The 72,089-nt window shown below is 38.0% G+C and overlaps 1 protein-coding gene across 2 annotated transcripts; it reads right to left on the reverse strand.

Annotated features, from left to right (window-relative positions):
• Positions 1-29,225: 29,225 nt before the first annotated feature.
• Positions 29,226-43,202, reverse strand: pcdh10b (protocadherin 10b). Of its 2 annotated transcripts, none has more exons than XM_055178488.2 (5): positions 40,197-43,202; positions 39,573-39,631; positions 39,226-39,332; positions 33,163-33,510; positions 29,226-30,425 (listed from the first exon to the last, which is right to left on the reverse strand). In XM_055178488.2, exons 1-5 carry the CDS (start codon positions 42,732-42,734, stop codon positions 30,406-30,408), a joined length of 3,072 nt encoding a protein of 1,023 aa, XP_055034463.1. In that variant the 5' UTR covers positions 42,735-43,202; the 3' UTR covers positions 29,226-30,405. The 2 variants fall into 2 exon arrangements, with proteins under 2 accessions (XP_055034463.1, XP_055034464.1); XM_055178489.2 differs by having other exon boundaries at positions 33,353-33,510; positions 40,197-43,201.
• Positions 43,203-72,089: the final 28,887 nt, after the last annotated feature.

Consider the following 72,089-nt stretch of genomic DNA (forward strand, 5'->3'; position numbering starts at 1 on the left):
TAAGAGCTCAGGTAATGGTGTGGTATTGCTGATGTAATTTGCTGTAACAGATGCCAAACAGAGTTGCTGGTGTGAGGTGCCGTGCCGACGCTGTTATTGTTGTGACTGCGGCCATTTTGTCTCTCAGGTGTGTTTTAAAGCTGCCAGCAGTTGATGAGAGGAGGCACGATGATTCAAAGCACCGCCGAACACACAAACACAAATATTTATGTGTGAGCGCTTGTGTGAACTCGACACAAACCTGTCCAAACAGACAGAAGCTTTTAGCGGCACAACTACGCACCGTGGCAGTCGATGGGGAAATGTGTTTTTTTGGGTACAGGTGGTGTAGTTATGGCCTTTACCTAGCTAATGGGGCCACATTGACAGGCAATCTTTGATCTGACTGTACAGTACATAATAGACAACCAAACATAAAACACATCAAACTTTCTTAAATTAAATTTATGAATGTCTAAATTAAAGTTTCTCCACCCAACAAAAGCCCAGCCTTTTTAAGTTTTATGGAGCCAAATTGTAGACATTGCAGCTTGCAGGTCGTTCAAACCTGAAGTTTACATAAACCATTCATGGATATCATTTATGGGTGATCCAGACTCACGAAATCCAGACCAGCATCAGATTTTTTTTAAAAAGCCCTTGAAGCCATTTTTTTTTTGCACATATAAGATTAAGGTCTGAACTTACTATAACCATTATTTTTAGAGAATTAAAAAAACATTTCCTATATAATTATTTACGGTTTTTTAGATTATCATTATCAAAAATTATCATTACCGCAACATGATATTACATTAAATATATCCATTTACAAACTCATGTTTCGGTAATGAGAACTAAAAAGTTGTCTATGTACTATGACAAACACAATTTCAATTTTTATCTGGAGAGAAAAATAAGAACTGCTTACCTGGTAGCCATCTTGTTTGTCACAGTCAATCATGTCCCTTCCAACAATTTGTTTAAAAATGTTAGTTCAATGAGGGCTTAAACAATGATTGAAAATTGTTGCGGACTCGGAGGATGAGAACATTTTTCTTTGACATTTATATTCCTTATTATTGTCTCTACATTTACCAATGATCACCAAATACCACATGTTTCTTTACTGTACAAGTTTATAGTATTACATGCAAAGAAGCTTTTTATTTTTTAGATTTTTTATTATAAATATTCCCATGTTAAACAACCCAAATCCAGTCATGGACACGTTGCGGTAACGAAAAATTTTCCCTTAAATGTGGAAAAAACAACAAAATTGTTGTTTGTATGATGTCATTTGAAATCATGTGCAAAATAGTACATGAAGAGATGTTTATAACTGTATGCTTCTTAATTTTATACTCTTACTTTGCATTTACTTTTTTATCAAAATGTTTCATGACACCTCATAAGTCTAATTTTGCGAGAATCACCCTAATATGACCCGTTTCGGACATACAGTGTGTAGCATTGTATTGTTGCATTGCAAGTAAATATCATTGCGCAGTTCAAATGAGTCAACCACAACAAGCTGGGATTGTCTGACACAAGGCAGTATGCGACCTAAAGACAGTCTTTTCCACTTTGTCAAAGCTTAGTTTTTCTCAGAACAGCTTGTTTGCTTGAAACTGTGAAGTGTTTTCACCCATTCTGCATTTAACTAGAGTAAGACTTCTGTTCGTCTACTCCACAATCTTGGGACGACGAGGGTTTTTTGTGTATGTGTAATGACAACCATAGCGGGGAAGGTGTGGGCCAATTATCATCCAACCCTGACTCAGATGTTCAAACCTAAAGTCACACTAATGAACTGACTGAGGGCGTTGATTCATGACATCTTTGCACACGCACATAGGCTTCTTCCTCGTGAATAATAATTATTGTGTTGCTAGTTTTGATTATCTTGGATAATACGAACATTTTATTAACAATACAAACAACAATAGGAATGTCAATGTGGGAATCAATGTGTGATGATTCATTTAGTAAATCAGTTTAAATCAGATCATTGTTTTTAAAAGCCTCCAAATTAACTTAATTGAAAGATGTAATGCGGTGGTGAAGTAAATCATTGAATAGACATTTTAAAAAAGTGGCTTTTTAAGTCAAGATAGCTGCTTTATCTCCATATCAGTGCAAAACATTGTCAGTTTAAAAACAACTAAACTTTTAAAATACGTGTCTTGAGACGTCTGCGTTTGTTGCACTCCGTCCAGCTGTTTCTCAACATGGCAATAAGACTTCTTACTCATTTGGCACTGCTGTCTCTAAATGAGGTTTGGCAGGGCTAATGTTCATTTTAATGCATTTTTGGCTAATTTAAATAATTTACCAACATTAACATATTTAATTGACAGCTCTGATGAATAAATATAAAAAATATAAAGCGCTCAAATGCAAAATGTGCGTCTGACCTGCTTTTTTGTAGTATTTTTTATCAGACTCTTGATTCTGTCAACAACTATTTGATGAAGATATAATACTTGCTGAAAGCATTCGGTTAATATCATTACGTTTACATGCACAGAATAAGCGGATAACTATCAAAAATCCGCTTATTATAAAAACTGTTTTCATGCATTTACATGCAAATCAATAAACCGGCTATGCAGACAACTGTGTTTACATGGGATTTGGAGTTTTGTCAGGTTTCTCGCAGGTAGTGACGTCATCGCCTATAGTACATAATAGTCAATCAAAAAGCTGACGGCATATCTGTCTTAAGCTATATTGTTTTATCTCTTTTTGTGTCTCTAGAACCTGTTAATATAACATAAGTTTTTATTTTCGCAGTTTCTCTGCCAGGTGCTTTAGTAGAGCAGAGACTTTTATACGTTACTTTGCGCTTACTTCCGCATCTGACGTTTATCTTTCACACGCGGAGACATGCGCACATGGACAAAACCGTGAACATGCCACGCGAAAATGGGCGTGATGAGCAAAAAATTTCCTGTGCCGATCGTTTTTTTCTTAATCCGTTTATGGGCTTTCCCCGATTTAAGAAAACCGTTTTACGCGTTTACATGACCCCACGTGTTATCAGTTTATTAAGCATAATCGGCGTAAGACTGTGCATGTAAACGCACTCACTATCTCATTTTTGATGGACGTGGCATTTAGCGGCTTTTGCATATGCTATGAGCGCCTCATATCCTTTACTAAACTAGAATTTTTTCTTAAGCCATTGGATTGCAAAATATGAGCAATGTCCAGCAGGTTTTTTCCTAGAGGTACGTGAAAGGTTTCCCAAAGGCACTGTAGAGTTCTTGTGGCCTGATGGCATACCCTTGTAGCTCTGGAGAGGGTTTCCTGGAAGTTACTAAGAGGTTTGCAGGCTTCTGGTTTAGATGTCTGTGTCTTAATGATGTCCGTAGGGAAAGTCTCTACCTGATACCACCCCAACACCATGTGACCTTCTGTTTATAATGCAAGATACTGCCAGCTGATCCCTCTCTATATGCACACATACTGATGCAACAAATTGCAAGTGTTTACTTCAGTCACACTAACATGATTATGCAGCAATCTGGTCACTTAGTAATATAGATTTATTCATAAATATTGCATACATTTCAATATCAGCTATATCTTTATGCATACTCTGTGCAAAGGTGTGCATTAATACTAAACATATTTATACTAAGGAGTAACACTTGTGTTTGCTGATTTTTTTCCATCGTGCTAATCAACTAAATGTGTCATAGTCCTAGAAAAAGTGTCTACAGTTTTAGTAGGCTGTCTTGATATATTGTCTTCTCATAAAGCATTGAGGTAGGTACAAGCTTTCAGATGAAATAACAGGCATTTCTGCCACCCGTCCATTTATGAAATGTTTTTTAATTTGATAGTTGTCATTAATTCAGTCATTTTTATAATATAAAAACTGAGTAAAATCTTTCATGCAATTATTTTTAGGATGCACCTATACAAAATTTCAATACAAAGATTCGTAAATATTCAATACACATATTTGTTTACTTAGAATTAGACATTCACAGATAATGATAGATACAATATTTTTGCCTTTTGCTTTCTTTCTTTCAAATGAAGAGATCAGATACAAAAGCCGCTAAACGTCACATCCATCAAACATAAGATAATGATTGTAACCGAATGTTCTCGACACATATAAGTTCATCAAATACTTTGGCGTCAAATACACTTAATCCTGCCATCAGGCCAATCAGAAGTAATGTTTAGGCAGAGTCCATCAAGGCCACATTTATAGATAGCAGGGTATAGAGAAACGAAAAATTTCCCGCCTCCTTTTTTAATAATAACATCGTGCACACAACATCGTTTTCAAAAAACTTGGCATTTACATCAACTCGCATAAATACCTTGTTGAGCACCATAATAACTATGCCAAACCTATGGGCGGCAGTGTAGGTAGAGGAATAAAGTCATGCAAGCCAATCAAAATCCTCAGAATCGGCACCAACAAACAACACGAGCAACTTCCTGTTCCAAAATAGCAAACATAGGGCGCTCACATGACGTTAAGCATTTTCTGGCGCATAATGTGACGCCTTAGAAGCTAAAACCCTGTTTCTCCCAGTTGACACACAACACATAACTGGGGTTATCAGAAATCTCCACTTTGGCCGGAGGTTTTAGAAATAATAGTTTTTTGAGATAAAATCAGGTTTTCGTGTAAATGGAGGCCAAACCACAGAAAAATATCTGAGTTTTCCTTCATGTAAAGGGGGCATAAGAATCATGACAGACGCAATCAGCAGGTTTGCATCTGAACTCTTTAAATTATGTCATGAAATCCTAGAAGTTTAAAGCGTATAAATTACGGGGTCCATCTCCTTTAAATCCAAAAATAATGTGCATATATCCTTCCCCAAAGAAATCCAAACGGCTCCAGGATGATAAACAAAGGTCTTCTGAGGGTAATATGCGCAGTGTTGTAAAAATATCCATATTTAAAACTTTATAAACGAAAATAACTAGCTTCAGGTAGCGCCGCCAGCTTACTCCAAATGCAATTTTTTGGACTTGAAGGAGATGGACCCCGTAACTTTACTGCTTAGCTGCTGGAAGATATAAGACATTTTCTAAAATAACTGAAAATGTGTTTGTCTAAAAAAATATGGGCATATGCATCTCGGATGGCTTCGGGGTGAGTAAATCATGGGTTTAATATCATTTTTGGCCGAACTATCTCTTTAACTCTTTCCCCGCCATTGATGAGTTATCTCGTCAATCTGCAATACCGCTATTATCCACAATTCCGCAACCGGAAGTATTGCCCTAGGGCAAACAGCTGTACGTCCGTGTATGTTTTAAAGATCGCTCTGCATCTGATCTCTATCAAAAGTCCTTCACAAAAATGGAATTATCTCAGCTTTTTGCTCAAAATTTGGTGTTTTTGATGAAACCTACACATATTTGAGAGGTGATAAAAACAAAACACATGAAGGTAGGATGAAACAGATTTTTTTGTTTGAAAGCAGAGGGTCTGTTCTTTTAATTCATATATTGTATGTTTATATATTTAAAAAGGAGCATTTTCTGGAAGGCATTAAACTTTTGTGAAAATCATGAAAAATGCTGGCGGGGAAAGAGTTAAAAAATAAGTTAAATAATTTCAACTTTAATTTATAAGTTATGTCAACTTTTTTAAGCTTAAACTTAGTAGTAGTAGGTTAAATAGTAGGTTAAATTGACTTGCAAAATAAAGTTGTTTTTCCTTAATGCCTTAACTTGTATTAATTCATACGGCCACATTTGTAAGTTTTTGTCCGATTTGCCTTGACCCCTGTGACGTTGGGGTAAGGTGCGGGGTTACCCCTCGTTCAGAGAGCCAGCGATGTTATCGCTGTGTGACGCTTGTCTCTTTCAATGAGGCGTTTCTAAATCTGCTTGTCATAAACAAATGAGTACCATCCACGCCAGTAACTGACGAGAGAAGGATGACGTGAACTCCACTGCTTTGTTCTCCTTGGTAGTCGCTCCCGAAAGTCGCTCGACATTTGCATAAAGTTAAACTTTTCTTAACTTTCTCGTGTCGCTGGACATGCCCATATGGTCGCCAACGGTCACTTTCAATCGTGTCGCCGGAAGTTGCCAGGTTTCCATTGAAATGAATGAGATCGCGTCGCTCTGCTACTGTTTGTCGTTGGCTGTCTGAATGGGGCGTTAGTGGTTGGGTTTTGTTGTTTTTTTAACGAGAATCGTAATCATTTTTGCACGATTTACTATTCATACGAATTAGCCATCTCGTAAAATATGTACAAATTCTTGTGAGATCAGGCTGGTTATAATACATAAAACTGATGTCACTGGGTGGTGTTAAGCAACAGCACGAGTCAATGGGCTATAGCACAGCCAACATGATCAGCCAATAGATTCACTCGCCAAATGGTGACAGTGAAATATCTTAATTGTGCAGCCAGTTACAACTGCTTAATGGGAATCCACTGAAACGTGAAGTCAGCTAGCAGTTTCATCCATTTTTAGGTTTTAAGGTGTGGTTGTTTTCTTTGTAAAGTCTATATGACTAAACATACAGTCTATTAGGCATGGCTGTTAAGTATTCAAGAAGTAGTTAGCAGTTTTGCACAATGGACTTTTGGCCATTCTGCAAGAGTACAGATGACAATTGTGCAAAAAGCAAACCCACAATTCATTTATATATTCTAATTATCATATAATATACACATTTGCACAGACAAGCGTTTCGTACTGCTGTCTCTTACATCACAGTGTTAAAAGAGTGGGCTGTCACAGACTTTAAGGGTGATTACAGTGAGGCTGAGATCGAACCTGTTGACTAATTAGAGTTAGGAAAGGTTACGGACAGACAGAATGAAATGGCAGGCAATTAAATCTCTTCATCAGGGCATGAAGGGGACAGCAACTCTTTCTGCTCGACTTCGCCACCAACTACTGCTTAATCCTTCACTTGGCACAGCAGCCCATTTGCAGAAATGCATAGATCTTCCTCAAGTGAAATGGACTGTAGGCATAATCTCTAACAAACAAGAATCACAACTTGCTCATAGACTTAAGAGAGGCTGTATGCAGGAAACGTTATCTGACAGCTGACTTTAATATTTACTGAGTAGGCCTAAGGCAATGTCAAAGATTAAAATCAATATGAAATCAATGATTGAAATCATGTGATGCTGCTTAACTCATAGATTATGAGCCAGCATTCACTGATATAGTCACATATGGAGACTTTGCCTGAGTCTAACATTAGTCCCTTTCACACATACAGTCTTTACTGGTAATTTATTGGTAAATTGCAGTTAACAGATCCTTTCCGGTAAATCAGTGCTCCCAATTTACCAGTAAGACAGGTTGTAAGATTACCAGTAATTTACCGGTAAGCGCTATGTGTGAACGAAAAATATAGGTTTACTGGCATTTAGAACGGACGACGTCAGATCGCGCTGACAGCTTCAGACCAATCGTAATGTTTTAAACAGATGACGCGTTTACCCCTGCACTGTTTTAAGGACGTTTCCACACACACGCTGCTTGAAAGTCGAGCACACCTGAAGTTTACATCCACATTTCTTCACCAAAGTTGTTTAAAACAGCTTACCACCTACTTGCCGAATTGTCGACGTCCTTAGCATGCTCTCTGTGAAGCCTAAAGTGCAAACAGTACTGTTGTTTGAAACGCATTTTCGGTTTGACGTCGCCTCATGCAATGTTGTTTGGCCACGAGCAACTTTGCGACTGTCAGAGGTTATCAAAAACATGAAAACAACAAAATACGGACCGTGGATATGAACGACGTGGATTGTTTACAAATACAACACTGAGCTCAACGCGCGCCACAGGTACTTCCACTTTCTCAACAAATTTACTTACATTTATTTTGATTAGTGATGGTCGTTTTCGAAGCACTGCTTCATGAGGCTTCGAAACATTTACGAGTCTTTTGTTTCGAATCAGTGGTTCGGAGCTTGTTTCCAACTGGCCCAAGTCACGTGATTTTAGCAAATGACTCTTTATTACGTCATAACTGTTTCGAAATGTTTCGAAAATCCGATGGTTCACCACTAGGGGGAGTTGATCACATGACCAGTGTCTAATATGTTTAGGTGAACTCGGGTCAGTTTTATTATGAAAGTTCATAAAACATTTATCCTCCTGACTAATAACACGCCATTTTGTCTACAGATTTAATGACAAAAATGTGCATAATTATAGGGTAGTTAGTTTTAATCATTTGTTTGCCCTAAATAAAACTAAAAACACATAATACACTTTTAACTATGTCTTAATTAAGTTAAATAATTTTTTTAACATATTTTAATATAAATATTGCTATTATTTTGTAAAAAAAAAAAGTGTATAATGTTTGGACACATCCGCTTTTACACTATTTTGACCAGCAGGGGTCGCCAGCGTGTGTGGGTTTCGAACTGCTTCGAAAAACTGAATCAATTTTTGAAGCAATTGGTTCAATTAATGGTAATTTACCAGAATTACTGTGTGAAAGAGGCTAATGTTATTCAATAATAACCTAATTATTTAAAGGGATAGTTAAAATAATCTGCCATCATTTACTCACTCCCTTGTTGTTACAAACCTGTATAAATTTCTCTTTTCTGCTAAACACAAATATTGATATTTTGATATGTTTGTAGACAAAGAATTTTTAAAACCAAACCATCATTTAGTATTTTTCTAGTATGGATGTCAGTGGTCCTTTGTGTACAGCAGAACAAAGAAATTTGTAACAAAATTAGAGTAAATAATGGCAATTTTTATTTTTTATTGAACTATCCCTTTATATGCATTTCATTTTAATTGTATAGATTTATACTCTTATTGTCTGTTAACAATAGTCTCACATTTTTGTCTTTAATGGCTTGTATATAAGGAATATTTAAGATTCTTGAATAAAACATACCTGCCACCTCCATTAAATCGCCTGAGCTATGTGTCCTCTGAGAAATGAATTGAACCCATGTGAAATACACACCTATGAAGACCGTAGGTGTTGTTGTTGTGTGTTGTGTTGTTGGCTGTGTAATTAGTAGTGTACCTGTGTGAGAACGCTCTGTGAGATTGCCGTCTTGTGTCTATCTCCTGAATGATTGAGTTACTGCCATTTGAAAGCAAATGCATTTCCTACCTTGAATGATAAATGCACAGGAGCTGGCAGCTGTAAATTACAGCTTGCAGCTGGCTCCAAATCACACATCTGTGATATTACAAACACAGTTTTTTCAATGTTTTTTAAACGTTGCGATCTGAAAGTGGATGCTACATCATATGACAAGAAAATTGTATGTTCAAATGAAAGCAGCAAGTGAGAAAAATAATTGTTAAATGTATTTCCTTATGAAAACACTTTAAAATAAAGCCCAGCAGTTCATGGCACTGTGTTGTAGTATTTTTGATACAGTATTTTCCAAAACTTCAGGTTTAAGGGATAGTTCATCCAAAAATAAAAATTCTGTAATCATAGACCCTCATGTTGTTCTAAACCTGTATGAGTTTCTTTCCTCTGCTGAACACAAAAGAAAAAACAAAGATAAATGATGGTAACCATACAATTGACACGGTACCCATTGTTTGGCAGGATAATCAAATACTATGGAAGTCAATGGGAACCGTCAACTGTCTGCTTACCATGAATTATCAAAATATAATATATAACAGAATAAAGGAACTGATTAGGGATGCACCGAATCCAGATTTTTTAGGTTCGGCCGAATCCCGAATCCACCGTTTAAGATTCGGCCGAACCCGAATACCGAATCCTACTTGCATCCTTATTCCATTAACACAGTAAAGCACATTAATGAAGTAAACAACGTCCACAGCAGTGTATTTTTCATTTCATTTAATTTTAACTGTACATTATGCCAGGATGACAAGTTGGAAAAACTATTTTGACAATTACCATAAGCCTATACATAATGAAAGCGATGCGTTGCGACACGCTCGTTTTTCCAATAAGCAAGCAGCTCCGCGCTGAAAACCATATTCAACTTTGAGTGAGAAGCTCCGCTCGTCAATGTCACAGTCTTCACACGGCCGTCCAATTACAGTGGAGGAGGGGCGGGACATTACCACAGCAACCAACCGGCTCACAGCTGAAGCATCACACCTACCAAGCACTCGGCTGAAAAACAGCTGGCATTTGGCGTCCTCAAAGCGTTTTCAGCCGTGTTTAAAGGTTTTGGTGTGTCCAGCTCCTAAGGCTCACCGAAAGAAAAAGCTCATCTCCACGTCAGCACCCGATGTGTGTAATCAACGGCCCATGACGTCGACCAGCGTAGCGCAAGCCTAGGGTTCGGTACGGTGGAAAAAAAATCTAGGATTCGGCCGAACCCGAACCCCGTCAAAAAGCCCAGTATTCGGCCGAATCCGAATCCTGGATTCGGTGCATCCCTAGAACTGATAGAGGTTTAGTATCGTATTTTCCAGACTAAGTCGCTCCGGAGTTTAATTCACATCAATCAAAATGCATCATGAAGACGAAAAAACATATATAAGTCGCAATGGACTACACGTCGTTTTGTGTTTAGAAAAGCCGAAGAACAGACATTTAATCTGGAAAGGCAAGATATTCAACTAAACAATAGCACACAGAACAGCAGGCTGAATAGATGTCCGTACGTTAACGTAACATTATCAGGTATTTACACGATACACAATAGCATACAGAAAATACCTGAAAGGCTGAATAGGCTAAATGAACAGAACAAGCCAGCGTGCATCAAGTTCGCAGGCTCGTCATTCCACATCGCTGAATCCATTGAATTACATAAATACAGGAGCAGCATATAGCGGACTCTCACGGCTGTAGACGGTAATGATGTCTCTTTGTTCATATATGTCAAAATGAATTCATACTGACTTAGAAGTCGCGCCTGACTAGAAATCGCAAGACCAGCAAAATTATGAATAAAAAGTGTGACTCATAGTCCGGAAAATACGGTACAACATGAGGGTGAGTAAAGGATGACAGAATTTTCATTTTTTGTGAACTATCCTTTTAAAAGTCTCTTGAGAGTATGAGAGTAGCTCATGCAGCAACATTTTCATCTTTTTGCATTCTACCCATCATATTGTTCACAAAATATATGTTTATATATAGGGTGGCCATCCATGCCAGTTCCGCCGGACACATCCCGAACATGTTTTCGGGTTCGTTCTCCGGCAGTCGCGTTGCTCGACCGCATACGTCATCGATGGATGCGTCGACCAACGCAACTTCCGGAGAACGAACCTGAAAACATGTTCGGGACGTGTCCAGCAGAACTTGCACGAATGGCCACCCTATTTATATATGAAAAGCTCAGAGGCAAAACCCTCTAAATGCATCTGACATGGTTTCTTAAAAATCATTTTTATCAGGCTTTTTTATCAGACTCTTAACTCTTTCACCGCCAGCGTTTTTTAAAAAAGTTGCCAGGCAGCGCCAGTGTTTTCATGATTTTCACAAAAGTTTAATGCCTTCCAGAAAATGTTCTTCTTCAAATATATAAACATACAATATACCAAAGGAAAGAACAGATCCTCTGCTGTCAAAAAAAAAAAAAAAAAAAAAAAACGTTTCATCCTACCTTCAGTAGTTCTTTTGTAATCAGCTTTTGAATATGGGTAGGTTTCTGCAAAAACACCACATTTTGAGCAAAAAGCATTTTTTTGACGGACTTTTCATAGAGATCCCATTCAGAGCGATCTTTAAAACAGACACGGACATGCAGCAGCTTGCCATGGGGCAATACTTCCGGTTTTAAAAAGTTGCGGAAGAGCACCACCTAGTGGATAATAGCGGTATTGCGGAAAGACGGAAATACTCGTCATTGACGGGGAAGCGTTTTCTCTTGATTGACAAGATATCTCGTCAATGGCGGGGAAAGAGTTAATGGATTTTGCCAACAAACCGCTATTAGCCAGAGGCTTGGATTGGATTTGAAAGTATTTGATAAATGTATAATACGTGCCGCTAGCATTCGTTCAGTATCATTATCTCATTTTTGATGGAGGTGGAGTTTAGCATTTGAGCTCCTCATATAGAGGAGTTTCCGTCACAATGTTTCCGTCACACTTTTGTAGTAAACTGGAAAAATTACCATCTGTAAACATATAAGTATGGCATTATTTGGGCCTTTTTCTCATTAGACTTAAGAATTAGGTATTTAGATTTTTTTTAATAATGAAATATAAAGAATAATCCACTTGCATTGGCTCATGGAGTTCTGGACGGATATAAACATTTTTTTATGAATTTTTAACTGAGTTAAAAGTCGTTTTCTTGTTTGTATGTCTTTGCTTTAAATTACTCCTCAGCAAAGGTCAGACCATCATTCTTCAACTTGATTTTGAGTCATACATTATTTTGTAGCTTGTAATATAGTTACCTGCCAACTGGCGAATTCAGTTTACTAACCAAAGCCAATTTTTCTTTGCATTTGGCACTTGGCAAGTGTTAATTTTGGATCGTGTTTTAAACTTATAAATCACTGTTTTTCATGGTAATCCATTAAAACCTAAAGGACCATCTTAGGCCAACTTAATATCCGACATAATATCTACAACTTTTTGATGAGCAAGCAAAGCCCATAGAGATAATATGCAATAGCAGTAAGAGTTTTCTCACCACCTTCTAGAAATACCCCGAGGCTGTATGTTTATAAAGTCGTGGGGTAAATACATGCCCAGTTATCTGTGCTATCTGAGATGAAGTGAGCCCTCAAATCGCCTCTGGGCTGGTAGAGAGCTGAGTGGAAGGTTCCAGAAGCATTAGTTATTCTGCAGCGGTTCAAGGCGCCAAGACCTGCCCGCGTTCCTCACACAGGTAATGACGCGTGTTGTTTGCCCGTGACTCCCGCCTGCCTCCCGTGATAAGAAAGAGAAAATGTCACGGAGACCAAAGAAAAGACGCAGAAAAGAATGAGTAGAGATAAGAGATGAGGGAGAGAGAAAGCCAAGGATGGATGGACATGCTCGTTTCAGTTCAGCCCGGGATCTGTCAGCAACCCTCACGTGGAGAAAGAGCAAATGGTGTTTGTGGTGAAGCAAGAAAAAGAGACTGATTAGGTGAGAACGATGGAGAAACAAAATGACGCGTGACTTGATAGAAAAAGGTACCTTGAAAGAATTTAAAAAGACATTTAGAGGAAAGAAAGAAGGAAAGTAATGGACAGGTACATGGAGGGTGGTAAGGTAGATTAATGAATCCAGCCTCTCCCACTGCAATTCCGGCTCCAAACTGCCAGCAGCCCTCCGTCCAGGGGGCCCTGTCTGGCCCGGCATGCCCACGATAGAGGCGTCTGTGTGGGATGCTAAGCTGCCAGGCCCCCCACTCAGCCTCTTCATCTTTCACTTCAACCCCTGCAATGCTCTGGCAGGAAAGCTCTTAAAGAAGAGTAGAGAGGGAGGGAGGAAGGTAAGAAGAGTGGAGAAAAGAGCAAGGAATTACTCAAAATGCTCGTTCGTGAACTTTCTGGTTGACGATCACTTTTTCCTTTCTAGGCAGACACGAGGTTATACATCAAAGGTTTGGATATTTATTCAGCTGATAAATGACAGCAGACTTTATCCACTGAGCACTAATGCCAACATCTTTTTTCTTTGCGACTGTGGTGCAGTTAGTGTTTTGATAGATTGTTATGATCTGTGATCTGTGGCTGGTCCTTCAAATGATTCATCGCCCCATGTAGAAACAAGTTTATTCACATCTGTAATTCAACAAGCTGTCGTAGCAGTGCACTGTTAGTATATCTGCCATAATAAAATGATACAGGTAGGCATAGTTTAAATAAATAAATACATGCTCATTTAACTCACACACATGCGCACCCAAATAGCCGCGCACACAAGTATATTAAAATAATTCACACTAATGAAAAGCCTTAGTACTTGGATATCCCCTTCAGCTTGTGTCAGGATTGATAGAGTGTTCAGCTTATTAAAAATGAACAAGGACCAGCACTAGACCGCCAAGCTTTGTTGATTCACCTTGAATATAATGAGTTCATCTGATATTGCTGCTGTTTTCTAGGCAAAGCTTTAACTTTCATATTCACAACTTTTGTTTTCAACAAACTCGCATTTATGAAGGAAATGACTGTTGATTATGAATCTCTAGCCTGTTTGTGTTGACCTCAGTAGGAGGACACAAACAGACTCGACACCACTGTATGTGACAATGTTATGTTATAAGAATGTCAAGTTTGGTGGGTTTTAAAGAGCGCATGTTTTATACAACAATGCCCATCACCAACAAAATAAGTTTTGCTTTATTATAAATGCTTATGATGTAATCACAGCCACTCAAAGTCTCTGAATGCTACTGAACAACACTGATTGAGTTCACCAATTTGCATACATTTAACTGAGCATATGGCAGCTTGTTAAAGTGATAGTTTACCCAAAAATAAAAATTTTGTCATCATTTACTCTTTACACTCAATGCAGCATGAAGTTAAAACAACTTGGTTTTGCAAATCAATTCAATCTACTATTTTAAGTTTTGACCTAAAAAAAGTTGACATGTTTAACTTAATTTGTAAAGTTAAACATAAAAATGCTGATTTTTTTTACTGTGTGTTGGACCACTAGGCGACCATGCTTGCAATGCTTCTGGGTACTTATTTTAAAAGCCTATCTACTTGAATAGGTAAAGACAGATATCTCCAAAACCGCATGCTAAAATCAAAATTTAAAACCATATGGTCGATATCATATCAACTGTACAAAAACTCGTGTTCTTAAGTATCAAATTCCTCTATAAAATGCTTTTTTCAAGGTCATTTCAAATAGTGATGTGACATTTAAACCGAGGCTTCAGAGCTTGTGTCGAGCAAAAATGGGTGTGCCAGATAAAGCCTCTATTCGAAGCTTGTGTTGTTAAAGGCGGAGTCCATGATGTTTGAAAGCCAATGTTGATATTTGAAATCACCTAAACAAACACACCCCTACCCCAATAGAATCTGGACCTTCTGTTGATAGACCCGCCCCACACATACGCAACCCGGCAATTGATTTTATTTTATTGGCTATAAGTGTGTTTTGGTAGTCGGCCCGTCTCCTTTTCCAACGCGTTTTTCAAACATCGTGGACTCCGCCTTTAACATAGAAATTAAAGTGACACTCAGTGGTTTTTGAAAAAATAATAATTTTCTAGCTTCCTAGAGTTAAACATTTGATTTTTACATTTTGGAATCCATGTAGCTTGATCTCCTGGTCTGGCGCTACCATTTTTAGCATAGCTTAGCACAATCCATTGATTCTGATTAGACCATTAGCATCGCGCTCAAAAATAAACAGTTTCAATATTTTTCCTTTCTATCTTCTGTAGTTACATTATGTACTAAGACCGACAGAAAATTTAAAAGTTGCGATTTTCTAGACAGATATGGCTACTATACTCATATGTTAAATAGATTCCAAAATGGTAAATATCAAATGTTTCACTCTAGGGGGGCTAGAAAATGAGCATATTTTCAAAAAAGTGGAGTGTCCCTTTAAGTAAACAATGACAAAAAACGTAACTTTCTGCTTGTGCTTCACTTTGCATGTTAGAACTATATATAGTATTGTATGTACATATACTTGTGTGTGTGATTATGTGCGTATGAACATTATACTGCCTACAATACAGTATCGAAAAGTATGAATATTAACTCATACTAGAATTTTTTCCCACTTTTGAATAGGTAAATGAACTTATTACATTGACCATTTACACACATTACATTAAAATTCATCTGAATTCATTAGCACGTTGCTTCGTTCGACAGAGCTTCTTCCAGAAGAACTATGTTTTATAACCAACAGATGCCGCTGTTTTTGACACTCTTGAAGCTTTGAATCTTAGTTCGAAACAGTCAGAGGACGTCTCAGTGCTTCATTTGAGGCTTCATTTTCCTATCACCACTACTGAGCATGCTCAGAGGATGAATAGCACCTTACGTGACTTTGTATGGGGTCCCTCCCCCAGAGAATTGATGATTGGTCCATCTTCATGAAAATTGCAGAATGAAAATTTTGAATTAATTCAGCTTAGTATTATTTATTTGCAGTAATCATGGCCGCATTTTAATGTTTACTGTAGCAAAGAGTTCAAGAGTTTACTTATTTGCTTTATTGTGTGAATTTGTGAAGAACTCTGAGTTCTGAGCGCTGTCAGTATTTTGTGTGAAAGATGACTCATTTGTGCAGACGGTCACTTCACATGTAGGCAGCAATGACTGCACCATTATGAAACACTGTTAAATCACCAAAAAAATCACACTGGGGTTATCAACGCTAACAAATAATAATAAAATATAGGGAACACCGAGGGCTAGTTGTCACACTTTACACTACAGCAAAGATTCCTCAAGGTAGATTTCTTTATAAAGGTGCATTTCTGTATAGAGCTATAAAAAGCTATTGAACATTTCCACCGTTATGACCTAGGAAAAGTTAATTTAACAACACATTGACTTTTTGTGACAAAATGTCAACAGACTTTTTTTAAAGGTACAAAAGCTGTCACTGGGGTGGTACCTTTTCAAAAAGTATGTATTTGTACCTAACGAGTGCATATGGTACATACTGGTACTTTATAGGTAATTCTTTTTCAAAGGTACCTACCAGTGACAGCTTTTGTACATTTATTCCTAAGAGTGTAGGCTTTTTAACTAAATTTAAACAGAGGCAGTTTTCTAAAGAGGGTTTAGGCTAAGCCACAACTAGGCCTTAGTTAAATTAGGAAATGTAGTTTTTACAAACACACCTTACAAAAAACATTATTAGTGTGCATATTGACACAAAGCAATGATATATTTTAAGACAGGGGTCTCCAAAGTGGTGCCCACACAGAGTCTGTGCGGTGCCCGCCAAAGTACATTCTGTTAACTCTGTTAGCAGAGGGTCTGTTCTTTCATTTGGTATATTGTATGTTTATATATTTAAAGAAGAACAATTTCTGGAAGGCATTAAACTTTGGTGAAAATCATGAAAAACGCTGGCGCTGGCTGGCAACTTTTTTTAAAAACGCTGGCGGTGAAAGAGTTAATAGTCTCAATTGTAATATTTATTTATTACATATGTTTTATATTAGCATGGCTTGGTTTACGTATGTTAACATTTTAAACAATACTAAAACATATTAACAAGTAAAATAAAATCAACAATTAAAACAAAAAAGTTTTGAGTAGACTATATCAAAAAGTAGTAACCCAAATTGTTTTATCCATTGTGGTAGCCCTTGCTCACAAAAAGGTTGGAGAACCCTGTTTAAAGATATGTGAATGCAAGCAGTTTTCAGTTAAGACATCTCAAACATGCATTTTAGTCATGGACTAGACTTACGGCGCGCTCACATTATCCCAACCGAACTGCGCCCGAGCACGTTTGACCCCCAAAGCCTGGTTTGTTTTACTAGTGTGATCGCTCTGTACCGTGCCTCTGCGCAGAGGTGCAAAGACCGGCTTGAAGGTGAGTGGTCGCGCAATTAACGTCTTTCCTTTTGAACTATGCTCTGCCGTGATTTGCAGTCACACTGCGTGTTCTGCCCAAGTGAACTGCGCCCGAGCACGGTTCACAAGGAGAGACGTCAATTGCGTGACCACTCACCTTTATCTGTCTTCGTAAAAACCTTCTGATGCATGCAGCAGGGTTACGGGAATGTCTGAGCTGCACACTCGACAGATCGACTAAGCAATATGATATATGATGATGTGAGAGGACCATTTGTGTCATTGTGCACCAAACAACTCTTAACAAAAAAAACTTAACATTAAGATGGGTTCCAATTCAGACTTTATTCAAAATAATTGCATCCTAATGACGAAATCCCTGTACCTGGGCTCAGATCGGTTCAAAGAACAATGTGAGTGTGTGCTTCTGGGGGAGTAGAGAGGGGGGACTATCGTGCTGGGACAAGGTTCGGTTAAATTAGGTATGTGCGCCCTTAAGCCCTGCCTGGGAAACCACCCCTAAATGTGATATGCATGATTTTGTTCCTTTATCTTGTTTACCCAACAATTAAAGTGTGATGATAATGGAATTTTAGTTTTTATTAAAACCCTTATGAAAGTACTGAGATACAGACCCATGTGACAACAAGCGGCAGACTCATTTATTGATTATAATATGTCTCTGAAAACAGTATGAATGCAAAAATGCATTTCGAAATCAGAGGGAAACTTGAATTATGAGTGTAAGAGTTTCCATAGTGGCTAAATGTGGACCTCCTAAGGCAAAGGCGAATAATAAGCAGTGGTGACATAGATGGATGGCCACTCCACAAGGATAGACACACCAATTGTTCTTGTGATAATGGTTTCTCCTGAAGTGGATTAATCAGACCATCAGACTCTTTTTGTGTGTGAGTGCATACATGTCTCCATAAAAGATGTGGAATGAATATTAGACTACAATCTAACACTCAAGACTTGGCAGTCTCTTAATAGAATGAGTGGTTAGAGAGGCGTTACAAATGTTGTTACCACAAAACAATCGCACTTGGACACAGATATTTCAAATATTATGTTTGCACTCAGGTCTGCTCTCCTAAATGGACTCGACTAACTTCGCAATAAACGTCTTAACCTGAATATCCACCACAACGTAATGCCATTGCTTTTTAATGTTAGGCTAATGGACTTTTAATTATGGATTTAGTCCCCTTTTCTAAAAGTGAAGTTTGAAAAGATAAATCTTTTTTCAGTACTTCAGCTAATCAAAGCTTCTTTAACAATTCAATGGCCCGTTTTGGCCAGCTCTCATCCTTAATTTTCACTATGGATGGTGACATCTGTCTTGACGTTTTTTGATTAGTCATACCGAAGCAAGCGCCCAAATCAAGCCAGCATGCACAAACTCTCATTGTGTTACATTAATGCTACATACTGTATCTTACCTAAAAAAAAAAATGCAAATACCAAGCTGTCCTAATTTCCCAAGTGATGCATCGTCTCTAAGCAAGATGAGTTTTTGATAGAGATATCAAACAAGATTACTGGATCAGTTCTTATTCCTTGGTGTGTGATCACAAAACATGAGCGCTTTAGTGGGAACATCAACCAGATTAACTGCAAATGCTGTGGGAGTTTTGTCCGATGGGGGTTCGCGCCCCAAACCAGAAACTCGGTTTCATCCGACTTCAGAGCAAGAGTATTACCTCTGTGTCTCAGAGACATGCTTTCAGCTACAACAGACCGACTTCTTCATCTGTTCTCCCTGATATGTGAATTGACGTCCCTCGGGCGACATAAAAATCTGCGCCCAAACCTCCTACCCGAGATTTCACGTTGATACCTCATAAAAATTTAAAGGCCCCAAAATTAAACCCTTGCGCTATGGCACTGAGAATCTTCATCTAGTCGCTCTAATTGTTCAAACTGATATCTATCTGACGGGTGGTCGCTGCCTCGGGGCGGGCGTGGGGACTCGCACATGAGCTCACACACAAACACAAACACACAGAGAGACTCCAAAGCGTGCCAGTTTGACTCCAATCTCCCTCTTATCTCTGTTTGTTTTCATTTAGATCAGTATCTCAGCCACTGTGGCAGCCACTGTTATCTCCTGGGGGCTACGCTGTTCTCTCCTCCTGTTCCACCATTTGGTTCTGTTCAGCTCCATCATATCCCGCTCTGAGAAACAGTCAGTCCATGTATTCGTCATGATAGTGATGCGCCTTCTGTCAAGTTGATAAGTGAAATGTTGGCCTGTTAAATTTCAATGCCACGCTAGACTTTGAGAGTCAATACAAAATGTGCGGATGAAGACGTGCTAAGATTAGAGCTCTAGTGCTAAATCTGGACTCAATGAAATGAAATGTCTTGGGTTGCCTTCCAACCTTTCCTAAAAACCATTCGTCAAAGATGCACCTGTTAAATGTACATTTAAATATATATGGAACTTCATAAGCATCTCTGGGGACGTTTTATTCACAGAAATCGTATGCAATTTTTAAGTTCTGCAATAAATTACAGTATGTATCATTACCAGAAGTCAGGAGCTATTAATATTTGTGTCACACCGTATATATCAAAATAATGAACTACTAAGAAATACTAAAAAATAAATTGTCTATTCGAGTATGCAGTAGCTGCTCTGCGAAACAGAGCCTTGACAGCATGATTATGAATTCCCGAGTATAAACTAAGCTAAAGCTACAGCTTTTATTAGAAAACTGAAATCAGAAAATGACAAATGTGACCTGATGCACAAATAATGCCAATGGTTCATACAGTGCAGTCCACTTTTAAGTTAATATAAGAGTGTCGCAGGGATGATGTATTTTTGTAGGAGTTAGCATTTAGCACTTTCAGTTCCATCGTCCCTAATTCAATGTTTTGTTTTAATTTGGGTGTTGGTTACTTTCTTAAATAAGATCTTGGGTTAAAGGAACAGTATGTAAGAAATGTATATCAATTAATCATAAAATGGCTCTGGTATGTCACTAGACAATAAGAAATAATTTTCATTTCAAATACTTATATCACTGAAAACAGTGGTCCGGCCAGGATATTGTCATTTAAAAAGTGGAGTTGGGCCCTCAAATGATGTTTATGTTGTCATGTTGTGTATTGGCCACCAGTTGTGTGATTGCAGTACCAGTTTTAGCCACAAGTTTTGTGATTGCAGTACCAGTTTTGGCCACAATCCTACATACTGTTCCTTGAACATAAGCCTAATATATGAAGAGTTGGTTCCAAAACGCAATAAACACCATTTAAAATAAACGAGTTACTGCCAAAATCAGTATTGTATCAGGTCAGTTTTAAAAAGTAATTTCTTAATTTTACGCAAAATCCAATATCCGCCATGTTATTCTGTCATTTTTGTCTTTCTTTTTCCCAAAACGCAATAAATGCCAGTCCTAATTTCTGAAGAATGCAATAAATCCGCTCAACAAATCACAGCGCACAATTCCACGCACTGTAAACAACAATGACGGCTTGTTGACAACACACAGAATCCTAGTTTTCCTCATCTACTTTGTACTTCATGATCAACAAACAAACAAAAATAAAATAATACTTTTGATGGAATTAATAAACCTGTGGTGGTTTTCTGTGACGGGAAAGAAATGTAAGCCATTAACATCTAATAATTTACGCGAGAGACACTCGGGAGATGAAAAAATATCGGTTGTTGCTTGTTATCACACGACTGCATCAAGCTTCTGTCATGCTAACACATTGACCCCAGGTGATCTTATGAAAAACTTTCCATTATTTTACTCAAAGTCAACGAAAATCGAGCAGGACCAAAACATTTTACAGCTGATCGCTGTGAAAAAAGTTCAGCGATGACGTCCCAAGCATGACAGCAGCAATGACAGTGTTCTTAATATGACAAAGTAAGTGTTTTGATTAATGCCATTAATGTTTAATCAGTGTATACCACTGGTCAATTAAATGAATATAACATGGCGAAGATGAATGCACAGTTATATATTGATTTAATAGATTTAGCATTTTGGAAAAAAATAGAAAAAAAATCAGTTTTTATAATAAATCTTTGAAAATCGAATTATGGATTTGATTTTTTTATGTTTTTATAACCTAAAGATGTTATGTGAAAGTTTGTAACAGAAAATAGTGGTTTTCATCTTGTCACTTTATTGGTATAGAAACCACGTTTTTACCAAAAATTTTACCGAAGTCAAACTGAACCAAACTCTTCATATGTTCATGTTTTATTCTTTGACACAAAACACACCCGTAGTTAGTTTTGCATTCTGATACTTTGTATAAATGAGACATTAGGACTCTGACTCTGAAGCATTTTGAATACTGTTTATAAAAGACATATTAACAATTAAACAAGAAACCGTAGTACTAATGTAGTGATTTCTGCAGCCTTTTAGTTTAACTTGTTAGACAGGGAAAATTAAAGCATGATGCATTTTTACCCTGCTGGACATTGGCAGAAATATTGCTAACGCTTTCAGCCTGCAGACAGAGACCAGGTTGAAGATGAATGGAACCTCCCTTTGAGATTACGCCATGAAAGGGATGTGCAAAGATGTCAATAGGGACTCTCTTTAACAACTTTTAACGTGCTACACAAATCAGTATAGCTAATGACCGGGGACACAGGCGGCAGAGCTTGGAACCTGCCGTGGCCGATAAAATTGATTTACCTGCTAACACAGAGATCAGTGCTGGCCAAGGAAAAAATGGCCCAGGAGTCTTGAACAAATAATAGCACTTTCGTCTTTGAAAGGAAGCTGTGCCTATCAGTATAATAAGAGTAATGGCCTCAAATCTGTAAGTCAATACTGCTCGAGCCAGGAGCTGGCGGTCCTCAAGTGCCACATGTTGCATCTGTCTATTCTTTCATCTGTGCTGTCAAAGTTAATGTGCTAACACTTGATTCATTAAACATGAATAACAGATTTATTCCGTTTGACACTATAACCGTTTCATTCTGTTTTGTGTGATTCCTAAAACACAAATATTCAAAGATTGGATCTGAGCCCCACACTGTCTTATGAATACACACAATATCCAAATTTTCACTGGTAATTTATTTATAAATAATCTTGCTTTGCTTTTGTAGGATTTGCTTTCGCCCCTGTGGGGTTTCAGTATTGGTTTTTTTTTTAAGATAATTGTACGTTTTTGTGTGATTCACTTCGTAAGAATTCATACGCAATTAGCCAACTCGTGAAATACTTACAAATTCCTGTGTCATCAGGCTGGATGTTTAATTTTTTTTTTTTAGTGCTGGGCAAAGATTAATCGCGATTAACCGCATACGAAATAAAAGTGATTTGTAACATAATACACACACACACACACACACACACACACACACACACACAAAAACACACATATTCATGTATTTATTTAAGAAACATTTACATGTCTGTATATATTTATTTATATTTTTATATATTCTATATTCTATATTTTTAAAGTCGCAATGAAATTGAAATGAAAAACTATATATATTTTTTAAATATTGTGGTATTATTAACAAATGACTTATCTGTGAGCTTCATTATTTTAAAAATATTGTGTGTGTGCTCATAATCTTTAATCAAAAATGCAAAACTCCTCCCTTCCTCAAAAACGATAAGCTTGTTCGACTTCATGCGGCGCTGTAAGAACCTTCAGCCAGATGACGTCAAAGTACCGCGAGAGCAATTTAAAGGAGATTCCTCCGTATGAGTTCGCAAATCGCTCTCGCGGTACTTTGACGTCATCCGGCTGAAGGTTCTTACTTCTTACGGCGCCGCATGAAGTCGAACAAGCCTACTCTCTCTTCACTTACGGTCATATGGTATGGCAAGTAGGCGGGGTCCGGGAGAAGATGGCAGCGATTAGCAATTAGCAACACGACCCAACTTCAAACGATCCAATCAGATCTCGATGGACAAATTCAAATCCAGCCCTGCCTTATTTCATTTCAGAAGCCGTTTCATTCGGATATACGTCACCACGGGGAAAATAAGGCAATCGCTACTTCCGTTTCATGGCAACTTTAAACATATATAAATATATTTTTCTTAAATGTATACATGTATGTGTGTGTATTTAAAAATACATAATATTTACAAACACACACAGACATATATTATGTAAAAATTAACTTTTATTTTGTATGCGATTAATCGCGATTAATCTTTGCCCAGCACAATTTTTTTGTATTCTTTTCTTTATTTAATTAGCATTAGCAATAGCTGCCATTTCACCATCTAGGTTAACTAAAGACTCAATATAGTCTGGCTGTAAGTAAGCCACTTAACCAAACTTTAATTTGGTTGTCGTTTTTGCCAAAATATCTCGCAAGATGTATGATATTGTCGATATATAGTTGATTTATCTTCGAATTATTGCAGAATTATTAGCACTTTACGGTTTCCTGTGTATTTTAACACATGGAAGTTATTTTGGGGTAGTGAGATGAATAAAGAGCACTATTGCATAAATTTTCACTGTCATTCACACAAATTCTCAAACCTCATAATTAATGACACCTTTTAAACCAATTCTATCTGAACTTTTCTTTCAAAAATAACTGAATGTGTTAACACTACTATTTTTTTTTAATAAACAGCCCTGAACAAGTATAAACTAACACTGACATGTTGATTCAGTCATTGTAAATTGTATTTTATTTTATGTCTGTATAAACCCAAATCATTTTAATGTTACCTCATAAAGGGCATCCAACCAAACCCTTTTATGCATTAAAACCAAATGTTTGCAAACGTAACTTCCCTCCCTGTTCTTCCTACAGAGTATGTGTGAGGTAACATAACACCACGACATGCAGTTGGAGCAGATGGCTAAGCACTTTTGAATATGTGTGAGTCTGTGTGCTTTTTGTCCCACAAATGGCCCGAATGTGACCCAGAAATGACTTTCTGTCGCTTGTCAGAGGCACAGAGTATCTGTATGGTTTTTCTGTGTGGGATTTGTTAATGCATTTCACAGTGGGGAGGGACAGCATTTCAGAACCTGACAAACACATCGACCCGCCAACACTTGGCAAGCCACTCTGCTGGCATCTGTTGATTTCACGCACTCATGAAAGCAGTTGAAAATTTTGAATAGAAGATTTTTTGATATTTCTTATGAACGTACGCAGCTCAGATCTTGTCGATGTGTTTGATACGCTTGCGCCATTTGTAAAGATGTATTGGTGAGTTTTTTTCCACTTAAAAACAAATCAAACAACTAACCCTGAATAGAGACCCCAGTCCAACTTTCCCTTTCATTTGAAAACACACCCCTTCTTTTGTTGGAGGTCTGAATGTGGTGGAGATCAGGCTACGCAGGCATGAATAGAGCTGGCACTTAACAAATCACCGGCTTTACTTTCATCATTCTTCTGTGGTATTTACTTTGTTTATCTGTGATTTTTTTCTTTTTAAATGCATCTAGCTGAGTTGAAGGTCATGAAATTTTACGGCAGAGGCAGAATTAAAGATTATCACCAAGAAGACGGATGCATGAGTTAAGGTGTTGGGATTTAGTTTTTCTCACTTACTTTTCTCTTTCTTCTAGACTTCTTGGCAAGTTGAGCCCCCAACTGGTGCGGCATATGGTGGCTGGGGTCCTAGGAAGCAAGGTGTGGCTGTCTGTGCATGTGCCAAAACCTAATTACTCACTCATTAGTACCCAGGTGGCACCTACAGTCCACTCGCATACACACAAACACACACAAAGATGTACTGTAGTCACGATTCATTCTTTTCGGCAGTTACCTACTAATAGTGTTTGGATCTTTGATCTTTCGAAGGATTTCTAGTGTTGTTCATTTAGTTTTGTTCCTAAAGGAAGCTCAGGTTTGTAGGTGTTGGACACAACAGGAAACTTCCGTATTCCTGAGACGTCGTTTGTTTCTTCTACAGAACATTATAAAGGTTAGAAGATGAACAACACCGTAAACACTTCTTTCCTGAACCGTCAGTTCAACTGTAAACAGGGTGTCGTCACCTTGAGTGTAACAAAAGTTAAAAAACAATGTGTTTTTGAATAGAGAAAAGTATCTGAACAGTTAATGAGGGGAGAAGTGAGTCAGAAAAGTCATTCAGCTTATTTTTCTAACCTCAAGAAAACATAAGGAAGGTTACAATGAACTCTCCGTGCCATTGTTTAGATCTGTGTGTGCATGATTTTTAAATGCAATTTTATGAGGAATGAACATGAGAAACAAAAGATCTTGAAACCCATGAAAGTATGTTTAATTAAAAAAAAAAGTTATTTTTGTGCTTTTAAATAAATGGTCAGTGGAAGGAGGTGCTTAACCTTCATAGAATGTTGATTGCCAATCACAAGGTTGCTAAACTTATAATAAAACTAAGCTGTTTTATTTTATATACATTTTTTATGAGGTTTGAGTTTTTGGGATCCCCGTTGATCATTTATGGCAGTGAAATGTAGTTTTTGGTTAACTTAAGAAAATATAATTTGATTATTGATCTCCCTATCAAGCAAGCAAAAAAGTGTACAAGCCAAAACAAAAAGAAGCAATAAAAAGACATTAGTGTGCAATCTCTGAAATAAATGTACAAAAGCTGTCACTGGGACGTTACCCTTTCAAAAGGTTCATATATGTGTACCATATAAAAACAGAATAATATGTACACTGTAAAAAATTAGCTGTAATTATGCAGCTGGTTGCCAATAACTTACTGTAGAAGATAAAGACTGAAAATGTTTCATGTTCATTTAACTTTGAACAAACGGTTGCCAGTAAATAATCTACAGTAAGTTACTGGCAGCTTGTTGCCAGTAATACCCAGTAATACTGTAATTTCTACAGATTTTTTTTACAGTGTATACATTTGGTACAAGTATGTATCTTTGAGGTACTAACATGCACAATTTAGGATACAAATGTGTATTTTTGGAAAGGGTACAACCCTATTGACAGCTTCTGTATACCTTTATTTCTGAGATTGTGGATAAGATTATGAAACATGCCTTATAATATCATAAATAATGTCATGAATGATTTAATGAATGGGATGTTAATCTTGTATTTAAGCCTTATAAGGGCAGTTTCCCAGACCGGGTTTAGGTTAAGCCAAGACTAGGCCTTAGTTATATTAGGACATACAAGTAGTTTTTACAAACATAACTTACAAAAAACAATACTGGTGTGCATCTTAAGACAAAACAATGGCACTGATATATGTTAAGATAGATGTTGTTAAATTAAGCCTGCTCAAAATGCATTTTAGTTTGGGACTTGGATAAGCCGTGTCTGGGAAACCGTCCCTTAATGACCAGAAAAAAATATTAATTAATTTAAAATGAAATAAATTAGTTTATTTAATAAAATATATAAAAAGTAAAATTTAGTGTAAAGGTTAAATAGGTATTTTTGGACCCATTAATGACAGGACATGACTTACAACTTTCACAAACACATTTCGGTAATGAATGCTTAAGATGTATGAATCTAATGTGCTTGTTGTAGGCCAAATAAACTAACGACAAATTATTGTTGAATCAATAAAAACCGTCAACGGTCACCGGGATGGAAAACTCATCACCCAAATTAAGACACTGAATACAATGACAAACACAAAAACATCAGACAGTGAGTAAGACATGGGCCTCATTTATAAAAATGCTGCATAGAAACCACCCTAAATTTGATCTTATGATCATTTATCAAAAATGCATACGTGTGATTCATAAATGGAACGTACGCGCAGAAAACATGCATACCACTTTCTTTCAGATGTGAAATTTATAAATTGCAAATGATCTTGAACTTGTGCGCAGCTGAGCAGTTTCAGTTCTCCACCTTTAAACGATGCCTAATTATTGTCAAAGACATATAAAAGAGCACTTGTCAATGTTTAAACCCAGTTTCGAGCAGCAAGAGTGGTGTATATTTCCAAAAACCTGCAGTAATCGGACAAGCAAAAGTGCATACGTCTGCTCAGACCTTGACGTGGCGCCAAGCACAGTTTTTTATAAATATGGTCTTTGCTGTGGATTTTTGTGTACGCGTGTATGCTTTGATGTAGTTGAATCCCTTAAACTAATATCCTGAATATTATACCCTAAAGTAACTACACACCACTATAGGAGAATAAAGTTAAAGGCAAGCTATTATTCACATCCCATAAGAGTGGAATTGTCACTTCAAAAGTTTTTCTTTTTTAAGCGTTTTTGTGGTGTCTCCGTAGACCAGTGTCTCTACCGGTGTGATAGCGAGACTACAAGTCTGATGAGAGGTCTAAATGTCAGTAAAGCTACGTACACGGGCCCCTGGCTAAGCTTGACTCACGGGGGCTCTCTACCCCCTTTTCATTTTCTCACTTCGTTCCCCCTCCTACCCCTCTTTCGACTCAGCTCTTTGTCATCTTATCTGCTGTCCGACTTTCTTCTTGCTCCTGCATAACAGACAGCACACCTGGGATTTACGGCCTCCTTGCTCTCACATTCCTGCCCTGCTCCGCTTATCGCTTTTCAGCGCCTTAACGCTTCAGACGCTTAAGCAGGGGCCCCCAAGGTGCCTCAGAGAACTGCCAGGGGTCCGATGAGCCTCCGCCATGTCACCTCAAACATCAGACATCTGGCAGTGCCACACACACACACAGGCAGATGCACGCAGCAGCGATCTTCAAAACGTTCCCCACAGAGAAACATTTTGAAGTGAGAACAGACGCGGAACACCTTGACAAACCGGCACAGGATACGCTTTCATTTGTCTTTTTTGCTCTTTGGAGAAGAACAAAAGTTGGTCTCATAGATGCCATCAGTGGGTGAGAACAAATGGATGGCTGACATGTCAGAGGAGAACGAGGTGTGAGCTGGAGGAAAGAGGGGTGAGATGAAAGGGGGGAGGAGTGAGGAGAGACGTGATGGAGGTGAAAGAAAAGAGGCTGGCAGGGGTTGGGGCTGTTAGCATATTTATGAGGACAGATTTTCTGTTCAACTTCAGTCTATCTGTCACCATTGGCCTCTGTTCAAAGCGTCACCCAACACCCACCTTAAAATCAACATTGGAGGCCTCGCTCAATCCCGTTCTCAACGTTTACTTGCTAAACAAATACAAATCTGAGATGATAAAAGGTGACAAACTTAAAAAAAGTTAACTTCTTTGAATGACTTTAAAAGTGGATCTTCAAAATCCCGAATCCATGTCTTTGTGAAACGTATGACTTGTTTGGGGAATTGTAAGTCATTTATTTTATTTCTTTAATTATTCTTATTATAGCCCAGTGATTTCTGTATTTAGGTCCCTGTGTCTGCTCCAACGTTCAGATATTAAACCCTGCGGTTTGTGAAAGAGATTAATGTGAATGGAGGTCAAACATAATGGAGTTCATTTTAGGGAAAATGAGATATGATCACATTGCTTTTGTCCTTTCTTTCGTGCCGCATTAAGTTTAGTTCTGTGCGACTGGCTTTAAATTGAACTTTGCTAGAAAAAAATATATATATATACACACATTTTCTTCTCTGCAGATGAGATGTAATAAAACATTTGTCCGCATTTACTTCCATTTGTGTGGGTTGCGCTGAACAAAATGTGTATTTGATCTCGGCTGTCAGTGTTAACAAAATCTAAATAGCATCTGTTTTGAACAAATGAAATAAACTGAATGCTTATTTGGCTTGTTGCATCCATTACTTGCATATGTGTGTGTGTGCAAACATTGAAGCATTACCAACAGATGTATCTTTTCTCTTTAGCTAGTTTTGTATTTTCAAAACAACATAATAGATTATTTTGTTAAATATCTGATCTAACTGGTGAACAGTCTATATAGTATGTATGTACTCATTCATCTTTATAAATAGTTGAATAAAACACAAGAGTCTAAATTGCAAGTATACATTTTTCAGTTTATTTGCCACCTTCTGATATTAAGGTGTGTGTGTGTGTGTGTATGTACGTGTCTGTTTATGTGTGTATATATATCAGTGTATGTTCGCACTGTGTGCACCTTTCTTATTTGGCCTCAAATTATTAAACAGACCTATTTGGCTACAGTAATACACAACTGCCATGTATTCAAATCTAGATTATTACTCCCCTTTTTATTTATAGACATTATCCAAAAGTGAAAAAATGGATGAAAGGTTTGGGGATAAGGCTTTCTGTCACGTTAAGAACCCCTTTAAAGTAGATTATCGATGCTAATGGCCCCCTCGCGGAGTCTTACACACTACACTGGAAAAAAATGGCGCAAATGAGGACCGCACTTTGAGAAAAAGTATATATAGATAGATTTATAGATATAGATTTATATTTATTTAGAAGTTTAAAAGAGTACAGTTAAGACTTCTCACACGTGATATAACCTAAGTATTGTCTGAGAGCGTAAGATTTAGGCCACTGCAGTCCCGCTTACAACGTGAAAAACACTTAAACCCTGACGGAAGGAGATCCATCCGTGGAATCCGTTGCTTTTTTTTCTTTTGACAGGAATAGATTTAGGGAAAACACCTGATCACACACACACAGCCGCACACATAATATAAAAACAGTCATGTCTAAAAGAACAATATTGCATTTGTAATGCACAAACGACTTTCCTGTACAATTGGCTTTTTAGTGAAGTGTGTGTGTGTGTACATAAACGGCTAAAGGGCTCAGTGAATATATCTCCATTTTAGTAGTTTTCATTAGTTGGGTCTCTTTGACGTTTTTGTTTCTTTTTCTTTTTACGATGTACAGTAGTGCTGTAAACAGGCACACGCAGAACCCGAGAGGAGCCTTCATCCTCTAGTTTCTCTGCTTGGATGTCTCCCCATCCTCCATGGTCCTGTTTTGTCCTCCGTTCCATCTCAGTCCTGCTGAGGGGGGTCCGGCCGACTGGCCTTCTGTCTGGCTCTGTGAGTCTGACGCTTTCATCAAGTTTGTTGATCGGAGGCTCCGGACGCCTTTGGGAACACACGATCCGACGCCTCTGGAAATAGAGTCTGAAAACTTGATGCTTTTCCATCAGTTTTACTGATTGTGCAAAATCACGCCGTCTCTGGTATGTCCACACGGAAAGAGCTAGCAAATCCTTTTCCGCGCTAAAAAAAGAAAGACAGACAGCCTATTAAAGTGTGTTCTTGAGACAGCAAAATGCATAAGGTGTTGTGTTGAGTTAGTCTATACAGAACGAGAGCTTTGATGAGGAGCTACATGCCCACGTTTCCTCAAACTTTAACGCACCGCCTACACACAACCTCCGAGCTCCGAGAGACGGATATGAAGGGTTTTAAGAAAAAAGCAGTCAATAATCTCAATCAATCCCACCTTCATCCACTTTAAAAACATGCAGTAGTAGGCAGTCTAAACTCTGTAAACTTGTCTTTAGAGAGTGTTTCTGAACTGATGTTTGCTATGACTAGCCAAAAGCTAAAGCAATCTTAATATATCTTCTGCCTGATGTGTTTAAAACAGCAGGGAGTTTGTGGCTATTTTTAATCTCTGTGTTTTACAGATTCATTTTATGCATTTTACACTTGCTCATTCAGCAGACGCTTTTATCCAAAGTGACTTGCAAATGGGAAAGCATTTAATGTTTTTCCTTTACACCCAAAGAATAGTCTTGAAGCTAGATGTAAACAGCATAAAATACAAAGTTACACAGTGGAAAGTTAAGGTTTTAAAATGCTGGTGTGTCTTTGCTAATGTGCAGATATCATAGAATATTTCAAGTCACAATGAAATATTGTACATTTTTAATATTGTGGTATTTATTTATTTATTTTTTTTAATTATGTGCCCTCATAATCTTTAATCAAAAATGCAAATCTGTTCCCATCCTCGAAGCGATCTCTCTTTACTTCCGGTCATGGATATGGTGGGAGGATGGGGGCATGGTGGAAGTGGGGGGCAAAAGATTGCAACAATTAAAAAAATAGCAACATGACCCAACTTCCAACCTTCCAATCAAATCTTGGATGAATTCATACTTTCAGTTAATTTTTTTCATTTCAGAAGCTGTTTCACTTGGATATATACGTCACACACTGCAAAAATTACTTTCTTACTTTACTTTAGTATTTTTGTCTTGTTTTCAGAAGAAATATCTAACATTTTATAAATGAAGATGTATTTTCTTGATGAGCAAAATTACTTAAGAAAATAAGTTTTATGTAAGAAAGTACGTTTTTAAAGGTGCAGTGTGTAAATTTTAGCGGCATCTAGTGGTAAGGTTGCGAATTGCAACCAACGGTTCAGTCCACTGCTCACCCCTCGCTTTTGAAACGCAAAGAGAAACTATCGTAGCAGCCACAGGAAAAACATTTCATCAAAACGGAGACGTTTTTCGTAAAAAAAAGTTTGTCCATTAAGGGCTTCTGTAGAAACATGGTGGCACAAAATGGCGACTTCCACGTAAAACGTCTCATTCTAAGCTAATAAAAACATAATGGTTCATTATAAAAAGGTTTTTTATATTTTGCATTTATGTCAAGAGATCCTTTTAAAAATAACACACTGCACCTTTAAGTCTTGTTTCTAGACAAAAAATATATGAAGAGTTTCGTTGATGAGATAACCACAATTTTTTTAATTGTTCAGAAATCGCGTTTTTTGGTTGTGCATTCCAATTAATTTCAATGCAACTGCAGTTTGATTTAAAACCTTCATAACTTAAAAAATACAGCTAAGTAGCACCATAAAACAAAATAATAACATGATAACATAATAATAAACATGTTTTGACAAAAATGTTAAAAAATGGATTTATCTCTTTTTGCAACGAAACTCTTCATATATACAATTTAAAGCAAAATATTTGCCAATGGGGTGAGAAAAAATTTCTTGAGTTAAGTGTTTAAGAAAAAAGTAAACTTATTTCAAGATTTTTTCTCACCACATTGCCAGATTTCTTATCTTGTTTTAAGCACAAATTCATTTAAATGATATATATTTTATCTAAAAACTAGACTAGAGTAATTTTGCTTATCAAGGAAAAGCATCTTAATTTAAGAATCTTTAGAAATTTGTACTAAAAACAAGACAAAAATACTAAGTAAGAAAGTCATTTTCTGCCGTGCGTCAGGAAAATAAGACAATCTCTACTTCTGTTTCATTGTGACTTTAAATAATTCCTGAAACTCCCACCACAAAATGTAATATCACATCCAACAGACTCTTGCACTTCCGATTCCCAGAATCGGAATCTGGCGATATTTGAATTTCATGAAAATTCATAAGGAATAGTAAAAGTGCATGTTCAGAGTTTAATCGTGCCATGTTTGTAATGATGCATTTGGTTGAACATTGGTAAATAAAGAAAATGATAAGAGCACACTCTTATAAATAAAGGTTCTTCAATGGTTGTTAGGAAAAACTTCACTGTATAAAGAATTGGTTTTACTGTATAAAGTTCTAGTACTGACAGCATGGTCCTTGAGAGAATAATCAGCATATTGACTCTTCTGTTAAAAGGAAATGTGAAGCCCTCCGGGGGTCTTTAAAGCACCAGAGCATAGATGCTTTGTAAAGTAGAGAGACTGATCCAGAGAATAGAACGTTTATTTTGCGGAAGCTATAAAGTTTGGATATTGCGTCAGGCAATAAAAACTAATTTAGCTCGAGCCTTTATTTTAAAGAGTGTAAACTAAGGACAGGTAAATGCAGATAAGATGAAAGATGGGAGGATGGTAATGGTAATGGAAGGAGAGCAGAAGCATAAGGTTTTCAGAGGAGAATTCAGCAGCACTTCACGCCAGAAGCCTTGAATTTGGAGTGTTTTTTTTTTTTTTTTTTGGTCAGATCAAGAGAGAGAAAGCACTCTCTTTTCGAGATACTCACACAGACAGGCGGCTTTGTAAGGCATGCGAGAGTTACACAGAAGTGCATCGAACTCTTTCCTCTCTAGCGTGGAAGCATTGAGGTGGTGTTGATGTTGGTGATGTTGGTGCGTCTGGTTGGGGTGGTGTGGCGTCTCTTTGCCAAAGGTGGAGAATGACTGATCGCCCGCCAACATCTCGCCCTCAAATACCTCAGAGTCGGGCACCGAGTCCATGCCCGGCACGTGCAGGTTGCTGCGGTAATCTGCGCCCTGTCGCGCCTCAGTGGGCACGAAACTTGGCATCCAGCAGCGATCCGAGTGGCCGAGGGCTTTGCACTCCTCTGTGCAGTTGGAGAACAGGTCTGCTCCTGCGAGGATGAAGAAAGAAAGAGGTTAGCTTGTGTTTAATTGTCTGTGTGGGTGGATGGGTTTGTGTGAGAGCCAGCGAAGGTTTCGCTGAGAGCGTGTGGATGAGTTAATACGACCTATTCTTTCAGCCGAGACTACGTAAAGGCATAGAGCAAATCATACATATGCATGGTACATATAACATTTATAATCACGGCACTGATTGAACCGCCACATGCCGCATTAATTCAGCCAATCAGAACAGGTCGGGGGCTGAAGTTAACCAGCATCTTTTCAGACTTAATCAAGCGTTGAAATATGTAAATTCATAATACGTGTCATTCGCTTTGAAAACATTAGATGCCGTGTGCGCGAATTGTCTTGGGCGCCTGACATGCTAATCGCGAAAAGATTTGGTTGTTCCCCTTCTTCTTTCAAATTACAAATGACCCTGATCAAAGCACATGTGCAAAACACATCGAGTGGATAGAGTCAATGTTGTAATCTGCTCTTTCTCTCCCTCTTTCTGATTGACATCAAAGGTAAAATATCCAAAACATCAAGCTTACAGATAAATGATATTGCCGGTTCCCTTTCTTCCTCTTGTTAAAATGATGAAGGGGAATATTATAAAGGTCATAACCCTTGTTCCTCTACTTTTTCAATTAAATAAAAACAAAACGCGACACATACGACTTTACATTTAAATAACACTCAAGCACATCAAAGCGTGATGTAAAAATGTATTTTCATCAGCTCCTAATTTAAACAGTCTTTTCCAAATATGCTGGAGGACCTCACAGATCATTTGCAGAAGCTGAGAAGAGCGTTACACCCAAAGCCACCGTGAGGAAGCAGATCCTGTTAGTTGCGTGACAGTTGCATGCGTCTCTCACCCCTGCCAGCGCCCCGGCAGGTGTAAGCCATGCCGTTTCAACTACGTACATCTAAGAACAAGAGCGAGAGAGGTGTGCGCTCTTAAATCCCCTTCGGCTCATGTGTCTAAAAGCTCCATGTCTAAAACAGTCAGTAATTACAGCTCGAGGATTAATGAAGTGCCATTTTCAAAACGGTGCTAAGCGGAGATGTTGAAGGTATGAAGCAGAGTTTGTGGTGTGTATGTGTGTGTGTAGAGGGGGATGTTTTTAGCTAATCCTCAGACTAGCCCTTCAGACAGAAGACAGGTCAGCATACATAGACTTTAGGTTTGTGCTTTAAAAGAGGATTAGAGAGCAACATGCAAACAACCTACTTAGGACTGGGCTTGGTAAGACGCTCCTAATTACAGACCTTACCATAGGAAGTAGAAAAAAATACTTATGACAATATTTAAGGTTGTTTTTTAAAACACATAGTCCAGGGATGTCAAACATATAGAACAAATACAGCCTACCTAAACAGTTTGAGTTGTGTTGCATGTTGGCTTGAATCTTGAACATTTCGTTTTATGACATGTTTGGTACGCAGGGATGCACACGTTTTTTTATCTGAGAGCAGATTATTTTCTTACAGTTTTCAAATTGGCAATAATGGCTACACAGGAAAATATTTTGTGTAATAATATATTAATAAATACATTAGTTTTGATTTAATGATGTTGAAATAATAGATATACTAAAAATGCTAGGTTGTTTAAACCCATGGTTGGCTAAAATATTGACAAACCTAAGTGTTGGTATACAGTAAATGAACCTAGAAAATGTCACATTTGAACCAACCATGGTTAAAGCTACCCAGTCTCACGAGGTTTCGTGATATAGTTATGTATTTTTTTATTCTTTTTTCGTGATATTATCACGAATTCCCGCGTTTATTCGTGATCGTATAACGAATTCCTGTTTTCGTGTGATTATCATGTATTGGTTACTGCTTTTTCCTATTTTGAACCATTGTCGCTTCGGTTTAGGGTTAGATTTGGTGCTTGCATTAGAATGTCACATTATATATTGGTTTATACTATTTTTTTATATGTCGCCTGGCGTTAGGGTTAGAGTTGGGCTTGGGTAGGTATTTTTTTTGTAAATCTAACCCTAAACCAAAGCGACAATGGTAAGAAAATAGGACAAAACAGTTGAGTAACCAATGCGTGCTTATCACACGAAAACAGGAATTCGTTATACAATCACGAAAAAAAACGCGAAATTTGTGATAATATCACAAAAAAAGAATAAAAAAAATATATGACTATATAACAAAACTTTGTGAGACTGAGCTGGGTTAAAGGCAGGGTGCATGATCTCTGAAAGCCAATGCTGACATTTAAAATCACATAAACAAACACGCCCGTAACCCAAATAGAATCTGGACCTTCTTTTGATAGACCCGCCCCACACATACGCATCCCAGGCAATAATGTCGGTTAGTAGACACGCCCTTTACTGCTGATTGGCTACAAGTGTGTTTTGGTAGTCAGCCTGACTTTTTCAAAGTGTTTTTCAAAAATCACGCACCCCGCCTTTAAAACAACACTTAAAAATACAAAAAAAAACGTTATTTTCAACCCAGCATTAGGTCAAAAAGGGTTGAGCCCATCCATTGGGTTAAATTAACTCAGAAAATGCTTATATTTGATCAAACAATAGGTTAAAACAACGGAGCATTTTGGGTTGAACCTAACAGGGTTTGTCCCTTTTATGACCCAAAGAAGTGTTGAAAATAATAGCTTACATTAATTTAAACCCAATGATTTGGGTTTTCCATATTTTAAATATTTTACAGTGTATCTTATTAAAAGTACTAAAGTTATACAGCTGGAAGCAGTAAGCGTTGTTGGTTTTTTTTATTATTTATGTTGTTGTTAAAAATATTACCAATTTCACATAATATTGGCCAAATACAAAAGAAAGCATAACGAATGTATTATTTCTATTCACTTTTAGATAACCTATTCTCTATCAAATGCTGGGTTATTTTCAACCCAGCGTTGGATTAAACAGGGACAACCCCAGCCGTTGGGTTAAATTAACCAAGAAAAAGTTTATATTTCAAAACAACTCAGCATTTTGGGTTGAAACAACCCAGCATAGGATAAATTACAATTAACTGCTTGGGTTTGTCCTTTTTGACCCAACGCCGGGTTTAAAATAAACCAAAGTGTGTACATGTTATCTAATAGTGAAGAGAAAAAAATTGATATGCCTTCTTTTGTTTTTGGCCAATACTGGTTGTTAAAGCAGCATGTACATTTTATGTTTGCACATACATTGGCACATCTTTCACTTTGGGTACAGGTTCAATAAATACTGTAAAAAAATGGCCCGCCATCTAAACTGAGTTAGACACCCCTGTTATAGGCACAGTACTGTGAACAAAGGTCTCCTGTGTATGTATCTGATGAAAGAGGACGGGTTTGGTATTTTGAAAGCATGAGATAAGACACTTCCTCCTTGTGTAATCGCGGGGAGACATCTTGATATTTCTTGACATTTTCTAAAATTAATTGCTCTCTGTACCCATCCAGCTTCCTTATTCAATGGAATGATTGGGAAAGTAATTACATTGTTGACTTACGGTTCAACATTGCAAGGAAGAGTCAAATCTGATGTAATGTAATGGTCTACATTCTTTCATTGAAAAATACATGCTGTAAAAGGCCACGAGTACTCCATTTCGTTAAGATGTGTAATTTTACTCATGTGAAGGTACAAAAGAAACCATATAAAACGCTGATGCCAAAGTGAACTGAACAAGAATAAGAAATAAAAAAGTGGTCCATTGAAACATATCCAGTCTCTACATTTGCTCTATGCTGTCTAAGCAGAAGCCCTGTAAGGCGCTAGATCTGATAATAACCTTCATTTGCTAATTGGTATGCATCGGCCTGAAAATAAATTACTGATCAGTGAGCTGTTTCTCACTTCTGAACATGACCTGAAACTCAAATGAGGGATTGTGCTGCGACATGGCTGATCCTTGGGATAAAGAAAATAAAAGTGGAATTAAATGATTCAGGTTTGGAGCATCAGAGTATCTCTGAAGTCCTCTGCTGTGTATCACAGATGCATTTTTATGCATTAGAGAACAAATCATGGGCAGTTTATCTTGGCCTGTTTTTAATCCGGTTAAAATGACCAATTGGGTTTTGTATGTCTGTCTGTCTTTGTTAACAAAGCCTCATGTTGTTCCAAACTCATATGACTTTCTTCTGTGTAACCATACAATGTAGTTTTGAATGAAGTGCTTTATTAAAAGATGTTATACATCACAAATCTTTTGTTATTGTGCTTTTTGCAATTTTAGAGCTAAACAGCCTCATTATTCAATTACTCGTATTATTTGGAAAACCATATTTGTTAAAAATTCACATTTTACCATCCATTTTTGCAACAACATGAGTGTGATTGAATTGTCATATTTGCGTGGACTGCTCCTTGTAAACATTTAGCTGACTTAAAAAAGCCCATAAAAACATTTGGTTAGAAAACAAGTTGTCTAAAATACATCTGAACAGATGAAGGCAGTTACTTGCAGATTCTCATTAAAATGAACAATGCACACTCCTGGATGCTCACCAAGTCTGCATACCAAGCGGCACATTCAATTATCTTAATTAAAAAAGATAGTAGGCAGCAAAACAATAATTTTAGCGAGGACAACACACTCACAAACGGACAAAAACGCAACAGATTTTGCTTCAACTCCATACAACCTCAAAATGGGGAATGATTCTCTGATTATCTTTGACAGCAAAGGCAGATGGGCTAACTTGCCTAGCATAGGAAATTGTCATGATTTTAATCTAATGTTTTACTGAGCAAAAATAGGCTAAATGTGAGTTGAAGAAGTCCAGCTGAATTCCTAGCCAGAACATATGGTACTCTGGAAAAACAGCGGTGGACATATGCTCAACCAAAGCGAAATTAATGATAATAATATGCAACTTTTTGGTTGTATTCATTTGTGCCCAGCTATGTCATAATTACATTAAACAGTCAACTTCACGGTGCACTTTAAAGCAGATGTCATTTAGCAGCGAAGCAATAAGAAAATTAAATGCAGTGTAGCTAGATTGCCACATGTGGATTTGTAAAAGTGTGGACAAGTACCGTCCTCCATCAGAGGAATGCAGGCAGGAGGATTAGGGTTGAAGGCTGGGGGGTAAAGAGGAGTTTGGTTGGGGGTGGGGTTACACGGTCAATGAAATGCTTGTTTGTTTGCTGTTAACCTATTTGTTCCAGTTCCCACACAATCGACGACAAACTGCCCCGACTGATCTAAATTCCATCATGTTATGGTTGAATAGGTGATGGTACCATGGCAGTAAATCCCAGTATTCATGAAAATGGCATTATATCCTGTTCTATATCTCATCTGTGCTCATGCATCTATTTCAAAAGCTTTAGTGGCCTAAAATCTTTCTGCTGGGATTCTAAGCCTATCAAAAATGATCAGAAAAGACTTGATTAGGATTTTGTCCCTATTGCATGTGAATGTGGATAACCAACCTGTAAGCTATATATATATATATATTCCACACACCCAGCTGTCATAAGGTTAAAATGCTCACCATTTCTATTTCAACAGTTTACCAAACCAAAAATCTGAAGGCATGTTTCTGTAACAAAAAAACCCTCAAAAACATCCTCAAAAAATTTGACATATACTTCCATCCAAAATTACTTTCATGCATTCAAGATATATTTTACCAGTTTGTGTTTCCTGAAAATCGAATCTTAGCATTGCAGAGCATATAACAAAGCAAGTGTACAGTAGGACAGGAACTTATATAGACGTACCAGAGGAATGTCCGCGATGCATGGCATCATGGTCACTATCTCCTTGTTCGCTGTCTCCGTGACCGCTGTCTTTTGAGCTCACGATATCCGCCTCCTGAAACGCTGAGCTGAGGAGGGAAAGGGGGTTTGAGTTCACCGCTATGCCACACAACTTTTACTGTATATAACCACAATATTACTGCCTTAAATTGGTCTTCTTGTGCCTCACATGCTCAGCACTGGTTTAATTGAACTGTTCATGAATATTAAAAAACAAATTGGATTTAATAAACCAAAGTCTTTTAATTTGGTTTTAGAGAAAAAAATAAAGGATCTCTTAAGTCATGTGGTGTGTCCATCATGCTTACCTGTTAACACGTCTTGGTCGGTCGACCAAATAGCTGAGCTCTGCTCTCTGGTGTTTTGTCTGCAAGAGAAGCATTCATTTGTAATAGGCCCAAAATAACTATAGCTCATACAATAATAATAATAATAATAATAATAATACATTTAAATAAAAATAAAACAATTATAGTGACAACAGGAAAATACAGGTCAGGATTCAAGGCTCACTCAATAGGCATCACAGGGATTTTATGGACAGACAGAATCATTAGGATGTGCTGCTATTCAGCAGAATTCAACTATAGATGGATCTTTGTTCTTGTGGGGCTCTGCAGCACCGTGACTAGCATATCTAATGCAATATAACCCTGCCAGCTTTTCACTAACATGCAAATCTATCTGCTCTGATGTTTACATTTGACCATGGGTGAATCCACAGTATAGGCCATTCGATGATAATAATAATGATAATAATAATAATAATTAAATATACATTTTTATCAACCTGTTTGACTTAAAAGTTATTTTTTTGTTATTTAAATCTAAAGTCTTTGTTATGAATACAGAATTTCTAAGAGAGACAAAATTTTAAAATTGAATTGTAATTAGCACAAAGCTCAGAGTTATAAGAGTTATAGTTTTCTTACTTCACTAGAAAGCAGGGTGCCGTTGGATATGATGTCTGGCTGCTGCTGGTCAGTATAACCGGTCACTATGGCTCCGCACGGGTTATGCTCAGTGTCGTTACTGCGCGACGGGCTGCAGGCCTTCAGGAACATCAGGTCCGTTTTGGCCGATTCTGGTGTTAGACAGACCTGATAGCAGTAATTTTGGCTCTGATGGAGCGAGCCGAAGCTCCCTGATTCCTCCACGGGCACCTGCGCGGCGCTCGCCACACTCACGTTGGCCGTGTTGGTGCTTTGGACGAGCATGATGTCCGACTTGCTCAGCTTCTTCTTTTTACGGGCGGCTCGAGCCTGACGCCCGCAGCAGCCGCCCGACCCGCAGCCAACGAGGCAGCAGCAGTCGCTCGCCAGACAGGTGCTGTAAATGTTTAGCTTTTTGTCCTTCTGACAGCGCACGGCCAGCACAATCATGGCCAGGAGAAAGATGAAAGAGACGGAGCCAAGTGCGATGATGAGAATGAGCGTCAAATCAAGAGACGCTTCTTTGGCCTTGGCTGAGCCGCGCTCTCCACTGTGGCCCTCCACAATGCTGTCCACCAGTGTCACCTGCACCACTGCGCTACAAGACATGGGAGGCTGCCCGTGATCTCTCACTTCTATCAGCAGTTCGTAAAGCTGTTGTGGGTCTCGTTTGGCTGACACCCTGCGGGCCGTGCGCAGCTCTCCTGTGCGCCAGTCCATACGGAACATCCCGTTCTCGTTTCCTCGCTGTATACTATAAGACAAGCGCGCGTTCTCTCCATCATCCGCATCCATGGCGACAACGCGCGTAACCAAATAGCCCGGTTCAGCCGAGCGTGGCAAAGGCTCCCGCGCAGTGCCATTTTTTCCAAGAGGCGCAATTACAGACGGCGCGTTATCGTTTTGATCCACTATGATTACATTAACCGTGGCGTTGGACCATAGCTCAGGGCTGCCCGAGTCTCTGGCTTGAACCATAAAGCTGAAGTCTTTGAGCTGCTCATAATCAAATGATCGCAGTGCGTACAGGTAACCATTCTCCGAGTTGATGGACACGTAGGTGACCACTGACATACCCTGGATCTCACACTCCACTATGGAGTAAGTTATATAAGCATTCTGTCCCACGTCAGGGTCAACGGCACTGACCGCGTAGATATAAGCACCGGGGACGTTGTTTTCGGTCACGTACACATCATAAACGGGCTGCGTAAAAGTGGGCGCGTTGTCGTTTTCATCTGAGACGTGCACTTTGATTGATTTGCTGGTCGCCAGAGATGGTGTTCCTTTATCTCTAGCAACCACAGTTACCGTGTAAGCCTCAATAGTTTCCCGATTGAGAGGACCGTCCGTTACAATAGTGTAATAATTTCTGAATGAGGTTTTGAGTTTGAAAGGAACGTCGCCAAGAATCTCCACATGCGTCAGCCCGTTCTCTTCCGAGTCCTTATCGGTGACGCTGAGCAGCGCGATGACGGTACCCGTGGCTGCGTTTTCACTCACGGACTCTGTGACGGTGCTGAAGATAATCTCAGGTGCGTTGTCGTTCACGTCTGTCACTTTGACCAAAACTTTGCAATGCGCGGGCACGGCATTCGGTCCCATATCTTTCGCTTGAACGTAAATCTGGTACAGGCCACTTTCCTCAAAGTCCACCTCACCCCTGACCTCTATTCGGCCCGTCCTTGCATCAATATCAAACAGTTCTTTCACTCTGCTGGAGATGTGGTTGCTGAACGAGTAAATGACCTCTCCGTTCGGGCCTTCGTCTGAATCCGTTGCGTTAAGCTGGATCACAAGCGTGCCCACCGGAGCGTTCTCGGCCAGATTCACCGAGTACACCGGCTGATCAAACACGGGGACGTTGTCATTGGAGTCGAGCACCCTTACCACAAGCAGAGCTGTTCCTGTCCGAGGAGGCTGACCACCGTCCACGGCCGTGAGAACGTAACGGTGCATCGCCTGTTGTTCGCGATCCAATGGCTTTTCCAAAACCAGCTCGGCGAATTTGTTGCCATCGGTCTGTGTTTGCACGTCTAGGTAAAAGTAGTTGTTGTTGGTGATGTCGTATGTGCGCAGTGCGTTACTACCGACGTCCGGGTCGAAGGCGCTCTCCAAAGGGAAGCGCGTGCCAGGGGTCGCGCTCTCGGATATTTCCACGGTGATGTCAGTCTCCGGAAAGCTCGGCGGGTTATCGTTGATGTCCACCACCTCGATCTCCACGCGGAAGAGCTCGAGCGGGTTCTCCAGAAACACCTCCAGGTGAAGCAAACAGCTGGCGCTCTGCTTGCAGATGCGCTCTCTGTCAATTTTCTCGTTCACGAAAAGCACACCGTTCTCCAAGTTAACTTCCAGGTACGGCGTCCGCGAGCTGGGCACCACCTGAAACCGGCGGGATGAAAGTTTGGTAAGGTCCAGTCCCAAATCCTCTGCGATATTTCCCACAAACGTGCCATGCTCCGCTTCCTCGGGCACAGAGTAGCGTATCTGCGAAACGACACCATCCGCGAAACACAGCAGGAGCAAAAACACAAACATCTCCACTCCGGAAAGGGCACTTGGGATATTTTACCTCCGCAGAGCACGCAACAAAAACATACCCCTCTTCCTCAAGGTAAGGCGAACAGGCGTGCGTAAGGCTTTGGTTGAAGCGTAATATCTTTCCTCAAACGGGTCTGTCAGCCAAAAACCATGCTGTCTGCTGGATAACACAGGACCGATTTTCCAAAGCGAGTCCCACTGTATATCTCCACAAATAAGCTCAAGTACACATTACACTAAACTGATACTGCTTCACATATAAAGCGATTTTGCGCGTGATAAAACACACTTTTATAATCCATAGAGTTCTTTCAACAAATGCATTTCTTTTAATAGTAAAGCAGTGCTCTCTGTTATAGTCTCACAGTTAGTATGTTGTCCTTTTTCCTGTTATCTGAAAAGTCCCAATATATCAGGTGCGCTCCGGCGGTGTCCGCTGGCACAGTACTGAAGCTTCAGCGCTTAGCTGTTCGGTTTTCCCGCAGCACCCTCCCCTCGCCAACCAATGGAAGCAGCCGACACATGCAGAGCTAAAGCCTTATTAGATATGTGCGACGTCAATCAAACGTTCTTGCGAATAGACACGCCCCCCGTCAGAGCTGCGGGACTGCTGGTCATACGGATTGAATGGCTGATGAGTTTGTTTGAGAGTGAGTCACTAAATTTTTACGAAAGAGTAATTAAATTGTAAAAAATATTAAATGTTTACAATAGAGAAAAAGATGATATCCGTGCTTTTTTATTTTATTTTTTAATAAAAAAAACTTACATGACGCATATGCTTTTTTAAACATGTAATATTTTTTCCTGTCATTTCTAGCTAATTATTATTTTATTTTAATCACTGTTCAGTTATTGTATATACTTGATACATGTGTTGCATTTATGCATCTAAAAACCCCAAAACCTCTATGGTGCTTCTCCGTTTCGGTTTCCAAGCGCGAGCTACACGCGCCTCCTAGCTGCCAAAACGAACCTGTAGCGCAGCTGTCAGTCAGAGCCGCACACAAAACAACAGATATGTGGTAATTCCAAGCAGTGTAGGCTATATCATCCCTGTAATTAACCAAGATACATCCCTCCAGTTATTTTTGTTGATTTAACAAAATTGAGCAAATCTGTTAATGCATCTAGACACTTAAATGAAATAAAGTCCCTGACGTCAGTTAGAAAAGTGGATGGTGCTCGTGCAACCACCACGCAATATTGCAGTGCTCAAATTTTGCCTCATCCGATATTTCATGTCCTAGAAGGAAAGTCTCAGGTTCCATTAAAAGTCACCCAATCCCTGAAATCAATCCCAATTTCTGTCTTAGTGCCTTAACCTAAATGCGCCTCTCCCCTTCTGCTGAAAATGGCACGCTATCAAACTGTTGGTCTATACCTGCTCTTCAGCACTCGGCAAGCAAATGTCATGGTTTCTCATCTGAGCGGAATAATGCAGGATCCACTGTGGCAAACTGCCAGACCGGTGCTCAGTCACAGGAACAGTGTGAGCGCCCCCTTGCGCGTAACAGCGGTATCACTGCGCTCCATAGATCCACAAGGACTGATGGCAAAGAAAAGACGCATTTAAAAGAGTGTCTGAAAAGGTTCTGTGCCAGAAAGATTCTTACCTCTAGTGGAGTATAAACATGAATCTCTTCCAAAAAGAGATTTTTCTAAATCAAGCTCTGGCGGGCCACTGGCACACTCACTCGACTTTACGCTTTTAGGGTGCCAGGTGGATTGAATACATTTTCATGAATATTTCAAGATTTTTGGACAAACAGTGATTTGCATACGAGAATCAGATTATCTCCACTCCCCGTATTATAATGTGAGCATACCTCAACCGCATAAGGCATTCTGCCACCGTGATTGGCACCAATCTGTCTCTCTCTCTCGCTCGCTTGCTCTCTTTCTTTTTGTCACTCTTGCAAAGCTGCTTTAGGGAAAGGCAATGCTTTGAGTAATTTATTCCATTACCTCTGTGAAGCACTGTAAGGGGACAATACAGATGTGGAGGTCTGGTTAGTGTGGGGTCATCCCCAAACTTACCAAGCACAAAACTGTAATGTATTTGCAATGTAATTAATGTTATTTTGTTTACTCACAAGCATCACACGTTCAATTTAAATGTATACATCAATTGTTTAAATTCTTGATCCACATGCTCTATTTGGCAAAATTAGGTTGTTCAATCCATCTTTTTTTTAAATCATGAACTATTAGCTTTTACTTTTATCATTTTGTATTGAGTTTTGTAAATTCTGAAAAACATAACATTAAAATGATAACAGATCTCCAATAATGGCTATCATATTCTCTCATTAGGTGCATGATTGACAAGAAACAGTGAAACAGTCCTTAAACCAGATCATCTTCTGATTGCTAACTAAGTTTCACGATGTCAGAATCTTAAATCTGAAACATCTGAAGAAAATTGCCTCAAATGTCCAATCCGGTTCTCCTTCCCCTGCAGAATACAGTCCGAAAACAAAAGAAAATTGAGTTTTCTGAGATAAGAAAAGACGTCTGTTCTCACATCTTAATATCTATTGGCCATATGTGGCGTCGGACTGTCGATCAGCCCCGCGTGTGGTTATGCGTCTATCTGGATGCCTGGCTGCTCTCAGAGCTGCTCTCTGGTGTGTGTCTGTGGCCCGGAAGACCTTTTCATCTGCAGCCTGCATGTGGACGTGTGGTGTGCGGTGTATGTGTGTCAGACTGACACGGCTGTGACAGGATGAGATGGGACAGAAAGTGCTGGTTGACAGGAGGATTGTTTTCACTCCAAAAGCCTTATTAAAAATGTAGCTGTCCCTCAGAGACTGGGTGAAGACCAGTGTGCGTCTGAATCTCTGCTCGTGGTCAGTCATGAGGAAAATGTAATGTGGTGTTTGGTATTTGAGTTGGGTTAGAGGGTCTTGTGGAGGTTGTTTCTTTACAAGGTGGATTTTGAGTGAAACTTTCAACCCTGATATGTAGTGTCAATGTATGCACCCATACGGGTCGAGAAAAACAACCTCTGACTATTTCAAAATGATTTTGTCCTTTATTCGAATGACTGTTTAATACAGGTTGGTGCTGTGCTTCATCTTATTATGCGAAATGATACTGTTATGCGCTCATAATATTACTCAAAACTGATGATTTCTCAGCTCGGTTTCCTAGATTCACAGCTTTTTGTATAATTAATGTATTTTTAATGTTAGGCCAGTGTATTTACAGGCATGCTTATGCTTTATGGGAACATTCAAGCTATCAGTTCAAGCACATTCCCCAGCGCATAGATGATATTTGGGAATAGTTTTGAATGATAGATGGTAGAAGATAGATAATAGAAATAGCCTGTATGAAAACAAGGTAATGAGATCTGTGCACTAATATAGTAAAACACAGCTGTGTATGAGATAGATTACTTGCATGTATTACAGATGCCAAATTAAGTATTTTGAGATAAAGATTCACACTTTTTGACACATTGATGCAGATGTCAGCTTGCCGTAACTGGCTGCTTATTTTTAAAGTATTTATAGTTAAAAAAAAAAGAGAAGGTTATGAGAAATGTGCAAATGTGATTACTGAAAAAAGTTGCACAAAAAAATTAACCTCTTGTTGATCGTAACCTATATGATTGAAATGTTAGTATGTTCCTTACAGTATGAAGTCTTGGAATTAAATGTTCATGGTGCGTTTTGGTAATTTTGTTTACAGTAGTTGTCACCCAGTGTTGCCAGATAATGACCATAAAGAACAAAATAAATTCCAACTGTCTTTCAAAAAGAATTCAGAGACATTGCTAACCCTAATCTGCACCGACTCCTCATTTTATACTTTTTCTAAAGTGTAACGTTAATTGCTAAAACACTGAACACAACGTCTAAAGATGATTTTAATAATGGGATCTGGCAACACTGCTATTGGGTTAAGATCTGGTGACTGTGCGGGCCATTTTAGTACAGTGAACTCATTGTCATGTTCAAGAAACCAATTTGAAATTATTCAAGCTTTGTGACATGGTGCATTATACTGCTGGAAGTAGCCATCAGAGGATGGGTACATGGAGGTCATAAAGGGATGGACATGGTCAGAAACAATGCTCAGGTAGGCCATGGCATTTAAACAATGCCCAATTGGCACTAAGGGGCCTAAAGTGTGCCAAGAAAACATCCCCTACACCATTACACCACCACCAGCCTGCACAGTGGTAACAAGGCATGATGGATCCATGTTCTCATTCTGTTTATGCCAAATTCTGACTCTTCATTCATTTAGAGACTCATCAGGCAACATTTTTCCAGTCTTCAACTGTCCAATTTTGGTGAGCTCGTGCAAATTGTAGCCTATTTTTCCTATTTGTAGTGGAGATGAGTGGTACCCGGTGGGGTTTTCTGCTGTTGTAGCCCATCCGCCTCAAGGTTGTGCGTGTTGTGGCTTCACAAATGCTTTGCTGCATACCTCAGTTGTAACGAGTGGTTATTTCAGTCAAAGTTGCTCTTCTATCAGCTTGAATCATTCGGCCCATTCTCCTCTGACCTCTAGCATCAACAAGGCATCTTTGCCCACAGGACTGCCGCATACTGGATGTTTTTCCCTTTTCACACCATTCTTCACCATCCCCTAAATCCATCGAAGCAACTGCCATGTGATTGGTCGATAATTGCATTAATAAGAAATTGAACAGGTGTTCCTAATAATCCTTTAGGTGAGTGTAGTGAACTGTCAAAACTGGATTATAAACACAGATGTTAATATGTGTCGCTTTAAATGGCTATTTAGATTTTTTATTTTTTTTAAATATGATCAATTTACCAAAGTCCGGACCTTTGGTGAACTTACAGCTGGCTACAGCCATGGCTTTGGAGTGACACAAGGGTGAGTAAATGACATAATTTATTTTTCTCGTTAAAGCCTGAAAGTTCATTACTGAGACGATCTTTGCTTCCATTAAGCCTGACAGACTTTCCAGTATAATGGCAATACAACAAAGTCTGCCACCTACTCACCTATACAGAATTTGCATACAGCAACCTGCATCCCTTCTGTCTGTGCCCTTGTTCCCACACACGGGCCAGAAAAATATATGGATCCTGTGGGGTGTCCAATCAGACCACAAACCGAGTACATTTCAAACTCAATTAGCCATATAGCCCTCCCTTCAGCACAGTCAGAGCAAAGTGAAGTTAAAGCACTCAAATCTTATAGAGCAGAAAAAGGCTAACATTTCCACTCTACAAGAGCAGCAGGTAGGATCTATTTCTCCAGCCTCTGAAAATAAACACCCCGATTCAGCAAAGCAGGCAGCAATGAATCACCCTAATGTGTGGTCAATTACATAACTGAAGAGCAAAACTCTCAAACCGCAATAAGATGACTATCCACCCCCTTTCTATAACCCATGAGGCCCATTCTGGAATTATAACTTTTAATGTCTTTATTCTTACAGAGAGCTCAAACGTAATTCAAACATCATTGCACCCCTGTGGATTACAACAGTCTCATCTAGTAAGTAAAATGATTTTTTTTTACATTTCAAAATCTTTTGTTCTTTAGGATATAAGACAAAAAGTTTATACTAGAGTCACATCAAGCATTTTTATTAAAATCGTTATGCAACCACTGCTCGGCTGTATATACATTACAGTGCATAATAATCACTCAAGATGTTTTATTACTCTATGCAGCATCACATTTTTAGGAGCGATAACCGCATTTAAATGCTTGAGTGATAGGTGCCATTCCTAAAAATATAATGATTGATGTGATGATATCTACAGCAGTGGTTTGTTCTCAAAGCTGCAGACAGCAAAATATCAAGTTGTAAATGTCAAGTGGTGTTATGTCATTTTTAAGCAATATTTGTGAATAGAGATATTTTTAAAATTTGCAAGCAGTAGCTCAGTAGGTGCAAATATGAGTTAGCATTAGTTTACATGCAACCAAATAATCTGTTTGTAATCAGATTGAAGGTTCCATCGGATTAAACAGCTTTCATGTAAACACCTTAAAGGAATAGTCCATTTTCTTAAAAGAAAAATCCAGATAATTTACTCACCACAATGTCATCCAAAATGTTGATGTCTTTCTTTGTTCAGTCCAGAAGAAATTATGTATTTTGAGGAAAACATTGCAGGATTTTTCTCATTTTAATGGACTTTAATAGACACCAACACTTAACACTCAACACGTAACAATTTTTTTCAACGGAGTTTCAAAGGACACTAAACGATCCCAAACGAGGCATAAGTGTCTTATCTAGCTAAACGATTGTCATTTTTGACAAGAAAAATAAAAAAATATGCACTTTTAAACTACAACTTCTCATATTCCTCCGGTCCTGAAAGCGTCAGCGTGACCTCACGCAATACGTCATGACGTCAAGAGGTCATAGAGGACGAACCCGAAACTCCGCCCCAGTGTTTACAAGTGTATTGAAAGAGGACCGTTCCGATGTTGTTGTATGTTGAATGATACTAATTAATGTCTTTGTGTCAGTTTATTGTTTACAATGGTCCTCAAATGTGCGTTTTATATATGTAACACGTGTGACCTCCCTATGTCACTACGCATTTACGTTAGGTCGCGCTGGACCGGACCTAGGCGAAAAGTTGTGGTTTAAAAGTGCATATTTTTTATTTTTCATGTCAAAAATGACAATCGTTTCGCTAGATAAGACCCTTATGCCACGTTTGGGATTGTTTGTGGTCCTTTGAAACTCCGTTGAAAAAAACTGTTAAGTGTTAAGTATTAAGTGTTGGGCTCTATTGGAGTCCATTGGAATGGGAAAAATCCTGCAATTTTTTCCTCAAAAAACATGGTTTCTTCTCGGCTGAACAAAGACAGACATCAACATTTTTGATGACATGGTGGTGAGTAAATTATCTGGATTTTTCTTTTAAGAAAATGGACTATTCCTTTAATAAATAAAATTGAGGTTGATTGGATGCAAATTTCGATCGCATTGTAAGGGGTGGTGTAGTCTGATCTGTCATCCAAACAGCAGGAGAATGTATGTATGTGAACGTGTGAATTGTAGATGTGTGTTTTCTTTGACTATATCTAAAAATTTCTTAAAAACAACTTTCTTCAACTCAACTTTGAGTTTGTACGTTTATCCAGAGATCCAAGTGTGAACTCAACGAGAGATGCTGTGCGCTGCGTTTCTAAGTCCTCCCCAGATTTACGCTGCTTTTAAACTATTTTAGCGAGTTGATTTTTTTGTGGCTTAATGTTGAAGTGATTTTGTTAATTAGTTATTGGTATTTGGGCTGTGAATAGTCATTGCGGTTAAAACCAGACCATTTTTAGTAGTAACTGAGTTATGGTCTGGCAAAGCTTCATAGACAAATCATTTCCAAAAGCGCGTCACCAACGGACATCTCTCAAATGCCTCTGTGTCCAATTGGATAGACCTAAAACCAATCACAGTGATGAAGGAGATGACGTATGCAGAGCTATATGAGGGTGATTCTCACGAAACCATTGAAACACCACGGCACAAATGATTTTAGCTTTAAAATGTGTAATATAGTAACATTAAAAAGCATCAGAATTAACCCTATACTGTGTTCTACCTTGCACAATGTGTGATTTCAACATAATAATTTATAATTGGAAATTTTATCTAATTTTCTGCTGAAATTTTCATTACCGCAATGTGTCCGGCTGTGTTTGAACATGCGTTATGTTGTAATTCAATAAAATTAACACATAAATATTAAGAAAAAAAATAAATGGATGTTTTGCTAGACTACTTTAGATGACAGAAAAAATATTTACTGAATATTCATGTATAATAATAATGAAGAAAAATTAGGAAAATGATGCCTGATGTTCTCATCCTCCGCAACACTTTTTGAGAACAGTTTAAGCACACATACAGAATTTTAATAAAGTTGGATTTTGAGTGACCAAGCACATGGACCAGTTACTTCAAGATGGCTACCAGGTAAGATCATTTTTTTACAGTTAATTTGAAATATTGTCTTGTCAGAATGCTTACACGACATTTTGATTATCATTACCGCAACAGATGCTTATTAAATATTAATTTAATTAATAGAAGCATAATACTTTGATTTTAAATGCATGTGCAGAATCTCCAAATTATGTTCTTTCAGGTTTGTCATGTCATTTTGAAAATATGTCAGTTTTGATGTTTTCTGACTGTTGCGGTAATGAGATTTTTTAGGACTAATTTTTTAAATTATGTTACAAAAAGTGTTAAATGATAAGTAAAAGTTTTTAAATTAATGTTCCCATTTACTCCAGACTTTGTTTTTCAATGTCTGGTGGGAAAAAAAGTAAATTTAAGCAATTTTACATTTTCATGCTTGACATGTTTAAAACCAAGTTTTCGTGAGAATCACCCATGAAGACTTTGAGTGTTGTTCGGGTTTTAATGAAAAGGAGAAGTTTAAATATCTTAAAACAGACGCAATAGCTGATTCAAACGAGTGATGTTCCATGGCGGCATCCATCTTTGTAATGTACAAAATCTGCTTCACCGTCGCTGAGCTGTCATCATCGTGTGAAGCTCCCCCCAACGTTTCTGATTGGTGATGCGATTTCTCTGCATTAGAAATGGGCTTGAATGGCCTCTTTGCCAGACTACTTGCAGAGCAAATCTAAAATTGCTGGAACTTGTCTGGGTATTCCCAGGCTACATTGGTATGTTTTGGGCTGGTTTTAAATGTCCACTGGGCTGGTTTTAATACGCAAACAACCCTGGCTGTGCGTTTGTGCATACGTTTGGTTCGGATTATATAGAATGTACATGTAAATGAACAATTTAATCAGATTGCAATTCTTAGGGTGCATGTAAACTGTAAATCTGAATAAATTCAGTCGGTTTGACTAAATTTTCTGCATGTAAACATAGCCATTAATGCATTATATCCAAAGCAACTTACAGTGCATTACATGCTAATTTAATTTTTATCAGTATGTATGTTCCCTAGGTTTGAACCTATGATGTTTTGCACTGCTAATACAAATGAGCTATACAGGAGCACCTTGGCAATGCAAAGGTCATGGGTTCGATCACATGTTGATAAATGCACCGTAAGTTTGATATGTTTTGGATAAAGCATCTGCCAAGTGGATGGGTCTCAAAAATAAACTTACCTTAGCAAAGGCCCTTTGTTCATGTGAGTTTAGTGGATGTTTTTAAATGCATGGTCTTGAAGTCAAATGCACAGGTTACTTCCAGACAGCAGGGCTGGTCATAGCAACCAGAGTGGAAAAAGGCAAACTACTGTTTGCAATATGTCAAAAATTCCACTCACGTACCTTTTTCCCTGTCATTTGCATGCATCTCTGACAATGCTTTTAAATACTTTATCAGCAAATAGTTGTTTAGTTCAGTCAGTGATCAATCTACATGTTAAATCTAGATTCAGCTGTCACCACGTGCTTTATTCAGAAGTAAATTCAGATAAAGTAGTTGCTTCCGTAAAAACTCTGTGTATGAACCAGGAGTGACAATTTTATTTCTAGCTGTATTGCCAGTGCCACATTGATCTGTTTACTGTGCATAGTAGTTTGCATTGAACTCTATTTCACTGGCCACCTGTGTAACCTTCAACACTTCTTGTCATTTATCTTTATCATACTATATACGCACTACAGGTTCACATTCATGTCTACTGTATTGTATACCGTCGATCTTATTTGTTTTTTTTCCTACATTGTTTATTGACCACGAGACATCTATGGCAGCAGGCAATCCAAAAGATGCCTTACAAATAGAAACCACTATTTTCCAGTCTTTCTTTGTGAGACTTTTATAAAACCACTCTAAGTCATTCAGAAACTACAATCCAACCTTCATTTCAGAATCATTTTTTTTTTTTTGGCATGTGGACTGCTCAAAGCAAATGTCTCCAGCAGCTATGAAAAAGTACAGGGCCCCAGACAGGCTTGACTCCACTTGGCACTGTGTCGTGTGTGATTTCTCCTCTGCATTCACTTTCCACTTTGACATATGCAGTCGCTTGTGCGGGGAGGCGCTTTTAAGATCTCAAAGTATTAAGGACAGCATGTGAGTAAGACCAAAATTATAGTGGTGCTTTTCAGAGCCAAATTGTGACAGGGATGGATGAAGACAAAAAACCCTGGAAGGGAAGAAAGGGATTGTTTAGCAGCTGTTCCAGGGCATGGAACGCTACTGGATGAATCCTGTGATCTGTCAGTTGCTCTTTCCCATGTAGACCCGTAATGCTCTCGCTGTGTCATTTGTCATCCAAAGCAGCCATTAGATGAGTTTCTGTTTGGTGTGTTTTGAGGGCAGGAGAGAGGTGCGGATTGTTTTGGCTAATTGAGTTACCTATCCAACTGTTTTGCTCTCTCTCTCTCTCTCTCTCTCTCTCTCTCTCTCCCTCTCTCTCTCTCTCTCTCTCTCTCTCTCTGTTTTGTTGCCTGACTCCATTTTATACCCCCCCACCCCACCCACCCACCCATCATTCATTCAGCTCACAATGTTTTGTCACCACAGATGAGGTTGTTCTGCGTCATATTGTCAGCCAAAAATCTCTGCCACATGTAAGTCTAAGGCACACACATAGCATATTTTATCACACAAGGCTTAATTATCCCCCATCTTAATTAATTCAATCAATAATTAATTCAAATACACTATTAGAATTAATTATTGTTGTATTCACCATAATTAACTCTTTTAATTAACCTGAAATTGTAATTCCTCTGTGTTGATGAGGAACGGAGAGAGCTGTGGACTTTTGTTTACCACAAGCCATCATTAAACCCTCGATGTCACAAAGGATATCCGCATTTGTGTGTGGCCTTATTTGTGTGCGGTTCACCGAATAATTTCACGGTATAGATAACGTTGGATTTAAAGAGACAGCTTACTAAAAATATAGGCATTTTCTCATTCTCATGTCGTTTCAAACCTGTACGGATTTCTTTTTTACTACAATTTTTCCGTACAATGAACATAAATAGTGACCATAATTTTATAATTTTGCTTTATTCGGAAGACAGCTGGTCTGGTTTGGAATGGTTTGGAATGATTCAAAGATGAGTAAACAACAGAAGTATAACTTTTTGGGTGAATCACCCCTGTAAGTACAATAGTCTATGTCAGTATTAACATCTACTAGCGTATGTGTGTGTATATATGAAGAGTTTGGTTCCAAAACGCAATAAATCCATTTTGACAAATTTTGGTAAAAACGTGTTTTCTATACCAAGAAAGTGACAAGATGAAAACAACTATTTTCTGTTACAAACTTTCACATAGCAGCTTTAGGTTATAAAAACATAAAAAATTCAAATCCATAAGTTGATTTTCAAAGATTTATTATAAAAACGGATAATTTTTTTCCACAAAATGCAATAAATCCATGACAAGTTTTTATTCAAAATGCTATAAATCTATTGAATCAATAGCCTATATAAATGTGCATTCATCTTTGCCATGTTATATTCATTTAGTTGACTAGTTGTACACACTTATTAAAAATAGAAACATTAATGTTATTAATCAAAACACTTACTTTGTCATATTAAGAACCCTGTCATTGCGGTTACTTGACGTCGTCGCTTAACGTCTTTCACAGAGATCAGCTGTAAAATGTTTTTGGTCCTGCTCGATTTTCGTTGACTTTGAGTAAAATTATGGAAAGTTTTTCATAAGATCCTCTGGGGTCAATGTGTTAGCATGAGAAGCTTGCTGTCGGGAGAACAAGCACCCGTCTCCCGAGTGCCTCTCAGGGAAAATATTAGATGCTGATGGCTTACGTTTCTTTCCCGTCACAGAAAACCATCACAGGTTTAGCGATGCAATTAAAGTATTATTTTGTTTTGTTTGTTGATCACGAAGTACAAAGTAGATGAGGAAAACCAGGACTCCGTGTACTCAGCGCGTCCGCCATTGTTTGTTTACATTGCGTGACTGGTGGGCTGTAATATCAGAAATGGATTTATTGCGTTCTGTAAAAAAGGAGCAGTGGCGTTTATCGCATTTTGGGAAAAAAGGGAGAAAAGATGACAGAATAACACGGCGGATATTGGATTTTGCGTAAAATTAAGAATTTACTTTTAACTACTGACCTGATATAATACTGATTTTGGCAGTAACTCATTTTTTTCAAAAATGGCGTTTATCGCGTTTTGGAACCAAACTCTTCATATATATGTTTTTTCAGTTTTAGGTTGGGTGTGTAAGATACCAAATCCAATCCTATGTCATATTAATCAGTGTCTTGTTGACTAAAACATAGCATCGTTTTGAAATATGTCTGCAGGTCTTAGAAACTTTTTTGGTGGGCTTGAAAATATTTTAACCCAGAGTGGTTAAATGTAATGCTGTGTTACAACTTACACCTCAGCACTTACGATATGAAAACAGCTAACGTTAGCTTAATTCTTGCCGTTGTTTTAAATAGGCTACACACAAATGATTGCTGGCTGCCAACAAAATAAATGTGCCAGTCTTATAAAAAAATCGTGTGTCAAATTTATTTTTGTTCACATCTTTAATATTGATTGAAAAAGGTCACGTCAAAGATTGAAATCATAATGAATTGAATGGCTAAAATCAGACTTTGATGATCATTATCCCAGAATTTGATTTTGAAACTGTATTATGGTTATTACAGACTGGGTCACATATAAAACATGTTTTGTCATAATTGTGCTGCTTTTCTCACATATTAGACATTTGTATCCATTTATAATTGAACTATTGTTAGAAAAGGGCTGGATAAATGATTACATTGTGGATACCTGTCTATTATAGACAGATATATAAACAATATCCACTTCAAGTATAGACAAAATAGTATTGAAATATTTGCCTGCAAAGTGTTACAACTAACCCCCTGCCTGTTACAATTAACCCCACCTATGGGGTAAGTTGTAACAGTTGCATCTCTGTCACATTTGGTGTATTGTCGAAGAATGGTAAGTATTAGAAACAAACTTCAATTGTTCATTTGTAGCAGAGATGTGTGTGTTGCTTGTGTAAAATATAATTAATCAAACTCAAATATTTTTTAATGAATGAGCCAAAACCAAAAAGCGTTGGGATGTGCCCCGCTCTCCCCTATATAGAGCTCTATGCTGTCATTTTTTATGGATCAGTGGGTTCAGTAGATCAGTGGAATTTTTTTTCATTGTCCATTGTTTGATTAACATTAGAAACAGACAGCATAAGAGTACAGTAAGTGCACAGATCCAAAATTCTGCTTACATTCACTTTAAACTGATGTGTTTGAGGAAAATCACGGCATTTTTAGTTTTGAGTAAATATGTCAGTTCAGATGCAAGAAAACATGAACTCAGCACTCATTGAGATGAGCATTTTCAAACAGCGTATGATTAAATCTGTTTTCCGTCTTCTTGTGTCTTTAAATATTTAAATTGGCAATACCTGAAAGCATGTAAAATGACCGCTTGTGCCAACGCAGCACTGTGTTTTAGAGGGACGCAGTTCTTGCTGATCCCACTCCCGTCCTTTGAAGCTCTACCAGACGCGCATGCCCGAAAGATGATTCGCCTTATAATGCTCAATTATGTTTGGGTATATGTTGCTTCAAAACTTGAAAAACCATCTAAAACCAAGCTGGAAGACCAGCTAAAACCAGCTCACTAGCTTATGCTGGTTTTAGTTGTTGTCGTTTTTTCAGTAGGGCTACTACAATTTTATTGTGATGATCCAAACATCAATTATTATCATTTTATTACATAAAATATTATAAAATAGATAGCGGGCATAACTTATACCCATTTTCAGCTCATTTAATACATGGATGCATGAACAAACAAGCAAACATAAAAGTTGGTTTCTAATGAGCTAATTGAATGTTGGGTAGGCCAAAGTTCATAAATGTAAAATACAGTAAAAATGTCAAATAAAGAAAACAACATCAATGTTTTTCTCTTTGACCTCTCTTTTTTTCCAAGGCAGAGGAAGATGAGAAGACATCACAAGATAACAACATAGAAGCCTGACAAAGATAAAAAAATATATAATGAACAAATATTTGCAGTTGGTTAAATACAGAGACTGTCCTTCAGTATACATACTTTGTGTATATGTGTGTATGTGTGCACCTACTTGCAAGTATTCGTGAAGCGTGGCAAAAACCAGGCTGAATTTAATGACATGTATGACAATTACTGTGCCGTTCATGGAAAGAGACACAAATTTAATAAGCCACTAAGTTTGGTGTATATGTGTGTGTGTGAGCACACAACTTTTCGCTACACTCATCTCATCACTGCACTTGTCTCTGGGGCTGTCTTTGTAATCTTCACTTTTTTCAGCCTCGTGTCATATAAGGAAACATGCGGTTAATTAATTTAATAAGGTCAGAAATTATTACCTCCATTTCGTCTTGCAAATCTGCCCCCATCATATATTTTATTTTTTAATTGTAAAAGTATTTTTAAAGGTATTTCTCTGCAGATTGCTCTGAAGGTCCAATGGGATGGTTTTTAAATGAAGGCTGGGTCCAGGTGGGGCTGAAGTTAAAGTGCTCGGTGGTTCTGCTCCAATTACACACACACACACACATCTGTCAACACATCAGGGATAGCAGCCCCATGTGAGATTTTAAGCTACTTTAGTCTGAGTGAAGAACATTGTTTTATGAATGTACACGTCGTCCAGTCTAAATAAAATCTCTCACTCAAAGACTATACAGCAGGGGTGCACCGCTTTGTAACTTATGGAAATTATATTAAAACTCTGTCCCATGGCAGTGTGGAAAGATCCAACCAGGAAGTCAATATTTATCTCTCACTCAGCAACAAACCGCATATTCAAAAAAGGGCCTGTTAGTGGTGACAGAGGATGAATGTCAATTAAAAGGTGATGCACTGCATCTCTGACACATTGTTGATAGATCTGTATTTTTTTGATGACTCCTCTATGCTAGCGTCATTACAGGTTAGGTACAAATGTTTGCCTGTGTGGGTGGCTGTTTGGTTTTTTATGAAGTGAATATAGAATGATGAAAATTTTGGGAGATCCTCCAAGTTCACTGTTCACTGGTTTTGCTTATAAACACATACTTTTAACATCGGTTCTTTACAGTGATGCCATTAAAAAAACATTATTGATTTCCCAAAGAACAATTTAGGTTCTTCACTATAGACGGATTCATTGGACGCACATGCAGTGACGTGATTATGCGTCTGAGCGGAACTTTACTTCCGGTTTCTGTTTGTTAAATGGTCTGAGTAGTGTCTAAACTGAACTCTTGAACAAATACCTTGTCGAAAAAATGACAAATTGGTTTCCTAAAGACGATGAAAGACGGTGATCATGGATTACCTCTATTTGATGGGTGGTTTTGGTTAAAGGCAGAGTGCTTGATTTCTAAATTTTGAAAAGGGAGATTGGCGCCGGTCGAAAATGACAAATTGGTTTCCTAAAGGCGATGAAAGACGGTGATCATGGATTACCTCTATTTGATGGGTGGTTTTGGTTAAAGGCAGAGTGCTTGATTTCTAAATTTTGAAAAGGGAGATTGGCGCCGAGTACCAAAACACACTTGTAGCCAATCAGCAGTAAGGCGCATGTCTACTAACTTACATCGTTGTCTGGGTTGTGTATGTGTGGGGTGGGTCTATGAAAAGAAGGTCCAGATTCTATTGGGGTAGCTTAAATGTCAACATTGGCTTTCAGAGATCTTGGACCCTGCCTTTAAGTTTGCATATATCATTTTTCACAGTAACGTTAGCTCAGTGTAGTTTTTGATACTTTGGCTATAAATAAGGTATAAATAAGGTTTGAAATAAGGTAATCTACGTACTGTTTATTTTGCTTGTTATCAGAAATAAACTACTGTAAAAGGACATTGTTGTTATTGATTCTTAGCGGAGTTTACCAGAAGTTGTGTTCCACGAAAGCCATTTGTTTATGTTGTTACTGCTGAAACCGTCTATACGGCAAAAAATATATATATTTTCAAATATAATTTACAAAATATTTTTTTAAATATACAAAAAATGGCCAAATAATATATGTACTGAAATATATTATGAAATATATTTATTAAAAAAATATTTTTAACCAATATATTTTTTGGCCATTGTTTGTTCATTTTGAAATATATTTTACAAATAAATACATTTTTAAGCATTTATATTCACGTTGCATTGGAAGAAAAACCTTGAGTAATATAAACTTAACATGTTTAAAAGATTAAAATTACATATATTTTCAACTGCAAAAATATACTTATACTTTAATATTTTATACATACTAATACATTGTATACTTATACTTATACTATATTTATTAGTTTTATAAATACATTTATACTTATAACATATTTTTGTCCACATTTTTTTTTTTTTTGCCATATGGGTGTCAGAAAAATTGTCACTAGGGCTGTACCCTTTCAAAAAGTACACTTTTGCACCTAAACAGTTCATATTAGTAAAGGTATATATTGGTACATGTACCAAATGTATAAATGGTATTCTCAATAGAAAGCTAAATGGTACATCTTTTATACCCCAGTGACCTTTTTTTTAATAATTTTTCTGACAGTGTGAAGCCTGATAGTCTGTGAAACCTTTTGTAAAACAGAAGGGTTCTGTGGATGTTAAAAGTTCTGATATAACATCAAGGTTCTGATTTCACTTTTTTAAGTTTAGTTTGTGTGTTGCTGTTTGAGTATAAACAACATCTGCAAAGTTACAATGCTCAAAATTTAATTAAAAGGGAGACATTTACTTTAACAGAAATCGCTTAAACTACAAACAAGCGGCAAGGTGGAGTACAATGAGCTTCTCCCTGGGTTAGTGACATCACACACACCCAAATTTACACAAACCCTGTCCCAGGAAAATACAATGGGGGGGGGGGGGGTGAGCTGCTTTTTATGTTGTAGCACATATGTAAACAAAGGACAACACTGTTTGTCTCCGTTTGCTAGTTGGATAAATGCTAATTCACACTTATCTGACAAACACCCACAAACACATGCAAACTTCTTTTTAATCCCACCAACTTCTAATCTTGGTGTTTGTTGGTGTTTGTGTTATCAGTGTTTTTGATTAGAGCTTTTATGTAGTGTTTACTCGCATGCTTCTATACACGTAGCTACAGGCACGCTAAACATGGTTCTTGGTTTTGTTTGGCCAACGTAGCCATGATCTGTTTTCGTAATCGGCTAATAGTTACAGATAGACAGACAGATATTGGTTCTATAAAGATAAAACTAACGGTGCTACAGTCAGTAGCGATCAACCCATTGAAATTCATAGCATGATATCACAAAATACGCGAAATAGTCACGCTTTATTTGGCTCAGTTTTGCGTGGCATTGTCACGTATTTCCACCATTTTACGTGCCCGTGCCACACATTTCTTTTGCGTGTCAGTTTCACATATTGGTTACTCAACTGTTTTTCCTATTTTCTTAATTTGTCGCTTTGGTTTAGGGTTAGAATGACTTTCTGTTACATAAAATGACATCCTTACCCAAACCCAACTCTAACCCTAACGTCAGGCGACAATGGTTTAAACTGTTAAGTGTCGCCGTCCCGAATACGGGACACCCAAGTTTGCATTAATATTGTTGACGGAAATTTTAATCTATCACTACAAACTATATCGTTGGAAAGGTCTAAGCCTCCAGAATAGACATTTCAACAGTGTTTTATAAAATAAATTATGTAGGCAGAGTAATTTATTCATTTATGAAGAGGATGTGCCTCAAAAAATTTATTTTCTGCTAAATGTCACTGTCCCACCAGCAGGACGACTACATTTACTTCAATGTTTGCATATGAATTCTCATCTAATCATGACAAACTGTATATTGTTTGAAAGCTCCAAGAGTGTAGATTTAACTCAATAGGGTGGGGTGACGCTTAAAAGGTTAAAAAGCATACGAAAAATAGTATAAACCTATATTTAAAGTGACATCCTAACGCAAACAGCAAATCTAACCCCAAACCGAAACGACAATTGTTTAAAAATAGGAAAAGTAACCAATACGTGAAAGTGACATGGAAAAGAAATGCGTGGCACGGGCACGTAAAATGGTGGACTATTTCACGAAAATTTCAGGTTGGAAATTCATATTGTACTGTATATATAATAAATATTTTGGTAAGTTATTGCGAAGAAAATAGTTTTTAATTATTATTTACAATTATGTGCACTTCAAATAAAAGTAAACATATAAATTTTTGCCTAATTTTTATTTTAAAAGCAAATTTTGCATTACAGAAACCTTTGATCGCTATAAAATTATAAGTTAATAATAACCATGAAGTACATTTTTTAGTAAGAAGCCAAAATACATCCAGGTATAACAATCCCAATTCGCTCTGGTCAAATTCCCGATTCCGATCATCATTCCACAGATGTGCTCATGACAGTTTCATGACAGACGATAGCCGGACAGTGGGGAGGCATGTGACAGCCATTAGAATGACTGACAGGTGTTAAAGAGGCGAGGGAGTTGCGCTCCGCGGGCAGCGGCAGGGTCGCCTTGTTCACTCACTGACTCACCTCTGTCTGTATGCAGAACAGGGCGAGTGTGTGTACTAACACACAGCAGGGGTGTTGTATATGGATAGAGTGCATACCGACAGAGGTATTCAAGGTTTCCTTTCCCTTGTTTATCATAAACTCAATACTGAAAAGATAAAAGAAACAAACAAAAAAATGGAAACATTGCATTACTTTACTGTATTGCACATACTGATAATATAGTGTTTTCTTCTGGTTTCTCTTCAGCCATCATTCAATAATTAATAGTTTTGGTTATGTCCTGCTTATGCCATAAAATCCATAACCACATACACACATATGGATGTGGTTCAGCCATGCTTTTGAATGTCAAATACACATGCAAAATCACTGGACACCTCTGGCCCAGTTCAGCCTACCTCTGATTTCAATAACATTTGTGTTTGACCTTGTTCAGTGTTTAGAGGAGGCAACCGTAGAGCAACTGTTGGCAGGACTAATGTGGGAGTGGACATTCACACCCCCTGTTAGTCTCAAATATGGACAGGACACACAAATGCACTCCAAACCCAACAACTCCCAAACATACAGCGCTCACCGATAAATAAATGGTGCATTCTAAATCAATGTTTATAGTTATTAAGAAAGAAATTGATATTCCCATGAGCCGCACAAGTCGGTGAGCCGCGCACAGGATATATTACCAACAACTTCATCACACGCTGTCACTTTTCATTTTGGTGGCTTTAATTCAAGTTCCTGTGCCTGCAGTGGACATCTCAGTAACTAAAGTGACGGCTTCAACTTTAGTTAGTCCAGAGTTTTTCACACGCTTCTTATCAACCCTCTGGACATAATGTCAAAACATGAAAGCCTAAGCATCACTGATATCTGATTGGACAAGCAAAATTAAAGTAGAGATACTGGGAGAAACTCAAACCCCAAATATTTACTTTCCGAAAGAGGTGTCACTTCGGCAGATTGTCGTTTATGACAGGTGACACAATACTTTTAAGTGTAGGACGGCAGCTTACTGAAATGTCAGGTGACAGTTTCTATGGCGAGGCAGTCAATAATCTCTAGCGGTTTTGAATGGGTTTGTCTGTTAAGCTTAAGAGTGTGGGCTGCAGATTTCCATCACTGCTCAGTCAGTGGGTTGCCTTGCCTCCAATAAAGCCCATGTGTGTGACATTGCCCAAATTGTGTTTGCAGAATCAAATTTTCATTTAGAAATGTGTTTCTTTATCTGGGGATCAGCCAGTGACCAATTTTTAATGCCCTGAGTACTTGTCTTGGAGTCTTTGGTCTGTTGTTGTGCATGCCTGGGCGAGTGTCTCTCTCACTCACTCTCTCTGTCTCTCTCTCTCTCTGTGTCGGGAAATGGGTCTCTTATTGCTGCCCAGATGAAGAAAAGCAATGTTTTAATCGGAGGCTCATTCCCATTACAGAGTTGACGGGATTCATAACGGTTAAGCAGCACGAGCCTGGGGGCCGGTCGGGGCCTGATGGCTCCTAAATTGGCTCTTTTGTTGGACATGCATTAAGGAGGACGGCTGACCTTGCCAGTGCCTGCTGGAAAATGCAATGAGAGACACGGCCTTTGTGTTCTGAGTGAAGCCCCAAGGTGCGGCACAAATCACACTGTCAACTCCAGCATGTCAAAGAGAAAAGTGGCACGTATAAAGACAGAAACACAGGCAAGTTATTGGCATGCACACACACACACACATGCACACACACACATTCTGGTTTCCATGTTTTGTGGGGACATTCCATAGACGTAATGCATTTTATACCACACAAACTGTAAATTCTATTCCCCTAACCTACCCCATTCCCTAACCCCAACCATCACAGACAACTTTCTGATACTTCATATTTTCAAGAAACATAATTTTGTTTGATTTATAAGCTTGTTTCCTCATGGGGACATCAAAATGTCCCCACAAGGTCACAAAAACACTGGTATTCCTATGTTTGTAGGGACAATTGGTCCCTACAACGTGATAATTACCAGGTACACACACACACACACACACACACACACACACACACACACACACACACACACACACACACACACACACACACACACACACACACACATTCTGGTTTCCATGTTTTGAGGGGACATTCCATAGACGGAATGCATTTTATACCGTACAAACTGTATATTCAATTCCCCTTACCTACCCCATTCCCTAACCCCAACCATCACAGAAACCCTTCTACTACTTCACATTTTCAAGATACATCATTCTGTTTGATTTATAAGCTTGTTTCCTCATGGGGACATCAAAATGTCCCCACAAGGTCTCAAAAACACTGATATTCCTATCTTTGTGGGGACAATTGGTCCCCACAACATGATAATAACCAGGTACACACACACACACACACACACACACACACACACACACTAGCAACCATATATGATCCTTTTATAGGGAACCACTGAACTACTATAGAGCCAACGGACTACCATAAGTGGTGTGCAATATTGTTTATGCAAGTGGCACTTATGCTAAAACGACACATCAGCTTAAAAGCAATTGCATATGGTGGTAGATGCACTACTTCTGCATTAGATCTAAGGCAAATGAATCCAGACATTTTATTCACTTTTATATTAACCAAAAAGTTAACAAATAATTGCGTTTCTGAATGCTCTTACAATTCTGTAAAATGTCCATCTGTATTCAAGCTCTGCCACTTATAATTGAAATGTTTTTATCCTACACTGTCTGAATAAATGGTCAAAAACGGTCCCTTATTATTGTCACTGAGGGTGGTTTCCTTTCAAAACCCTTTGTTGAAAAAAAAAATAGCTTAGAAACAGTAAAAAATTGCATCTATAAATGCTGTAGGAGTATTGTTCTTCGTTATATTTGTAATGTATTTTAATTATTTGTATTGTTCATTTAGTTCATAATGTTAACAAATGCAACCTTACTGTTAAGTGTTACCCACTAAACATTAATGTACTGAACAGATTGTACACTTGGAACTGGCTCCAAGCTATTAATACGGAACTAAATCTAAATATAAAAAAGAAAATATGATTACCGTTATATTCTCTACATTAAACCTTTGATAAGATGCAATGTAATGTAATAGAAAAGCTTTTACATCACGTTGCACAGTGTTGCAAAGTTGTTTGGCTTGTACCAAAACAGGTACAGGTTTTTTAAGCTGTGCTTTGTAAAATTTGTGAGATAAAATCAAAAACAACTGTGTGAACACAGAATGAAACAATGCTGCCATTCCAAACCACGGTGATCATCACATTCATGTTAGTACAAATAACGCCAGAAAAAGTAACTTCACCCAGACCTTCATATGTTGAGCTGATTAAATTATTCTGAGATAAAAAAACAAGTCTTCACATTGACCTTTCAGAAGCCTGAGTCGAGGGTTGTGTTGTTGATTTGGGGGCAGGGCCTTTCGTGAATCGTGTCCAGGGGTGCACGGGCTGTCGGGATCCGCTGATAGCCATCATCAAGATGCAGGTCCTATTCTCCTCAGCAAACTCTTTTGATGGAGAAAGAATACAAATCTCATCGCTTTAGATTCCAATTCCCCATCCCTCGCTTCCAGCATGTTAAATCTATCATTTTCCATCAGGGAAAAGAAGAGTAGGAAAATAGAAAGAAAGGATAGAGGAAGGGTGAGGGTACAGAGGAAGTTGGTTTAACCCTTGAATAGGATGCATACAATGCAAGCCACTTAAATCAATATGTGCCTGTGGAGATTCATTTCTTGCATGAGGATATTCAGAAGAATTGGGGTTGGAATGATTTGGGGGAAAATATGGTCGCCATGTGTGCATTTTAAAGACACTTTGAAGGGATGTTGAAATCATTTGTCCTTTTACATCATCTTTGTATCGATCCCCTTTAATTTACAGAAAATTGAAGGTCCAGAATTAAAAATCCATTGTGGGTTTCATAGCGGAGTCTAGTGGTGAGATTGTGAATTGCAACCAACCTCAATTTCGAAATGCAAAGATAAGCTACAGTCAGTCCTTCCAGACTTTTTTGTGATTGATCTTGCGTCACGTTTTCTAAAAAAATGCGATGGAATATGCAGGATATTTATGCAATTGTATGCAACGAAATTGTGGGAACTTGCAAAAATTGTGGGAACTTGCTGAAACTGTTTGAATTTGCAAAAACGTTTTGTACCTTTTGAATGATGTTGACTCAGTTAATCACGTCACTTCATAACGTTCCCATGCAACAGGGGACATGGCTGCGCTTGTGTGAAGTAAATGCAACATTTTTCCACTTTCTGTTAAGATATAGACGGTTTCATCGGACGCACGTGATACACGTCTGGATCCGAACTTTACTTCCGGTTTCGTTTTTTAATGGTCTGACTAGTTGCTAAACTGATCTCTTGAACAAATGCCTCGTCGAAAATAACAAATTTTATTGGTTTCCTAGGTAATCTATGTGTTGTTTTTTTGCTTGTTATATAAATACACTGTAAAAAATGTCTGTAGAAATTACAGTATTAATGGGTATTACTGGCAACTAGCTGCCAGTAACTTACTGTAGATTTTACATTTATGTTATTTACTGGCAACATTTTGTTCAAAGTTTTTGTTCAATTTTTTTTTTTGACTTTATCTTCTACAGTAAGCTACTGGCAACCAGCTGCAAAATTACAGCAATTTTTTTAGAGTGTAAACTACGTTTAAAGTACTTTGTTGTTATTTATTATTAGCTGAGTTTACCGGAAGTTACGTGCGGACCGAGACAGCCGCTTGTTTATGTTGTTACTGCTGAAACCGTCTATATGTTATTTTGCTACGAAAATGCGGGAATTATGAAATCATGCAAGCCTTGCATATTTTGCGCACGGAAATCTGTAATTTATGCTGCGAAAGTGCGATGTATTTTTAAAAAATGCGGCCCCCCGCATAAATATGTGGACTTTGGCTGATTATGCGTTGAATCATGCAATCACATAATTGCGTTTTTCTGGAGGGACTGTACAGTAGCTGCCACAGGACAAAAATGTCGTCGTCTGAGACAGTGTAGGGACAAACGCGCTCTGTAGAACAGTTCATCCGTTTAAGTCTACTCTAGAAACATGCACTGAAAAAAAACTTCTGGACATCGGTTGCACATGAATAAATTAGGTTGTCTTAAAATGAAATTAATATTATTTAAATTAATTTAATTTTAAGAAAACTTGATTCAATCATGTTGAACTGGTGAACATTATTAAATTATGTTGAGCCAACATTTTTTTTTTAAGAAAAATCATTTTAAGAAAACTGGAGATTTTTTTCATCGTGGCGACTTCCATGTAAGGAGACCTGCGGTGTATTTAGATAAAACGCCTCATTCTAAGGGAATAAAAACAATAAATTTCATTATGTAAAGTTTTTATACACTATTGATAATATAGTTATTTATATTATATTGCATTTCTGTCAAGAGATCCTTCTAAAAGTCCCACATTGCACCTTTAAAACTTTCTGCAAAACCTTTAATTTTGCTATTCTACAAAGACAGTAAATGTTACAGGTTTAAAACAACAAAGCAGTGGCTCGTGACTGCTCATCCAAGGGTCGCAGATTCAAAATATGTGTTTGTTGCGTCATGTGAACCATGTGCATCACATGTTTTGTCAAAACAGCTTATGATAAAAGAGACGCTCACGTTCACAAAATACACTCAAGACATTCCCTTAACAGTAAATTCTGATTATACATGAGATTATGCGAGTATCTGGCAAACGCGAGCATCTCTTTTATCATAAACCCTTTAGACGCATCTGCAGCAGGCACTTATTTTGACAAGACACGTAATGCACATAGGATAACTCAATGCGCAGAACACATTTTGAAATTACGAACCACACACATGATGGGCTACATACATGTTGTGACGAACCTTACATAGAGCGCCCTCGAAAAAAGAAGTCACCGGCCGCCACTGCAACACAGTTGTGAGAAAACAACAAAACATTGTTTTGTGATCTGCCCCTTTAACAGTTTAGCTACAAGCTACAAACAACAAGGTTGTTAAGGTTTTAAAACGTACTGCAAAACATACAGCGTGCCACCGTGGAGCACACACGGCGAAGTGTGTTGCAATAAGACACTCTGTCACCATGAGGTGAACTCATCTCCACAACCACAAACAACGGGTCATTACAGTCCACAGAAAAATGCTCCAATCTCCCATTACCCACTCAGTCTCTCTCTCCCTCCGTCTCTGTTGTGAGGATGGGAGTCAGTGCTTGATGATGTGAATGAAGAGGCATTGTGTTACTGTCAGACTAACTGCAGCTCTCTGCCAAGCAAAGAGAATTGCATTCCCAAGCCAAGGGTGCAAAAAAAAAAAAAAAAAAAAAAACAGCAAGAGCCAACATATAGGAAGGAGGGAGGAACTGAGAGGGAGTGGTAAATGAGAGAGAAGTTGAGCGAAATGCTAATTTGCTTTTGCATTAGAGTCGATGCAAGCCAAATGACATTCTCCCCAAACTAATTGTTTGGATATATCAGAGCCTCTTGACTAGAGTTTCACAGTGATCAACAAAGATAGTTGGATTGGGAGAGAAAGGCCACTCAGAGGCAAGTGATGTAAGAGATAAACAAGATAAAACCTGAAACAGTGAGACAGCAGTGGAAAGTGTGTCGGGGCCAAAATTAGCAGCTCTACTTTCATTGGTGGATAGAGTTTACTTTTTGCATAACATCCAAATGAAAAATCAGCACAAATAAGTCATCAGTTATACAGCAGAACGCTGGAGAGCATGAACATTTGCACAAAAGCATATTAATAGCCTTAAAGAGCTACACAAATCCAAATGTTTGCTCTATCTATGAGTATAATAACTAATGCATATTAACTGAACATGATTACAAATGCGTTTTGTTTACATTGCAGTGCAATTGGTTACACAGATACAGAGTATATAACTGTTCACTGATTTTTATTGCAGTTTCACATCTCGAAATTGTTTGCACAGAGCGAAATCCTTAGCTGTGAAGCTGTAAAGTCTCTTCGGATATTGGTGTCATGGCACCTCGTGTGTAGCATTTGAGGATGGGAATGCGTGTGAAAGATGGATACATTTTCCGTTACAAATTACAATCGGCCTTTATAAAAAATTAGCAGTTTTGTTTAATAAAGTCAGGTTGGCATCTAAAGGATAAAATGCAAGCATGAGCACATTCTTAAATGCCAATTGCTAAAATCATTAAAAATAGCCAGAGTTGTTTTTATATGCTTCGTAGGATTTATACTGATTGTAAAACCTCTTGTTTTTTTAAGTGTACTAAGTGTCCTAAGACCTGGTGTGTCCACATATACGTGGACATCACATTTTTTGTTGTTTGCATCATAATACTTAAAGGATAATTCCAGTATTTAACACTCTGAGTCTCATTTCTGGTTTGTTTTGGATGAACTACAGTGATGGACACTGAAATTTTGACAAAGGGTCGTGTCTTGACTTTTTGACTCGTTTAGAAGCGTCTCTTGACTGCTTCAGAATGGAAGTCAAGGGCCATGCACAAACATGTCATTAAAACAACACTTAACATTCATTTTCAAAACTGTGCTAATCACAGAGTGGTTTGTGGTGTTCGTTGATGATTAAAAACAAATATATCGGCCCAATGTATGATTTCAATCTGTGTTATTTGCTATAGTGGAACTATTTTTTTCAGATACCTCACAACCTTGTAAATACTTCCGCTCTATATTTGAGTCTAAAGCGTTAGCATACTCCCGACTACTTGATGGCGACAACCACTTTGCCGTACAAGGATGCTGAACGGAACTCGGTGTCTAGCGTATAGACAGTCACAATCGAGCTCAACTTCAAACCTAAGACTGGTCACTGAGCCATCAAATCTGGGAAAAATTTATTCTGAGAGAAACCGAGCAAAAAAACTACAACCACATGTAAACAGACCCCTTTTCCGTTTCCGGCGGCGGAGTGATATATCAACGAGTAATGAGTTTTCCAAGAGAAGTCAATGAAATTTTTCAAAATGCCAAATAGAACACGACAGAAACTGTATTTCGCTACACTACTTGATTTTAATCATCAACAAACACCATGAACCACTCGGTGAGTAGCACAGTTTTAAAAATGAACGTTAAGTGTTGTTTTAATGACATGTTTGTGCATGGCCATTGACTTCCATTCTGAAGCAATCAAGAGACGCTTCTAAACGAGTCAAAAAGTCAAGACATGACCCATTGTCAAAATTTCAGTGTCCATCACTGTAGTTCATCCAAAACTAACCAGAAATGAGACTCAAAGTGTTAAATACCAAAATTATCCATTAACTCTGTGTAACTTTAACTTGTTGTACACAAACAATTGGACAATTACACTGCTTTATGTTCAAAGAAAACTATTTGATTATTTAATTTCTTCCTAACCCCAAATAGCTGGAAGAAATCTAAAATGCAAGCCAAACCAAAGCTTGGATCTATCTCAGTTATAGAGCAAAAGTGAATAGGTTCGAACCCAGGTAACACACATAGGCTACTGATAAAAAATGTATACCTTGTAATGCCCTTAAGTTGCTTTGGATAAAAGCATCTGCCCAATGCATTCATCTAATCAATGTATGTAAAAAGGTAGAAAGGAAGGCCCAAAGTGGAGTGAATTGTCATATAATGGTTACAAATCTTCCATTGTTATATCAAATGAGATTTATATGAACTCCATGCCATGAGCAAGAATCGACAGAACTGCTTCTCTACACATGCATGCATATCAAGCACACAAAGAAAAATTTATCTCTTGGGGGTACATTAGTAGCACTGAGTAATACGTGATGCATTTATATGTGCACGCAGCTCTGGTATTGATTGTGTGTGTCGCACTGCATGCAATGATTAGTGAGGTGCAGTGAGAGCGTGCGAGTTGCATCATGTTAAGAATATAGACAAACTCTAAAGCTCTTTGGAGAATATTGATTGAGTTTCTCAGACATGCAACCAACAGTGCTAAACCAAATGAAATTAAATGAATATAAAATGATTTCAATGTTACATTAATATAAGGACTTGGTTGGTCCACATGTTCCTTAGACAGCCCAAGGAAATTAAATGGCTTGAGAGAAACTATGAGGTTTATTACTTCATGACTTCCTCTAATCTTAAGAACTGATTACAGAAAATATGTAAACATGATAACATAATTTAAACAGGAAAAATGCCCTGCTAATAGACTTCAGATATGCAACATATATGAGAAAAGCTAACATTTTCTGTTTGGTGTCCAGGTATGTAATGTGAAATTTCACTTCTGCAAGTTGTATTTAAGGATTGTCCTAATTGTGTTTTTTATCAATATGTTTTCCAGGGTTCCCACACCTTAGTTAACTTCAAATTCAAGGACCTTTCAATGACTTTCCAGGTCCAATACCCTCAAATTTAAGGACTAAATGTGGGACACATTTCAAGTGAGAGCAAGATTACATCGTGTTATCTTTTAAGATACATTGTTACAGTTCCCTTTTGAGGGAACTCGCCCTGCGTCACTGAGGTGACACTTTTGGGGTAAGTGTGTCTGAATGTGTATATCAAATTTAACCAATGGTGAGGCTTAACGACAAAGACAGGGTGACGCAGGAGCCAGGAAGTATATCGTTATATGAAATATTGCCAAAGACGGCGTTACAGGGACACAGGAAGTTTGGCAAGGGAGACGCAGCGTTTACATACGTAAAGTTACATACGTAACCCGAGACGTTTTCATGTGTCAAACACAACCATGCAAAAAAGCATTTTGGTATGAATCAACATTCACATAAGATATAAGCATTTAAAGCGAACAGCTTAGCACGTGTGCTTAAAAAGTCTAGAATTTTTATGATATTATCCTACACTACACAAGTAACTATATGGATTTTTTTCCAGAAAACTTCTTGCATAAAATAGATTCAAGCACTTTCAATGACCTGTATCTATATGTATATTTTCCAAAACTTCCCAGGGCCTTGAATTTTTTCCCCCAGATTCACAAACTTTCAGGGATTTCAAGGACCCGTGGGAACCCTGGTTGTTGTATGTGTCAGAGTAAAAACGTGCACGTCTACTTTGTGAAGCAATTATTGTTAAAGCTTTAATAATATGGGACCCTGCATGTGATAAGTAATATTTTTTGTAATTTACTGTTTTCTACATCAGAATCAAAATCATCTCTAATACTGTAAAGAACATTCTGTGAAAATATAACCTTAATATCTTTATTATTGAATGAGTAAGGTCATGTCAACGTGTCAAATTAAAATAAAAGTCACATCAATGATTAAAATGAAACTTTGATGCTCTTAATCTCATCATAAGATTATTGTTGTAATAACAATAAGTCACGGCCTTGTAGAGTTGGCTTGTAACCTGAGAGTTGCCGGTATGAGTCTCACATCTGGCAACCTCCCTTGATAAAGGCACCTGTCCCCCATTGCCCCCCATTTACAGTTTAATACTCACTGGATGGGTTAAATGCAGAGGTCACATTCCAAGTATGGGTTACCATACATTGATCATTATGTCACCAAAATTGTCACTTGCATGTGCAAACACAAACTCTGATTGGCTGTTATAAGTCCACCATATGTTCTCCTGGCAAAGTAGGCAGTTATGGCCAAAATAAACCATTTAGTCAAAGGTCCAGCTGACATTCTTATGGTGGCATTTTCATTTTCTCTGTAAATCCTGGGACACACACACACACATGATATCTTTTACTTGATGAAACCGAAATCAGCGAGACTTAGAGCTGAATATTTCATGGGCAGTCTTTCTCTCTGCCCTCTAAAAAACGCACTGTATCGTGCACTGTTTTAAACTAAGAGTTTTTTACAAAGCCTGACCAGATGTATTGTAAAGGTGTATATTTGGGACACCCTGTGTGTGGTT

Source organism: Misgurnus anguillicaudatus, chromosome 16, assembly GCF_027580225.2.
Source record: "Misgurnus anguillicaudatus chromosome 16, ASM2758022v2, whole genome shotgun sequence".
NCBI classification, from domain to species: domain Eukaryota; kingdom Metazoa; phylum Chordata; class Actinopteri; order Cypriniformes; family Cobitidae; genus Misgurnus; species Misgurnus anguillicaudatus.

Excerpts from the sequence above, each read along its gene's own strand:
- pcdh10b (XM_055178488.2), bottom strand. The coding sequence starts at position 42,734 with ATGTTTGTGTTTTTGCTCCTGCTGTGTTTCGCGGATGGTGTCGTTTCG. Across the intron at positions 39,632-40,196 it reads GCACCCTGCTTTCTAGTGAA|ACAAAACACCAGAGAGCAGA; the intron begins GTAAGAAAACTA and ends CTTCTCTTGCAG. Across the intron at positions 39,333-39,572 it reads CGACCAAGACGTGTTAACAG|CTCAGCGTTTCAGGAGGCGG; the intron begins GTAAGCATGATG and ends TTCCCTCCTCAG.